Here is a 72,089-nt window from a genome sequence, read left to right as displayed (position 1 = left end):
CTTGAATTCAGTCAGAGGAGCAGAAAGGCTAAAAGCACAAAAGTGAAAGAGAGGAAGGTAGAGCAGGGGTGGTGCTGGTGTGCACTGGCAGCAGTAGCCACAACTAGTGTAAGGAAGTGGGCCAGGGAGCTGGGGTGTGACTCAGTGGTAGCGCACTTGTGAGGCTTCAATCCCCAATATTGAAAAATAAACAAACAACACAAAAGGAAGCGGGGCAGGAAGATGTGAAGCAGGGCACAGGTCCCTCTGCATTCATAACCGGGAGCACACTGGAGTTTGTAAACTTTCGTGGAGAAAAGTTTTCTAGAGCCCAGCAACAGGAAATAACACAATAGTTCCTTTATAAATTGATCTATGAGTTAGTGAACAGTCCCCTGAACCTAGCAAAAAGATCTAGTTTTCTAGCACAGCACATGCTTCTTTACCAGCTTGCAACATCTCCAAGGGTCAGACTCCTTATGTGATAATGGAAAGCAATATTTCACCAGATGGTCTAAAAATTAAACTAGATGATAAACAGAGACATTTGCATATATATATATATATATATATATATATATATATATATATATATATATAAAATGTCTATTCTGTTATCTGCACAATGCTAATATACAGAACTTATGAAATGTGAATACCTATGGGAAATGCTCCCTGTTGCAATACTGAGCAGAGCTTCAGCAGGCCAAGAGTCTTAGGTAGGGTATGGAGGCTTCTTGGTTCCCCACAGCCAGCACAGAGAACTTCCTCTTTCCTGAAGAACAGCAGAGTCAGAATCTGGATCTCTGGTTCTTTCCACTCCGTTCTCTTCGCACTTTACCAGCATGACCAGTTAGTGAAGGAGCCCATCAGAGAATCCCAGTGTGGCTAGTAAGAAGCTTATTTGAAGCGTGTTGTATGGATTCTGCCAAAGACCCACATTTCTACAGTTATCTTGTTAGAGAAAACCAGTGACAATGCCCAGCCCACTTACAACATAATCCACACCAGTGGAGAATATTGAACTGTTTGTAGTCCCTTAAATGTTTCACTTCTTTCTTTTGATTAGCTCATTGTACATAAAAAGGGGCAAAAGATAATAATTTGTAATTTAAATTTGCATTCTAAGTAATAAGTCTATTTCCTTAATTCAATGTTGATGTACTTTAAGCTACAACTTATGTACTATATATGACAAATCCACACTTTAGTTATAAAAATAATGCATTCATAAGGCTTAAAATTGGAAAACAAGAGAAAGTCTAAAGATCAAAATACTCACTGACAATGACTTCTAATATGCTGATGTATTTTCTTCCAACCTAGACATTTTTGCATATTTGGAGATTGTTTTTTCAGAAGTACAATTTTGTTTCCTGTTTTTCTCTATAACTTTCTAAAGAGATTTTTTTTTTCATATGTAAGAGTTAAAAGTCAGAAGGTAGAAAAAGCGAATGAAAAAGGCCTGTTGAAGTCAGCATGTCTGGCAGTAGACAGGTTGAAGTCCTTTTAGGTGTGGCCACAGAATAAGGGTGGAGAGGAGGGCTCTGGGCAAATGGATAAAGATGGGCCACTGTGACTAGCTGGGAACTAGAAGCTTCTAACATGGGCAGAGAGGATGAGAATATTTCTCCACGTCCATCACGTACTGTTATATCCTAGTCAGCCTCATAATAAGATCCCACGTGCCCGCTTGGCTAGTCTGATTCTCTTTCTAAATGAATTTGCTGTCCAATCTTTTTGTATTGGTTGTCCAGATAAGGTTTTCTTGTTTTTTGCTTTACAAATCTCCAGAAGTCAGATTTTTATTTTTTATTTTTCATAGTTCCTCATGTGAAACTTGAAGAAAATGAAAAGTTTGAAGATGTGGGAAAGGAAGTAATAAGCTTAAGTATTCTCTGTGAAGTAAACAATTCCATTATTTTCATTGACTTCAAGGTTATATTCACTTTTATAGATCAGCATGCTGGTCTTTACATTGGGGTTTCAAGGAAGGCTGCGCTTATAAATTAGTAAAATGTGTGAGTCATTCCAAAGTTGTGTTGGAGCCAAGACTCAGCTCCCAGCCTAACAAAACACCCAGCATCTGTCCTAAAATCAGTGGGCCTTTCACGAAGCACCGTTCCTGGAATCCAACCAACCTTAGGGTTAAACTATCGAATTTTTATTGCTTTTCACACTGTTGTTCAATTACTTTAAATGCTGGACTCTTGACAGAGGTTGGTGGCATTTTGAGAACGTGTATTTATGGGAATGCATGAATGGGCTATAAGGCAGAGATTCCCAAAGGACCACAACAGCACAGTTTTTAAAAATAACCTTGACCCTTGCATTCCAACGACATTAGTAAGATGTAAACTAGAGTTATGTGGTTGTGGCTTTTGGAACAGAATGAATCTATGGGGAAATACATGGTTGAAGAGGGAAAAACCAAGAAATACCAGGTAAATTAGTGAAAAGCACACAAAGATGGACTTCATTCAACCAGCAGAAAGTTCCTTTTGGTGTCAATTAATCCCACAGATCATAGAGGTTATTAGGCTGAATTATTTATTCCAAGGATAAAACTGTAAAGGAAAGGGAAAAGATTTTTAAATGGCACTGGCTTGTACAGATTGTAGGCAATGAATCAAGCTCCCAAACAATCTTACTTATTAATGGCCTGAAGTGTACTGGGCTATCAAATCGAGTGGAATAGAAGACAGCACATTCCATGTTTGAAAATACATGCATTATTGCATTCATGCATGTCCCTGCTAGGTTAGGAAGAGAGGCATAAATGTTTTCACAGGTAGAATAATTTTCCAGCTTTTAGTCCCAAACTGACACTACGCTGACACCAAGAAAATTGGTAGAATTTCACCGAAGCTGAGATTGCAATAAATGTGAATGCAAATGGTGTGCCCCTTTGGACCCTGAGCAAAAGGGAGAGCTTCTTCTCAGAGATGAGGGGGTGACGCAGGAGATGAGGAGCAAGCATTGAGAGTGGCAGTTTTGTGCTTTTGTGCAATCAATATTGTTTATGGATTGCTGTAAGATGGCTGCATCCATTTGAAAAGGGGTCGGGGAAGACACTACAAACACATACACTTGAGAATTTCAGGAAATTACCCAAATGCTCAAATCTTTCCCGGGGGCAATGGTTTTCAATAGGAGTTTACATGATAAATCCATGCAGTGAATACATTTAAAAAATAATAATCTGGCAGCCCCATGGAACAATAGCACACCCATATCGGCTGCTTATTTTGAAAAGAGTCTTTAGTCAGAATGTGTGTGAAATTAGGCCATCAAAAAAGGAACAAGACAAAGGAGGCCCAGAACGACTGGAACAGGCGAGGCAGCTTATCCACCCTCCCTGACAATGCCGCGCACGCTGCAGAAACTACTCAGAGCAGGGGCTTACAAAGAAGCAGACAAAGCCAGCGTGGAAATGGATGATAAGCAGAGATCTGCGGCCATCAAGAGGGAGAGAAGAGGAGGCAGCTGCAAAGACAGAGGGCTGGAAATGATGGAGTCAGATTGTAAATAAAAGCAGATAGGACCTACCCTGTGCGGACTGCAATTCACTGGCTGGGCATCGCTACCCTTAGCTTGCTCTCTGCCATTGCAACAGCTTATGCACTGCTGATAAATAAGGTTGACTTCCATAGCCAAAGTGATGTTAGAGTTCTGAGGATAGAAATGATACTGCAGATTCCAAGTTTGGTTGTGAAAAATATCATGTCTGCAACTAGAGTAAACAGCAAAGGCTAAATTTTCAAAAACAAAAACCTAGGGCCAGCATTTGTGAGAAAGCCCATTCACACCCACACTCTGGCTGGCAAAGGAGATGTGGGCATAACTTGCAGGGAAGTCGCTTCCGAAGGGAGAGCCCACTGACAGCCCTCATCATTCTCCTGGCATAATCTCGTAGTTACAGCCCCATCTTCTGTGAGTGCAAGATCACCACTTTTTCAAGAACTTTTTTTAAAAAAACACCTGAGTCATTTCTTTCCCACAAGGGACAAGTGTTCCCACAAGACAAGTGGCAATCAAGGTATAAGCCAAGAGAAGCGGTTTTAAAAAATAATTTAAGAATGTGCAAGAAGTGTATTTCCAAAATAACCTTTCCGTATTGAAACTTTCCATTTCCATGCTTGCAATTTTCTAAGGTTTGCTTGAATGATCCATTGCTGGATTGAAGGAATGATACACCTCCTCGGGCTTATTTTGTTTTGTTTTCCCTACTGTGACTAGATGTGGGTGGATAAAAAAAGCAGGTATCAAAGCATCACTAAAGAATCAAAGGCTGTAGGGCAAAGCCAAGTCCCAGCCTAGACCATGTCCTCTGGATTCTCAAATAGATGTGTATCAAAAGTTACTTTGTATTTTCAGAAGTGGAGGAATAATGTCAGGAAGCACTCTGAGTATCACAGTTCATTAGCTGGTCAAAGTTAGCAAAAAGGAGAGTGAAGAAGAAAAGAGAAGTGTCCCCACGAATAGTTTTACAAATTGATCCTTAGCTCTAGTACAAAGGAATGATGGCAGAAAGAACAGAGGAAGATTTTTTTTTCCCTCCCCATTATGTCTCACTCTTGGTACACAGAGAAAATTCCATGTTTTATAGCTTCACTCTGAGTCAATATCTGCAGAATTGCAACTATACTGTGGTTTGCTGGCTCAGAAAACCTCATGAGTGTTAAAGGAGGGGACATCTCTAATTCAGCAAGGTGGCAGGTGTTTTGGGGGGGTGGGAAGGGGGTCTTGTGATTTGTTGCTTCTTGTGGACAGAGAGAGAATTGCTCTTTGAAGCACATCACTTGTTTCAAAGTGAAAGTCTTGGAAGAAAGTCTTTGAGAAAAGTGGCTGAGGTGGGTAGTCTTCTAATAATGGTAGGAAATTCTTTCCACAGCATTTGGGACTCTGAAGACCCTGTGATTTCTCCTCTCAGTTCAGCAGGCTGCATCCCTTGTGTGGATTTTGGAAAGGTGCTAGCCTGCCTGCGCCTCATTATAACGAGACTCCAGGGGGTGGGGAAAGAGCGTGTCTGCGCTCCACAGTAATCGAGTCAGCTGTAAAAATTGTACTGACCCCCTTCTCAAGAAGCTATAATGAAGAGTCATCTTTTTTCTTTACTGTAGTTTTATTCCCAAAACTAGCAGAAAAGATTCCCCCATGTTATTACCTTGAGGGGACCAGTGCTGTTAATAACAAGTCCATCCAGCCCAGATTCTAAATGTTAATAGACTGCCGGGCCTGGGGGGAGTCGTGTTCGGCTGGGGAAACGGCCTGGCAGCGGCCCATCTCTCAGCGTTGACTCATGCCTGAATCACGGCCAGCCTGGCAGGATGTTGTTTTGGGGAAGTTCGCAGGCCTGTCAAAAACCTGCTGTTGCCATTGGCTGATATTATGCAAGATTCCAAAAGATATTTATTTATACTCTAATTTTGAGTATGTTGTGTGGTGCCCCCAACTCCCTGACTCTACACAAACTTCAAGTGACCAAAAAGGAAAAAATAAATAAAAATAAAAATAAAAAAATTATATATATATATATATATATATATATATATATATATATATATATATATATATATAAAAGATAGTTCCATTAAAAGTAAGGAAATGGTAAGAGGGGATGATCAAAGTACATCATTTGCATGTATGAATATGCCACAATGAATCCCATTGTTCTGTATAATTAAAATGCCCTAATGAAAAACAAAACAAAATAAAATAAAAGGTGCTTTGCCCCCAAGCTCCCTTCAGCAACTGGGTCAGAGCTGTGCCAAGCAATTTGCTGACATTCATTAAGGCCTTTCTTGACTCTGCGGTGGGTGCAGTTGGGAGGCAGGCCTGGTGCTCTACCAATGGTGAAGTGCAAGGCTGTTCCTTTCCACACTTGTGAAATGTCTCTATAACTTGCTGGGCTGAGGACTAAGAATGTCACTTCCCTAATGGAGTCAGGCCTAGGACTAGACGGATTTCCTTTGTTTCGGGTCTGACTGATGTTGGGGAGGGGGCGGGGTGGTGACTGTGCAGCTCTTGGAAAATTTGAGGAGACTTAAGCTTTTCCATCTCAGCTTCTCCCACCCCCTGAGTCCGTAGGAGTTTAACTGTTAGAGCTGAGGAAATTCTCCCAACTGTGTCATGGAGCACTGATAAGTTCCTTTGCAGAAACTTGGTAGGCAGAAAGAGTGTGAGTGAATTCATTTCTATGCCTAATTTAAGACACAATTGAGAGGCACAGTGTTCTAATAGATGGCATTCTGGCTGAGGAATTAAGAAACCTGAGTGCCATTCTTAGCTCTGATGATGGCTCAGTGCAGTGAAACTGAGTGAGGGTTGGCACTTTCCAGAAGAATTTGAACTCTAGAGACAGTCAATTCAGGACAAAATTATACAGAAATACAGCCATGATGCCCATGATCTGCAGCTTTCATTGTTCTGATAAAAACCAAATTTAGCTCTCCCTAAATTCTTAGAAAAGTCCTAATGAAAAATGTTCTTTGAGTTGAGCCTCTAGGGGGAAAAGATAGAATTGTTTAGCATTCCCTGTGCAAGGGGGAGCTTTCTTTGGAACGTTGTTCAAAGCAGACCTGGGGTGTGGAGGGGGGCTCTCCCCCCACACTGGCAATGGGGAGGCACACGGGGCTCTTTCAAGTACTGCCTAGGGCACTGGACACAGCTGCACTGCTGCCTCCCTGGAAAAATGACCTTGGCCATTAGCGGGAGTGCTGGTGGTTGTTTCCATCTAAATAGCACACTCTGGGAAGGTTTTTAGATTTAGAAGACTAAACAATCAATGCCCATAGTTTCACTGCCTTTACATCCACCGTAATTTGCTCACTGGTCAAAGATTGTTGGGAATCATAACAAAGTAAAAGGAAGTTCACCTTAGGAAACTGTCTCAGGCCACCATGATTACATACAAATAAATCTGGAGTATGGTTATGAACAAATTACATTACCATATTGACCCCTCAAAATAATGATCATTTAATGAATTAACAAAGTGGCCTGAAAACAATATTGTAATTCTAAGTTCTATAAAAAGTAATCATTTCTGCTGTAACACTAAGAACTTCCTTTGATTCCTTTTTCCCATGTTTTCATTTTTCAATTGTCAAAATTCTTTATTGATATCCTCTTCTGCTTTATCCAAAATAGGCTTTTTAAAAATTACATCTTACTGATTCAGTCATTCAACTCTGGGCCATTAACCCGGCTATGTAGGTATTCGGGATACAAAGATAAGTGTCTGTCCCTGACCTTAAACTGACAGTCTGAAAAGGGAAAACAGAGCAATGAGGACAAGACTGGATCATGGGTGCTCTGAGTTGAGTCTCTCATGTTCAGCAGGGATGCAAAGACAAGGAGAGTCTGGGAAAGGGGGATAGGAGAGAGCATGTGATAAGTAAGTGTTTCCTAGGTGGAGAAAATGCTGTGTGGCCTTCTGAGAAAAGCAAAAGCAGACACACATGAAGTGCTTGGCCAATCTCAGTATTTGGAGCCAGGATAGAGTAGGCAACTGGAGATAAGAACATGAGAAGCAAGCAGAGGTCAGACTTTGAAATGTCGCCGATGCTTTTCTGGGTTTTATCCTGTAGTTAATGGTAAATGGTGGAGGAATTTTATCCTGGGAATGATGCAATTCAATATGCAGAAGATATCACTATGGTGCATGGATAGAAGTTGGGTTGGAGAGAGGTTTAAAAGATATGGTTCCTAAGAACACATTTTCTCTTCTTCTGTGAACAAAACCTGTATTTTTCGTGAGAAGCCAACTGTCCTTTTCCCATGCCCAATCAATTAAATTTGGGTAAGATGACATGACTCCTTTCCTGGCTCAGTTAGGCTTTTGACCCAGTAAAGCCAAGCAGAACTTGTGCTGGACTTTTACTGAAGCAGATAAAGAAGAGGCTATTTCTTTTGGCTGAGATGGCTGGAAGCCTAGAACTGAGTTGCCATTACCATCCACATTGGGAGAACCTGCATCAATACAGCAGGAAGCAGAATATAAGGACAGAGTGACACAGAGTTCTATTTATATCATTTTATACCTTGGATTGGGCTGTCCCTGACACTTCAACTTCTAAGTTATATAAATCCATTTAGTTGAATTTGTTGTCACTTTTCCAAGGTTCCTAGCTAACACAGTTATCTAACACAGAGGAAGAAGGATGAGTGAGGAGACAACTAGAGTGGTCCCCAGGAGAGCCAAGAAAAGGCCCAACCAAGGCAGTGCTGGCAGTAATGAAGAAAATAGTGACAAAAATAAGGAAACCATGAGGAAGAAATTCAGGACTTAGTGGTTTAATGTGAAGTGAGGAGAGGAAGCTACCTAGGATGATTCCCAGGATTTTAACCTGATGACAGGAGGTGCCATTCACCAACATAGAGGAGAGATGAGAAAGAGAAGGTTTGAGGCAGAAGAGAATGAGTTTGATTGTGGATGTGTTGAATTGGGTTCTCTGGGATCGCCAGATGGAGATGTACAGTAAGCAGTTGGATAATGATTCTGGAAGTCAGAAGAAAAGTCTGGATGAGCTTGAGATAGGAAATAACAAATGTGGCTGGCAGATTCCTACAACGCATGACATCTATTAAAGACCTAAAGATTCCAAGATGAGAACATGCAATGCATAGGTACCCAAAAATAGCTGTTTCTCAAACAAGGTGCAATTTGGTATAACAACTCTTGTTTTGTGTAGAATTCTTGTTTGTTCAGTACATTTTAACATCTCCAGATACTAGGCACTACATGCCAGGTACCTTCCATCCTTTAATCATTGAGGCAACTGGAAATGCCTACTTATAATTCCAAACATCTCCCTAGAGGGACAGTTTCATCTTGGGTATGCCATGTGAATCCCTTTGACCAGTGTGTGAATCTGTGTGCTAGCTTGTAGCTATTACTGTATCATTCAAGCAAATATAAATAAAATAGCCTATCCGTAAGCTTTTTAAAAAGCTACTCAATAAATGTAACCCTGAAGAAGCTAGTGTGCTTTGCACAGAATCATTCTCTTTGCCTATTTCTTTTTGTTGTTGTTCTTTTTAGAACTCCTGACTTCTCAGACCAGTGCTCAGAAGTTCTATGTCCAGTTACCATCCTCATCCCATGTATCACCTGGAACGCATCATTTTCAAGTGCAAAAATGTCCACATGTATAAGTGTGCATGTGTACTGTGCTATACCACACATCTAATTTGTGTCTGCAGACAGGCATCCATAATGCAACCTACATGTTCCATTTCTAAGTTTGAGGAAATGTTGTACATCACTCAAAGTTAATCAATATGGCAGTGTGCTCTGAAAGTGAGAATCCAGTAATATAAATTCACATTTATCTGCAAATGAGCAGGTTTTCATGTACCCATGTGTGGGGAATGACATGTAATGTGGGGTTTATAAAAACCTCCGATGATGATGAATATATAAAAGAAGAGTGTGTGATGATTGGCTCCTTGATTCAATGAGTAATAGGTACCTCTCAGACTAATTTAAAAGCCTTCATTTTTTTGACAAGCTCTTTAATTTTCACAGTACCATGAATTAACTTGTATGTAAACATAGCAATTTGATGAATTTAATGCATTAAATAAAGTGCATTGAATGCACACTATTTCATACACTTGTTCTTAAAGTGAGAATCTCTAGGAAATTAAGTTGTCTTTATCTTTTAAAGCAGAAGCTGCAGGAGGTTGATTTTTCCTCCCATGTCTATTGAAATAGAAGAAAGTCTGGGGAGGAAAAGTCAAGAATGAGGAAAAGTAACAAAGGGCTAAGGGTAGGAAAATGTCATTGTCCGTAGGTGTCATAGTCACACAGGTTAAAGAACAGTTTTCAGGCCTGGAGCCTACTCTTCAAGGCAAAGAAGGACACAGAGAAAAAAAGCTTAAATTTCCTGATCCAATATACTGTTAACAACCTAACATCTGGTCAACATTTTGTGGCATCTTCATTAATTTCCAAATTAAGTTATCTGTGTAAGTGATTGGTTTCTACTTTGCTTCCCAAATCATTACCACAAAAGCAGATGACCATGGGTAGCAAAATGAATTTGAAAATGTCTTTTCTCCATTGCATTTGCTAAGGTGTAATGCAGAGCCAGAAGCCGAATATACTCCCTTCAGGTTGTAAGAGGAGGAGAGGAAGAGCCAGGGCATTTTGTTGGGACCTTTGTTTCCAGGGAGGCGGGCACTTAAGTGCAGACTATTTATCAAAGAAGAGAATGGCTTGTAATTGAGCAGTGGAGAGATTTGGCAACACTTTGGTCTTTATATCTCCTTAAAACTTGAAAGAAGGCACAAATATAGGTGTAAAAAATGTTTTTGATGCCTGCTTAGCAATCTTCTTCAAAGAATTGCATTTGCTTTTTATTCAGCATGACATCCTCAAAGTCTGTATCCCACACTGAGCAGAATCTCAGAATTCAGGATAGGATGCCAGTTGGCAATGATCTCATTAACAAAAAAAACTCACATGAATTTTTTAAAAACCCAGGTTATTCTCAAATGTGCTTTATAAATGAACAAATGGAATTAATACTGTCTTGTTACATCAATAGTCCAATCATATACATCACATATTCCTTTTTTATCCAGCAGAAACTAGATTTTCAAATCTCATTTCATTTTTTAAGTAATAAGCATGAATAATGATATTATGAGTAGTATTATTAGCACTATTGTCAGGAGCATTATCAGTACCACGTATCAAAAACCTCCTTTTTGTTCTAATTGTAGTGATTATTCTCTCTATTTATTGTGGAGAAAACCAGATAGTCACAAAATCAAGAAACTTGCCAGAGATTATCCAACTAGGAAATGGCTAGGCAAGAATCGAGACTAACTCCAAAGATCTCATTTTTTTCTGCTAGAGCATTTCCATGGTTCTCAAATTTCAACATATGTCAGGAATACCTAAGAGGCCTGGTTAAAACACAGAGGTTGGGCCCAGCCCAGAATTTCTTTCTCAGTAGGTTTTGGGCATGCAAGAATTTGAATTTTTAACAAATGCCAGAGTAATACTGATGCTTCTGGCCCAGGAATTGCACTTTGAGAACTACTGCCATGTTGACTATGTATACTTCTGGTCATTTTTCTGGTCTTTGAAGCCTGGGTGCCTTTGTACAAAAAAAAAAAAAAGAGTACTAACTACTACCTGACATTGCTTTCTCCAATGTAGTCTGTAAGCAAAATATGGGTTCACACAAAAGATGGGAAAGTGTTGGGTAATAAGGCATTACCAAAAACTAATGTCCCTGATGCTTAACAAGTACACTAACAATGAAAGGCAACTGGATGCTTTAGTCCCAGAAAATGTGCTACTTCACAAAGTCCTTTGGGGCATACGATTATTCTGAAAACAATGTTATCATAAATCCTTATGATAATAAATTCATATCTTTTAAGGAAATAACCAAATGTCACCTGAAGTTGAATGAAGTAAATAATCAAAATGGAACATATAATTTTGGACTTTAAAAAAGGTGTATTTTCTTTTGTGCCCTTTAGATTAAATGATAAACTTCCAAACAAAGAGGTCCAAATTTTCATAGAGTAATGGTGGGTTTCCAATGTAACTGCTTTGGAAAGGGAAAGAATTTGAATCAAACAATTCTAAGATGCCTCGAAATTCTGATATACATTTCAATAGTAGTCTGGATCCAAAGCTGTCACATTTCTTATTTCTTTATATTGTCAATTGCAGGGTTCACAAATTTCATAGGAAATGAGTAATATGGAAAAAAAATATGTTTTTTAGTACTGGGAATGTATCCAGGAGTGCTTTACTACTGAACTACATGCCTAGTCCTTTTATTTTATTTTATTTTATTAATTTGGAGGCCGAGTCTCACTAAGTTACTAAGTCTGACCTCAAGTTTGTGATCCTCTTGCCTCTACATCCCAAGTCACTGAGATTATAAGCACATGCCATCACACCCTGCTTGTTATATGGAATATTTTTAAGTAAACATTTATTGAAGCAAAACAACATACATACAAAAATGTGAGCATATTATAAGCATACAGTTCAACACATGTTTAGAATGAACACTTTCCTGAGCTCTACAGATTGAGCAATAGAACATTGCTTCCCAAAAGTCTCCTTTTCCTGTCACTCCCAGCCACAGCTTCTCTTCTGATTCATGTTACTTATTTTTGAACTTCCAATGCTCTTTTGTGTCTGACTGATATCACTCAATATCATGCTTGTAAGATATATCCATTCTGTTGATGCAGCAGTAGTGATTCACTCTTGGTGTAATATAATATTTCACTGAATTAACATACCACACTTTTTTATACTTTCTGCTATTAAAAGATATTAAATTGTTTCCTATTTGGGGATATCACAAACAGCACTTCTATGAACATTCTAGTACATGTCATGAATGTCTCTTGGTGCCACCCTATGTGTAACCCATACAGGAGCAGAATTGCTAGATCACAGGATATGCCATTTCAGCTTTAGCAGATACATCAAAGAGTTTCCCAGAGCACTGGGTCACTGTACTCTCAAGACTGAGTGGGATACTGCAGTACATTCTTGCCATCCCCTGACATGGTCTGCATTTTTAAGTCTGCCCATTTTCATGAGTGTATAGTGGTGACTTGTAGTTTTAATTTGCATTGCTCTGTGGACTGAGTACCCTTTCATCTGTTTAAAGGCCACTTGGTATTTATTCTCTATTGTGAAGGGCCTGTCAAATTCCTGAAAGTAAATATTTTTTTCCTACTGATTTGTATGCATTTCATTATTTATTTTCAGGAATTTTAAACTATATTTTAGATGTGAGTCAGGTGTCAGTAATGTTTTGAAACTTTCCCATGTTTGCTCTTTCCCTCTCTCAAGGATGATTATTTGTGTGGGTGGGGGAGTACCAAGGATTGAAACCAGGGGCACTTAACCACTGAGCCATATCCCACCCTTTTTTTTTTTTTTCTTATTTTAAGATAGGGTCTCACTGAGTTGCTTAAGGCCTCACTAAGTTGCCAAGGCTGGCTTTGAATTTGAAATCCTCCTGCCTCAGCCTCCCAAGCTAATGGGATTATAGGTGTATGCTACCATGCCTGACTTAATGATGACTTTTAATAATGAGTTCTTAATTTCAATTAGCCCAACTTATTATTTTCCTTTATGTTTGGTGATTTATATGTCTTATTTAAGTCATCTTTCCCAATGCCAGGTAGATAACTCCTAGTTTGCTTTAAGCATTAATATTGTACCTTTCACATTTTAATCAACAATCCACCTGTAATGAACTTCTGCTTGTGGTGTGAGATAAAAGTCAATATTTGATATTTTTCCCAATTATGAATATCCAGTTGATTCAAAATCATTTTTTCAAAAGAGTATTTTCTCCATCGCATTGCAATGTCACTTTTGTAAGTGTGTGTGTGTGTGTGTGTGTGTGTGTGTGTGTGTGTTTGGTTTCTATTCTTTCAATTGATCTATTCATTTATTTTTTGGCAAGTACTAGATGGTCATAATTACTCTGGCTTTATTTGTAAGTTTTGACATCTCTAAGTTCCCCAACTTTTTCCTTGTTCAATATTGTCATTGGTTATTTTGTATTTCCAGATTAATTTGAGAATTGCTTCTCAGTATTGGCATAAAAAGAAAAAAATTAACCTTGTAAGATTTTAGTTGTCATTATGATAAATCTATAGATATTTAAAGGAAAAGGGAAGAATCTTAACTATAATGAATCTTTCAAGATATGAATTTTTCAAGATATGAATATTTTATGTTTCTCAATTTAGACAAGAATTCATTGAATATTTCAAAATATCCAGAAGAGAGGATTTGAATGTTCCCAGCACAAAGAGATGATAAACGTCTGCGGTGGTAGATTTGCCAGTTACCCTGATCTGATCATAGCATATCATATACATGTACTGACATGCCACAGTGTACCTCACAAATATGTACAATTACTATGTATCAATTGAAAATAAAAATATATTACAAATGAAATTACCAGTAAGAAGAAAATAACTAGATCTTTAATGACTTAATAATGTTTTATGGTTTTTTGGTCTAGTTTTCTTGTACAGTTTTTGGTCAAGTTATTCACAATAATTTGTGTTTTATGTTATTGAAATTGTATATTTAATTTGAGTTTTCTATTTTTTATATACTGTTATGGGAATAGAATTGATTTCAACAACTGAGTTCCCATCTGCAATATGATGTTTGATGTGTACTATAGGTTGGGTTTTTATAAACAAATTAAGGAAATTTCCCCTTGTTCCTGGTTTGCTAAGAGATTTTTATTATAAGTGTCAAATCTATCAAATGTCTTTTCTGTATTTCTTATGGTTATATGGTTTTTCACCTTTATTTGGTTTTGGAAGTCAAATATTGATGATTGTCAAGTGTTAAATGAACTTTACATTCTTTTTTTTTTTTTTTTTTTTTGGCAGTGCTGAGGATTAAAGCCAGGGCCTTGCACATGTGAGGCAAGCACTCTACTAAGTGAGCTATACTCTGAGTCCCCTGAACTTTACATTCTTGAAATAAACTTAAATTAGTTAAGAATTATTACCTTTTGAATTTACAAATTGATGAGACTTGCTCATATTTTGCATTGGATTTTTATATCTAAATGTATGAGTGAAATTGCTTAGGTTTTATCAAGTTGTTGGTGTCAAGGTAAGATTAGACTTAGGAAATAAGTTGGGAAATGTTTCCTGGAGGAGTTGAGTAAGCTTGGAATCATCCCTTCCTTAGATGTTTAATTGAATGTTCCTATGAAACCTCAAAGGACTGGAGATTTCTTTGCTAGTAGGTTTAAAATTGCAGATTAGTTAATTTAATAGGCACAGGCTCACCCTTTGGTAAGACGTCATTCTAGGAATTTGACAATTCCATCTGAGTTTTCAAGTTCATTGGCATAAAGTTGCATAAAGTCTTTTTTTAAGTATTTATTTTTTAGTTTTAGGTGGGCATAATATCTTTATTTTTACGTTTATGTGGTGCTGAGGATTGACCCAATGCCTCATGCATGGTAAGCGTGCACTCTACCACTGAGCCACAACCCCAGCCCCCATAAAGTCTCTTTTTATCATTATAATAGGAAGGATCTGTAGTGATGTTTCTTTTTTATCACTTATATATTCATTGTTTTGCTTATTTTTGTTTCATTCTTTGCTTGAAAGTTACTAATTCTGGGGGCTGGGGTTGTGGCTCAGAGGTAGAGGGCTCGCCTACCATGCGTGAGGTACCGGGTTCGAACCTCAGCACCACATAAAATAAGATATATATTGTGTCCACCTATAACTAAAAAATAAATGTTTAAAAAAAAAGAAAGTTACTAATTCTGTTAGTCTTTTCAAGTCTTTTGATATTTGCCTTTCTTCCAAAAATTTTCATGAATTATAGTATTTTCTAAACCATAAATTCTATAATCCACAAAGAAAAATGCAGAGCAAGAAAAACCTTAAACTACAAGGATTAAATAGCAAAGCCTAAGGGAAACCCATGAAGTGTATTATAAACAACACTCTGAAGGGTAAGTTTTTAGCTATTTTCTTTATATTTCCATTTCAGTAACTTTACTACAAAGCAGTTGCTACTTATCTATTTTAAAATCTCAAATTCACATTAATCTCACATTAAATTCAGCTTTCTGCTTATTCTGATATCAAATAGCCAATGTAATGTAATGCTTTTGTGTCAACTCATACAGAAGAATGGGACACAATACAAAAGTTGGATAACTCCATTATACATTTTTTTGTTTGTTTGTTTTGGTAGTTTATAAACTTATCTCTGTACTCTACCTCCTACTTTCTCTGAATTTAATTTGCTGTTTTCCTCTGAGCTTACTTAGATAATTGATTTTAAGATGTCCTTTTTAATTTATAGTTTTTGTTTGTTTTATCTTTGTTTTTGTGATGGGGGTTGAACTCAGGGCCTCATGCACATGAAACACATGCTATAGCACAGAGCTACACCCACACCTTATGAAGCTTTAGTCTCATACCACAAATATTGATGTAGTGTATTATTATCTGGTTAGAAATATTTTATCATTTCCTAATTTCTATTTTCTCATTTTCTAATGTCTTCTTTTGTTTCACAGATTGTGTTGAAATGGATTGCTTAATTTCAAAACTGTGTGGGATTTTCTAGTTGTTTTATTGTACTTTTAATTGTTATTTATTGATTTCTAGATTAGTTCCACTGTAGTCAATGACCGTGCTTTGAATCATCTCAGTCGTTCAAAACTATTAAGTCCTGCTTTGTAGCCCATCCTATAGTCAATTTTGGTTTAATGTGTTGACCTTATATTTAAAGTGTTTCTCCTATAAGAAACATGAGTGGGCTTGGTTTATTTTAATTCAGTCTGATTTTTAGTCACAATATTTAGTTCATTTATCTTTAATGCAACTATTAATCTATTTGGGTTTATGTCTGAAATCTTAAGTGCTTATTTTCATTTTATCTCACCTGTCTTATATTTTTTTCATATTTATTTTTTGCCTTCTTAAGGATGGGTCAAGAAATTATTCTTTGTTTTATTACTAGTCATCCCTTAATTTTTCTTCTTTAACTATTATTTTAGAAATTATTTTGGAAATTATAACATCCTCCCTGACATAATATGAATTAGAATTTTTACTATATAAACAGATAAAACTAAAGCCTTAATACATTTTTAATTCATTACACATGCTTCTGTATTGTTGTTATTTTTTAGTTTTTCTACATGTATTGCAAACCTGCAAAGACATTGTTATTATTGTTTTTTAAAAGTTAATGTTCATCTATATTTACCCCCATTCTTACTCATTCTTTTGCCATTGATTCCTTTTTTGTATTCTTTGCTTTCATTTGGGGTTTCATTTTTCTGCCTAATTCATTTAGTTATCTTTTTTAGAGTGACTGTGCTGTTAAAAATATTCATTAATATTTCTTTATGTGGGCATTGTTTATTTTACTTTACTGTACAAGAAGTTTTTTCATGGATAGAAAATTCTAGATTGGTGCTTTTATATTTTCCACACTTGGAGATGTAACTCTATTCTCCTCCAACATTTCTCTTGCAAACTTTTTCTTTCATCTTACATATTCTTTTTTTGAAGATTTTTTTTTTTTTGCCCTGTGGCTGCCTTTATGATTTTTCCCCTTAATTTTTAGTCTTCAACAGTTTTACTATGATGCACCTCATTGCAGTTTTCTTTGTATTTTCTCTGGTTAGGAGCTGCAGTGCTTCTGATTTCATAGCATGGTGCTTATACTTTCACCAGTTTAGACAAATTATTACTCAGGACCTCCTCAAAGTTGTTTGTGCTTCTCTCTTGCTTTCTCTGCTTTCCTTCTTGGATTCCATTTACAAATATATTAAAACTTTTACCATGTAACATATATTTATTATAGTCTTTTCAACATTTTTCATTTTCTTTTCTCCTTCTGTTTAGTGTGTGTGTGTGTGTGTGTGTGTGTATACCCACACATATATATGCATATATGCATATATATATATATCTGTCATCCCTTTCAGTTCATCATCCTTTCAACTATATCTGATACCACATTTTTTATTACTGCTATTATACTTTCCAGTTCTCAAATTTCTAATTTATCCTCTGTTTTACAGACTCCCACTATCTGGTGAAATTTTTCATCTTGTAGTCTATTTTCTCAGACATATCAATCACAATTCTTAAGATAAAATGTATGACTAATAAATTAAATAGCTCAGACACCCTTAAGTCTGTATCTATTTTCTGTTTTTTTCCTTGTTCTGTCTCTCAATATGAGTGGCAATTTATAAAAGGGTGCCAAAAGTTGTGATGGAAATACTGCAGAGCCACCTCCATGGTGGACTCATGAAACCCTCTGGCAGAGAGTGAACGTGTCACTGTTACTCTCTGTGAAGGTTTGGTCTCCTTAGCCCTTAGAATGTAGTCAACTGAAAGCCCAAGGTGTCTACTAGTATCATATTTTGGGGTTCCAACCTTTTTTTATCTCCTTTGCACCATGAAACTGAAAATCTAATCAAAAACACCAACCTCCACTTCTAGGATGCTTTTTAGCTGTTTTCTGTCTGGCTTCATGATCTGTGACTCTGCTTAGTTTAAGAATCAGAAAAGGCCTCAAGGCTGTCGCCAAGTGTGAACTGGGATTTGGCCTCTCATCACCTGGCTGCTTCACTAGACCCAAACTCCAATTTGTCACCCAACTCTGTAAGATTGCCTGTAATTCTGCTTAGCTCCTCAGTTTCTTTCTCTATTCCAAGAATTTGAAAAGTGTCCCCAGAGGTAAAGCATTATGTACAATATTCTTCTCACTACAATAAATTGCTATTCTCTCTTAGATCTTGATCTCTCAAGTCCTGGTGCCTTGTAGTCTCTAATCCTTTAAAACAACTATTTTTGCTTGTTTTCTTCTTCTTCTGGCTTTCTTAGTTGACCTCAATGACACTTTTGGTCTTTTATAAACCATACTATCATATTGAGAAGCAAAGTCCTCAGTGCCATGGAATATCTTTGTTATATAACACCTTCCTTCCTTCCCATGCCAACTCAAGCACTCCTGTGGTTATCTGTAGCAGAGAATAATGCTTTACATATCTTTTCTAAAAACACTGTTTTTTAAATTTATTATGACAGATCTCCTATAAAATACATATAATGAACCTTAAGACCACACCTTGCATGGAGAGATGTGTCTTCATGAGCTACTATACTGTTTGAATCAAGAACACATGCAGTCCTTGTCAATGATTGAGCCTGTAAAAGTAGCAGATATTGGCCATTTCTTTACTTTCTTTTTTTTTTTTTTTTTTTTTTTTTGGTACCAGGGATTGAGCCCAGGGGTGATAAACCACTGAGCCCATCTCCAGGCCGTCTATATTTTATTTCGAGACAGAGACTGTCACTCACTGAGTTACTTAGCGCCTCACTAAGCTGCCAAGGCTAGCTTTGAACCTGAAATCCTTCTGCCTTAGCCTCCCAAGCCGCTGGAATTATAGGCGTGCAACACCGCACCCAGGTAACATTGGCCATTTCTACTCGGTGTGGGATTTTTCTGCTGGGGATCTTTACACCAGTGCTCTGCATTGTACTGGCCTAGACTCAGTCTGGTATCTGTCTGAGGCCCTTCCTAAGACATTTTCTTCCTTCTGTCCTCCACAGGTGTTAGACCTGCATTACTGTATGAATGCTCTGTCTACTCCTATACCCTCTCCTTTTATCCTACCCAGGTTTTACTCCATAATATTTTGTGTTTCTAACTCCATCTTGGTATCTGCTTCCCAAGTGACTTGAACTATATACACTTACATAAATCCTATCCTTCTAGTTACTCCTTCTAAACTTATCGATGATGACTGAAGAAGTACAAAATATTCTTTGTTGAGGGAGGAGAGGAGTTTTGGGGGTAGGAAGGATAGTAGAATAAATTAGACATTATTACCCTATGTACAGATGTGATTCTACATCATGTACAACCAGAAGAATGAGAAATTATACTCCACTACATATGATGTACCAAAGTGCATTCTATTGTCATGTATAACTAATTAAAACAAATTTTAAAAATTTTAGAAAACCTAAATGGGTACATGCATCTTGTGAAGGTAATTTTATGTATGATTGAACTATCTAGAATTAAAAGGGATATATATATATATATATATATATATATATATATATATATATATCTCCAAAATCAAGCATGAATATCAAGATTATAAATATGCAAAATTAGAATTGTACTCCCTATATTAATACAATAAAGTTCCTTGAATTTTTAAAAATTCTTTATTGAGCTATCCCACTAGCTTCTGTTTTATGTAGCATAGTGATATTTACCTTATTTACTTTCTGATAACTTGTTGTAGTCAGCTTTTTCACTGCTGTGACTAAAAGACCTGACTAGCACAATTATAGAGGAGGAAAAGTTTACTTTGGGTCTCATTGTTTCAGAGGTCTCATCCTGTAGACAGCAGACTCCATTCCTGAGGGTTCAAGTTGAGGCAGAACATTATGGCAGAGGAGTGTGGCAGAGGGAAGCAGCTCACATAATGACAGGAGTCTCCACTTACTGGATACAAATACATACCCCAAACCACGCCCCCAATTCACACCTCCTCCAGCCACACCCTACCTGCTTTCAGTTACCACTCAGTTAATCCCTATCAGGATATTAATTCACCAATTGGGTTAAGATTGTCACAACCCAATTATTTCTCCTTGGAACCTTCTTGCATTGTCTCACATGTGAGCTTTTGGGGGACACCTCACATCCAAACCATAACATAACTCAACACTGGGCCGTCTTCAAACACAACATCTCTCCTCTACGTAGTTTGTTGTGACCTTTTGTTATTACTATTGCTGTTCTCATTGAGAATAAAGATTTATTAATTTCTTCTTCTTTTTATTTTTTATAAGAAAGCTGTATTCAGCTTTTAACTCGTAGTGGAAACTTTGCCGGATTTTCTTCTCAGAAAAATGGAGTCCTAAAAGTACAAATAAAAACACTTCCCATCTAGCATGTCATGTTCTGTCATTCTGGCATCTCTCCTGCCCATCAGACTATAGATTCCTCCACTTTTCCCCAACTGGGCTACAGCCTTCTGCTTGATATAGCCATGTTCCCCAGCAAACAATACCCTTTCGCTAGGCTATGTGAGCAGCTTTGAAATTTTTAGCATTACTCTTTCCTATTGTCAGACAACACCCAGCTGACTCTGAGTCCTTTTCTTATGCTTCTGATGCAAATTGAAGCCAAGGCAGTAGGGGAACAGGCCCACAAAGGGATCACAGAAAAACTGCACTAACAACAAATCTGAGGAAGAGACTTGAAAAGTCTTGAAGAGAAGAAGATACCAGGCAACCATCAAAAGCTGATAATTTCCCAAGGACTGGCATTTCCTCTGGAAGTATGGCCAGGGGGAAGTTCTTAATGGCCTGTGGGAAGCTCATAATGGCTTCCAGGTTCCTTTCCATTACCCCTGCTAAAATAACTCTCATTTCAGAAAATACTATTCTCAGTCATTCTCCTCCAGCCCATGGAAACCAAGCCGAAGAGTTTCATTATCATTATGTTGCAGAAAGAGAAACTAGGTCTCTGACTAAAATGCCTGCTCCAAGAGGCAGCCAGGAGCACAAATGGGTCAGTGGCAATACTGAACAGAGGGTGATGAGATTCTAGCACACTGTGCCTCTTCTGGGCTTGCCAATCCTTTCTGTGGTCTCATGGCCACCCTGCACTGCTGAATAATTTTGAAGAAATAGCTGGGCCTTGACAACTTGACTAAGGTGAGCTTTTGCTCTTTCACAGTGCCTACCACCAGGGTTCCAATTTTGATTGGTTTACATGAATCAGTAATTTCCTCCCTTCTTGACAGGAACTCCACACTGAAGTCTACTAAATTGTATCTGGTATAATGTCCAATAAAACACAAGTACAATATGCTCAAATGAGAAGATGGAAAATATAACTGATAAGCTGAAAGGATCTCAAGATAAGGAATTGAAATACCACAAAGAAACAAAGATTGCAGAAGGGCTCTGTGTTCAGAAAGCAAGCACAATTTCAAGCTCACTGATATGTTTTCCCTATCTTAAAGGCACAATAAATCAAGAATACTCAAACCACCGAAGATGAGATGATACTGAAGCAATTTTGCAATCTTAATCACAGCAAACTCTTTCTTTTCCTGCCTTACATCCTCTGTGAATGAGTCAATGCTTTTTCTTCCTTTTAACTTCAGTATGAAATTTGTGGTGCAGCTAGATAAGAAAAATGTGCAGTATTTATCTGCTCTACTTTTCCACTAAAGTTTGCCTCTAACAAGGCGGAGAGTGTGTGTGCGTCAGGAAATATTCCTGACCAAACTGTGAGGTGACTATGCAGCACCCTGCTGCCATCTCTGTCAGAGCTCTTCCTTGTGAGATACCCAGAAGTTCCCACTCCAGGGAATCGATTCTGTGTGCTCCTCTTACTCTCTACTCCCCATCATTCTGACCTGCTGAGGTGTTGATTCTAGCAAGCTGTCGGAAGAGAGAATGACATTTTGGCCTCCAAACCTTGGCTCAAATTCTTCGCTTGGAATTCCCTCCCTGCTCTCTCCATCTGTTCAATTTGTGCCTATTCTTAAAGGCACATATATCAGACAGGATACTTTTGATTGTAAGTAACTAAGATCATATTCAACCCAGTGAAGGTTGGAAGGGGTTTTGTTAAGCCAGGCCATGGAGAGAGCAGGACCTGGCTGACTACAAGGATCTGGAGCTAGGGTCCCAAGTTAGTCAAGACTTGACTTCTCCCTTTTTCATCCCTGGTACTCTAAGTGGTTCAGTTAAATTCCCTCCAAGAAGCTTTCACATAACATTGGAAATGGCTTTCTGCCCCTCAACTCTTCCCAACTTTGCCAACAGAGAGGAAAGAAGAAAGGAATTCCTTTTCCATGGATCAAATTTTTCAATTCCGTGGAAGAACACTGAGTGGCCTAAATTGGTCACATGCCCATATTTATGCACTTGGGAACAGGCCAATATCATTTGCAGACCTCAGTAGGGCTACATGATTGGTGAATACAATGAAAAGAATTCTCTAAAATAATTTTTTAAAAAATAAAGCTTTTTTCTAGAAACAGAAGAACAAGAAGAAGGTGATTTATAGATCAAAAAAATTGGTGTCCTCCTAAACCTCAGTTCAGTTCTGCTTCTGTTAAAAGTATGACCTTCACATACTGAGACAAGTATCTTTGACATTCTCTACCTGTTATGGTTTGGATGCTGCGAGGTGCCTCCCAAAAGCTCACATGTGAGACAATTCAAGAAGGTTCCCAGGAGAAATGATTGGGTTGTGAGAGTCTTAACCCAATCAGTGAATTAATCCCCTAATCCCCAAAGAGGGATTAACTGAGTGGTAACTGAAGGCAGGTAGGGTGTGGCTGGAGGAGGTGGGAATTGGGGGCGGTGCCTTTGGGGTATATATTTGTATCTGGCAATTGGAGACTCTCTTTCTGCTTCCAGATCATTATGTGAGCTGCTTCCCTCCGCCACACTCTTCTGCCATGATGTTCTTCTGCCTCACCTGAAGCCCTGGGGAATGGAGTCTGCTGTCTGTGGATTGAGACCTCTGAAACCAAGAGACACCAAATTACCTTTTTCTCCTTTACAATTGTTCTGGTTGGGTTCTTTAGTCACAGCAGCAAAAAAGCTGACTAAAACACTACCTTAGTCTCCTCATCTATTAAATTAGGGAGTTGGGTTGAATTAAAGGACCCTTCAAGGTCTAAAATTTTATGTGTTTCAAAGTTTTTTTTTATCATAAAGGCTTTCTTGAGCATCCTATATTACTCTCTCCCTTCTTGGAATCACTCAACATTGGTGACATAACTTTCATGGATGATATGAGGAAAAATATTTATGTTGGACTTTATCTTCAGTTAACTATTTGGAATGTTAATTTAGAATATTAAGAATATCAATGTGTATGGCTCTTAAACAGAAGATTCAAAAACAAGTTGTTGAATTACGACATATTATTCATTCAAAGAAACTATGGGGGCAATAAATGTTAAATAAAAACACCAAGATAAAGTTACATTATAAAATAATCACTATGTAAAGACAAAAAAAGTTGGAAAGAAAGGAACTCCTCTTTCAGTCACTAGGTAAGATGGTAATTCAAGTTTAGATATTAAATCTCTCCCCAGATCATCCCCACAGTGGAATGCACATGATAAGTATATGGGAGACATTTCACCTCAGTCACGGAAAAATTAAATTGGACTATCTATGAGATATAAACCTCAAGGAATTTCAGCTAGGCATATTGCAGATGGTAACAATGACAAAATATATTAAGATACCTTCCTGAGTGCCAGATTGTAGAAAAGAAGAAGAGATATCAGAAAAGCTTGTGTAAATGTTACAATGGAGTTTTGGCTAAAAGCTTGGAGAAGACAAGGGATAGACAGAAGCCAATTCTTTTGGCACACATTTCAATAATTTGAGCCAATATATTCACTAGTTGCTGCTGAATAATTTACATGTTACTGAACAAAATGGATAAAAACTAGTAAGAGAGGCTTCTTAATGCAACCAGGTTCTCCTTTCATGTAACACATAATAGAGTGAGAATGCAGGCAGAGGTATCTGAAATGGAAACTGGGATGAATTGAAAACTTAATGCATTGCGCTAGCCCAAAGCACTAGCATCACCAACAGAAAAGAAGCTATGCAGAGATGAAGTCTGTCTTTTAAAAATGCAGAGAAAATGAAATTCTGTTGAAAAAGAACTTAAGAGATATTGTGAGCAATGATTAGAGATCAGGAAACAGATTAACAAGTGCTCACAAGAATCCACCAGAAAAAAAAAAAGAATAATTATCAAAAATATAATAGAAGCAAACTTAACTGAGGTAAAGGAACAGAAATTTAACAACTTAAAGAACTTCCTGTGTGCTGAACAAAATCAATGTAAGTAAAATCACATTCTGGCAAACTGTTGAACAACTGCCAACACAAAAGTTACCAACAAAACAAAAAAATAATGCCCTTTTTCAGACTCCTTTTTTTTAAAATCACATAAAGTAAAGCACGTTTTGAGACATTGAAAAAAAAAGTTTTGGTCAAGAATACCCAGATCTAGGGGCTGGGGATATAACTCAGTTGGGAGAGTACTTGACTCGCATGCACAAGGCCCTGGGTTCAATCCCCAGCACAACAACAACAAAAATTCTATTATAGTCATATCTAGAAATAAATACATAAAATAGTATACCCAAATCTGTGCTTGAGTAAAAAATATGAAAAATGTAAAGAAAGCAGACAAATTTTCAAATTCCAAGAACCTAAAAAGTTATAATATGTGTAATATACATTTTTTCTTGAAAAAAAGTCAATAAAGGGAAAGTACAGAAACAACTTGTAAATATGATATAGAAATACAAATATTGCAAATTTAATAAAACAAGGGCATGAGGTCAAAACAACACTAATTTAAATATCATCATCATCATCATCATCATCAATAAAACAGGAAAAAATATTAAAGTATACCAACCAAAACCAAGATGATAAAATAGGGAGAAAGGCAAACTCATCAAATAATGTATTTAAAATTAGGACTGGGGTTGTGGCTCAGCGGTAGAGCGCTTGCCTAGCACATTCGAGGCCCTCAGCACCCCATAAAAATAAGTAAATAAAAATAAAGGTATTGTGTCCAAAGACAACTAAAAAATAAATATTTTTAAAAATTGGTGAGATTTATTGTGTGTAAATTATACCTCAATTCATGAAGCTAAATATGTGTACAAATATATATGTATATATATACAAATATATACTAATAATACCATAAACAACTTTATGCAAATAAATTCAAATATTTAGATGTAATAGCAGCTGTTTTAGAAAAACACAACTTTGTAAATTGACAATTGAAGGAAAATAACTTTTCTTTTACAAATTTACAAAGTTAAAACTTTTTATGTTATAATATTTATATTTGTGCATATATATAATATTTTTCCTGTTTTATTATTGATGATGATGATAATTATTATTATTATATTTAAATTAGTGTTGTTCATGTCATCTTGTTTTATTATGTCTACTAATGAACTCATAATGTAAAAGTTTCCACAAAGCATTTGACAAAATTCAATGTGAATTGATAATGAAAACTTTTAATGAACGGAGTATAATAGTGAATATCTTTAATCTGATTAAGTATGTCTCAAAAGAAAAACAATGAAGATCATATGTCATGGTGAAAATTGAAAACCATCTCTCTGAGATCAGGAATAGAACATAAAATGAGATGACAAGAATAAGGGACTCATTTAGATAAATGTATATGATTTAAAATTTAAATTAATAACAAAATTTCTAAGATTGGATTAGAAAATAGATTCTAAACAGATGATTCTTACAAAAGGCACTCAAAAGTGGTGCTGATTAAAATTAGGCTCATATCAGGCAACGACCACGAAAAAACAAAGAAATATTAATGCCAAAGTAGATTCCAAGCCAAAGACATTAAATATGGTAAAAGAATTCTTTTATAATGAAGCATCTCCTTACTGAATATATAGCAACCAATAAATAGACATAATGAACAAAAATACATCTAATAGACCCTTTTTGAAAAAGGAGCTTGTCAGAGACAATTATAGTAGAAGCTTTAATCTAGCATCCTCAGTTTCTGACAGATTAAGTAGATAATAAATGAGGACATGAAGCCTTAAATAATTTAAATACTGACCCTGAATTAACAGATGCATGCCATGTGTTCTCTATAAGGAACATGTCTTTCTGTTTTATTTTTAATAGACAAAAAAAATCATTTAAATGATATACTTGTGGACTATGATGTGATTTTATATATATATTTACATTATATAGTGATTAAATCAAGCTAATTAATAATTCACCAGCTCACAAAATTTACTGCTTTAGTAATTTTAGAATATACAATGCATTATTATTTTATGCCTTCTTTTTAATTGCCTATGAATCACTTACAAAATTTGACGACACATATAACTTTTGAATACAAATAGCAGACACTGTGCAACCCACACGTTCAGAAAGTCAAGGCACTACATCTACAAGCCAATAACAAGATTTAAGCCAAGTCTCAAAAAACCTGAGCACATTTTTTAGATGCTGTCTTAAATAACCATTGAATCGATGAGGACAACATAATTAAAAACAGAGACTGTCTTTCACAAAATTGAGAATACCACCTTCACCACCTTTCAGAATTTGGGGAATAGGGACAAGAACCGTACTTAGCATTTTCAAAGGAATTTTAAAGGAAATTTTTCTATTTCCTGTATTTTTTTTAAAAAAATCTGAATCATTCTGATTGTTTATTTAGCGATAAGCTTTAGACTCTGACATCTAATTGTCTCTAATACAGGTTGAGAAAGGTTGCCCAGCAATAAAATTTAAGAATCAATTAGGCTGGGTGCAGTGGCATGGCATTTGCCCGAAATCCCAGAGACTCCAGAGGCTAAGGCAGGAGGATAGCAAGTTGGAAACCAATCTGGGCAACCAATCTGTCTCAAAATAAAACATAAAAAGGGCTGGAGGTGGGGGTGTAGCTCAGTGGTAGAGCATCCTTGGGTTCAATTTCCAGTACTGGGAAAAAAAAAAAGAAAAAGAAGAAGAAGAAGAACCAATTAGATTTCTACAGTTGGTTGTAAATCAGGCCTGGAGATGACCCAGTTTATGTCCACTGACTGGAATTGCCTTCCCTCGAAACACCACCCTCTGCTCATCACATCTCTCCTTAGATGGGTTTCTTAGCTGCTTAAAATTTGGAGATTGACATATGCCTTTCTAGAGACAAAGCTCTTAGAAGGCATTGCCAGGGGGATGGCAGGTTGACAGGAGAGGGGAGTATTGAGCTGTGGCAAGTTTCACACTGCTTTACCCACCTGACCTAAGTTATCTGCAGAGTCCTCCTCTGGCTGGACAGTGATAATGCACATGGGGAAGTGGGGAAGAGTGCATCAGGCTGGACAGCTCTGATAACTGGGGAAGTCAGCTGTGGTGTCTGGCCACCCGTCGACAAACACAACAGTCCTGTAATGAAATTCAGTAAGTACAATGATAAGCAAGTTTCATCTGCACCATTTCAAAAGAGGAGTTTAAAAGTCTGAATCGAAGAGACTCTTTTACACTCCATTGAAGGCAATAATCTCAGTATCAGACAGGGCCAAATTTTCCCTGAACGATTTAGAATGAGAAAATGCTTCTGCTTCTGGAATATCTAATATCCCCACACTTGCCTAAAGTCTGTAAAATGCAGGCCACCTCGTCCTATTTCCATAGAGATCACAGCGAGGAGGCCCCTGAATCCAGGAGACTGCTGTTTTCCTTCAAGGGACAGCTCAGCACTGTTACCTGGACTGGAAATGAGGCCTTGGTATGACAGAGATTTTCAGAGTAGAAGGATCCGCCTCAGAAACCCTGGGTCAAAAGATAAAAACAAAAATAGAGTGGCGACCAAACACTTTGATATTTAACAAAGGCAAATGGTAAATACAGTGATTCTGTAATTACAGAAATGGGAATGAAAATCAGCAGCCCTTCATTAGTGGGAAATAAAGGGAGTACCTGCTTTTTCAGAATAAGCCTTAGTTTGGATCCAAATTTGTGAACCAGATTCTATCCTTTCAAGCTTTACAACTCATTACTGCTTAAAAAATGAAACCAACAAAATTTAATTTCAAAATCTAATAATCTGGCATCTTAGCAAATTCTTTCCCATATATTAATTAAATATGTGTCATTGGTAAATAGTGTTAACACCGTGCTTTGGATTTTCCTACTTTTGATTTTTGAGTTTTATAATTCCTATGAATTCTGAATTGTGTTGTTCCTTTATCTCCGTGGAAGATAAATATCCTTAGTAGGCTAAGCCTACTGGGGCTAACAGTCCACATTTTTTAGGAAATTTGTTGAAATCAGTGGTTCAAGTTTGATCTTGGCGAAGTTTTCCTTCCAAGAAAAGTTAATTTGGCTAATACCGGTACTAACTGAAATATCTGAGACAATGAGTTTTTATGTTTGTCTTCTGACTTGTGATTCTTTCCATTGCTTTATCCATTTCCATACTTGGAAACTATGGAAAGTGATTCTAAATTGTTTCAACTCGTTAAGCTGAAAATTGTAAAATTATATTGCAAAATAACTAGTACTGAATCAAAGTTTTAATGTATCTTCTTACATTCTCATGGCATTGAGTGAAAATAGGTATGTCATGAGAAAGGAGGGGGACTTCAAGATGACTGTACTGCCTACCTGTGACCATGCTGACACACTAACTTGTGTGGCAAAAGTGCCAGACTTGTGCCCAAAATTGACTTTATTTTTGTCTTGTGTGTCACTTCAAGTCTTCTCTGTGGAAAGTTTCATTACTTTTCCTTTTCTCTTGATGAAAATTGGAGCAAGCCCCATATTATTTTTTTCAGTTCATTTTTTAACAGCTTTAATAAAATATAATTCACATGCCATGAAAATAATCCATTGTAAATGTACAATTCTGATGTTGTTCATAAGTTCATTTAGTAGGTCGTACAACCATCAAGACAATCCAATTTTAGAAAATTTCCAGGACTGTCCCCAAATTCCTTTAACCCATTCTCAATGAATCCCTGCTCCCTCTCCAGCCCCAGGAAATACTGAGCCATGTCATCTCTAAAAATTTGTCTTTTCCAGACACTTTATAGAAGTAGAATCATACAGCATGCTGTCTTTTGTATCTGGTTTATTTAACTTTTCATAATGCTTTTGAGTTTCATCCTTGTTGAGGTACGTATGTTCCATGTTCTATGTATGTTCCATGCTTTTTTATTGCTGAGTAGCATTCTATTCTCTGGCTATGTTTTGTGTACATATTTGCCAATTACTAGATATTTAGATTGTTTTCATTTTGGACTATTATAAAGAATAACCCTGTGAAAATTCCCTAATAAGTATTTGTGTAGACATGTATTTTGGTCATCAACTGACCAAAAAGAATGAGTTTGGGGAACCTCAATCTGTTCTCATGGATTTGTATATACAGTCTTACACCAATACAAAGCTCTCATGATTACTGTAGCTCTATATTAAGTTTTAAAATTGGATAAATCCTCCAAGTTTATTCTATTATGAAATTGTTTTGGTTAACCTAGATCCTTTGCATATCCATATAAAGTACAAGATCATAAATCAACTAGAGTAATAGACCCCCATAACTATGGGGGATATGTTCCAAAACCCCCTATGGATACCTGAGATCATAGATAGTACCAAACTCCATGTATACTGTTTTTTTTCTATACATAGATACCATGTTAAACTTTAATTAGGTACAGAAGAGATTAACAACAATAAATTATAATAAAATTGTTATTATTTTATTTTATTTTTTAATACATATATTTTTGTTGTAGTTGACACAATACCTTTATTTTATTTATTTATATGTGGTGCTGAAGATCGAACCCAGCGCCTCTCACATGTTTGGCGAGCGCTCTACCACTGAGCCACAACCCCAGCCCCATAATTGTTATTATTTTATGATAATAGCTAGAACTAGAACTAGATAATATTAGAGCTAGAACTCGTGGGTATGGTCTAACACTATTCTCCAAAGAGTTTCTTCTTTTCTCAGAGAAGCCTTAGCCTTGTTTGTTGTTGTTGTTGTATTTTTTAATTAATTTATTTATTTCAATTATGTATATATGACAACAGAATGTATATTTTTTAAATTTTTTTTAGTTGTAGATGGACACAATACCTTTATTTTATTTGTTTATTTTTATGTGATGTTGAGGATCAAACCCAGTGCCTCATGCATGCTAGGCAAGCATTCTACCACTGAGCCACAACCCCAGCCCGTATTTTGATTCATTGTACACAATAGTGGCACAACTTTTCATTTTGCTGGTTGTACACAATGTAGCATTGCACCATATATATGCAGTCATACATGTACCTAGGGTAATGATATCCATCTCATTCCACCATCTTTCCTGCCCCCATGCACCCTCCCCACCCCTCCCTGCTCTTTGCCCAAAGTTCCTCCATTTTCCCCATGCACCCCTCCCCCATTATGGATCCGCATCTATTTATCAGAGAGAACATTCAGCCTTCAGTTTTTTGGGATTGACTTACTTCGCTTAGCATGATTTTCTCCAATTCCATCCATTTACCTGCAAATGCCATATTTATTCTCTTTTAATGCTGAGTAATATTCCATTGTGTTTAATACAGTTTCTTTATCCATTCATCTATTGGAGGGCATCTAGGTTGCTTCCACATTTTAGCTATTGTGAATTTAGCTGCTATGAACATTGATGTGGCTGCATTACTATAGTATGCTGATTTTAAGTCCTTTAGGTATAGACTGAGGAATGGGATAGCTGGGTCAAATGGTGGTTCCATTCCAAGTTTTCTAAGGAATCTCCATACTGCTTTCTATATTGGTTGCACCAATTTGCAGTCCCATCAGCAATGTATGAATGTGCCTTTTCCCCCCAACATCCTCGCCAACATTTATTGTTGTCTGTATTATTGACTGCCATTCTGACTAGCGTGAGATGAAATCTTAAGAGTAGTTTTGATTTGGATTTCTCTACTAGAGATGTTGAACATTTTTTCATATATTTGTTGATCAAATGTGTATCTTCTTCTGAGAAGTGTCTCTTCAGCTCCTAAGTCCTTTTATTGATTGGATTGTTTGTTTTTTGATGTTAAGTTTTTTGAGTTTTTTTATATATCCTGGAGATTAGTGCTCTGAAGTGTGTGTGGCAAAAATTTGCTCCCACAATGTAGGCTTTCTCTTCACCTCATTGTTTCTTTTGCTGAGAAGAAGCTTTTTAGTTTGAGTCCATTCCATTTATTAATTCTTAATTTTATTTCTTGTGCTTTAGGAGTCTTGTTAAGGAAGTCAGAGCCTAATCTAACATGGTGAACATTTGAGCCTACTTTTTCCTCTATTAGGCATAGGGTCTCTGGACTAATTCCTAGGTCCCTGATCCACTTTGAGTTAAGTTTTGTGCATGGTGAGAGATGGGAGTTTAGTTTCATTTTGCTGCATATGGTTTTTCAGTTTTCCCAACACCATTTGTTGAAGAGGCTATCTTTTCTCCACTGTATGTTTTGGGGGCCTTTGCCTAATATCAGATAACTGTATTTATGTGGGTTTGTCTCTGTGTCTTCTATTCTGTACTATTGGTCTACATGTCTATTTTGGTGACAATACCATGCCATTTTTTTTGTTACTAAAGGTTTGTAGTATAGTTTAAAGTCAGGTATTGTGATGCCTCCTGCTTCACTCTTCTTGCTAAGGATTGCTTTGGCTATTCTGGGTCTCTTATTTTTCCAAATGAATGTCATGATTGCTTTTATATAACTATAAGAAATGACGTTGGTATTTTAATTGGAATTGCATTGAATCTGTATAGCACTTTGGGTAATAAGGGCATTTTGACAATACTAATTTTATCTATCCAAGAGCATGGGAGATCTTTCTATCTTCTAAGGTCTTCTTCAATTTCTTTCTTTAATGTTCTGTAGCCTTGATTTTAAGGTCTTCCAGCTGATTCAATCTAGCCTATCAACATTGTCTCCTATAGTCTCTCTTACTTAAAATTTATTATGGACATTGCATACTTCCTTCAAAGCAACATCAAAATAATGTTTGATTGAATAGCTGGGGACTATAGGCTAGCAAAGTTAATACATTTTAAAAATACAATCAGGTAATCAATTTTTTGCAATAAAAGTCTGCTGGTACTTTGAAAGGGACTGCATTGGCTCCTAGTGTTCAGTGTGGGAAGATTTTTAATTACTAACTCAATTTCTTTTTTTAAAAAAATGTATGTAGTTGTAGATGGAAACAATACCTTTATTTATTTATTTACTTTTATGTGGTGCTGAGGATCAAACCCAGTGCTACTACTGAACTACAAATCCTGCCCCACAAACTCAAATTCTCATATAGATTTATTTAGATTTTGTACTTCTTCTTGCATCAGTTTTGGTAACTGATGTTTTTCTAGAAGCTTATCTCAGTTGTCCAATGTATTGGCATTTAATAGTTCATGATATTCTGCTACAGTTATTTTCATTTCTGAAGTGGCAGCAATGGTGTCCTGCTTTCACTCCTGATTTTAGTTTTGTGTCTTCTCTTTTATTTTCTATGTCTTCTAGCCACAAATTTACCAATTTTGTTAATCTTTTAAAGGAATCAATTTGTGATTTCAATAGTTCTCTATTATTTGTCATTTCCATAATTTCTATTATTTATTATTTGATTCCTTCTGCTTGCTGTTATTTTGCTCTTCTTTTTCTAGTTTATTAAATTGAGTACTTAGGATATTAGCTTTTGAGACCTTTCTTCTTTTTTGATAGATTTTTTTATTCTTTTATTAGTTGCTCAAAACATTACAATGATCTTGACATATCAAACATTTGATTCAAATGGGGAATGAATTCTTATTTTTCCACGTGTACAGAGTGCAGGATCACATTGGTTATACAGCCACGTTTATACATACTGTCATACTAGTGTCTGTTGTATTCTGCTGCTCTTCCTATGCCCCCTCCCCTTCCCTCCCCTCTCATCACCTCTCTCTACCCCATCTACTGTAACACATTTCTCTCTCTTTTTTTTCTTCCCCCTCACTCCATCTTATTTTTTTAACAGTTATTTTTATTTTTTTTTTAATTTTTTATTGTCGGTTGTTCAAACCATTACAAATTTCTTCACATATCATATTCCACACTTTGATTCAAGTGGGTTATGAACTCCCACCTTCACCCCATACACAGATTGCAGAATCACATCAGTTACACATCCATTGATTTACATATTGCCATACTAGTGTCTGTTGTGCTCCGCTGCCTTTCCCATCCTCCACCCTCCCCCTCCCCACCTCTCCCCTCCCCTCCCCTCCTCTCTCTCTACCCCCTCCACTGTATAACCCTGAGGGTCTCCTTCCATTTCCATGCAATTTCCCTTCTCTCTCCCTTTCCCTCCCACCTCTCATCCCTGTTTAATGTTAATCTTCTTCTCATGCTCTTCTTCCCTACTCTGATCTTAGTTACTCTCCTTATATCAAAGAAGACATTTGGCATTTGTTTTTTAGGGATTGGCTAGCTTCACTTAGCATAATCTGCTCTAATGCCATCCATTTCCCTGTAAATTCTATGATTTTGTCATTTTTTAATGCAGAGTAATACTCCATTGTGTATAAATGCCACATTTTTTTTATCCATTCATCTATTGAAGGGCATCTAGGTTGGTTCCACAGTCTTGCTATTGTGAATTGTGCTGCTATGAACATCGATGTAGCAGTGTCCCTGTAGCATGCTCTTTTTAGGTCTTTAGGGAATAGACCGAGAAGGGGAATAGCTGGGTCAAATGGTGGCTCCATTCCCAGCTTTCCAAGAAATCTCCATACTGCTTTCCAAATTGGCTGCACCAATTTGCAGTCCCACCAGCAATGTACAAGTGTACCCTTTTCCCCACATCCTCGCCAGCACTTGTTGTTGTTTGACTTCCTAATGGCTGCCAATCTAACTGGAGTGAGATGGTATCTTAGGGTGGTTTTGATTTGCATTTCTCTGACAGCTAGAGATGGTGAGCATTTTTTCATGTACTTGTTGATTGATTGTATGTCCTCCTCTGAGAAGTGTCTGTTCAGGTCCTTGGCCCATTTGTTGATTGGGTTGTTTGTTCTCTTATTGTCTAATTTTTTGAGTTCTTTGTATACTCTGGATATTAGGGCTCTATCTGAAGTGTGAGGAGTAAAGATTTGTTCCCAGGATGTAGGCTCTCTATTTACCTCTCTTATTGTTTCTTTGGCTGAGAAAAAACTTTTTAGTTTGAGTAAGTCCCATTTGTTGATTCTAGTTATTAACTTTTGTGCTATGGGTGTCCTATTGAGGAATTTGGAGCCTGACCCCACAGTATGTAGATAGTAGCCAACTTTTTCTTCTATCAGACGGCGTGTCTCTGATTTGATATCAAGCTCCTTGATCCATTTTGAATTCACTTTTGTGCATGGCGAGAGAAAGGGATTCAGTTTCATTTTGTTGCATATGGATTTCCAGTTTTCCCAGCACCATTTGTTGAAGATGCTATCCTTCCTCCATTGCATGCTTTTAGCCCCTTTATCAAATATAAGATAGTTGTAGTTTTGTGGATTGGTTTCTGTGTCCTCTATTCTGTACCATTGGTCCACCCGCCTGTTTTGGTACCAGTACCATGCTGTTTTTGTTACTATTGCTCTGTAGTATAGTTTGAAGTCTGGTATCGCTATACCGCCTGATTCACACTTCCTGCTTAGCATTGTTTTTGCTATTCTGGGTCTTTTATTTTTCCATATGAATTTCATGATTGCTTTCTCTATTTCTACAAGAAATGCCGTTGGGATTTTGATTGGCATTGCATTAAACCTATAGAGAACTTTTGGTAATATCGCCATTTTGATGATGTTAGTTCTGCCTATCCATGAACAGGGTATATTTTTCCATCTTCTAAGATCTTCTTCTATTTCTCTCTTTAGGGTTCTGTAGTTTTCATTGTATAAGTCTTTCACCTCTTTTTTTAGGTTGATTCCCAAGTATTTTATTTTTTTTGAAGATATTGTGAATGGAGTGGTTGTCCTCATTTCCATTTCAGAGGATTTGTCGCTGATATACAAGAATGCCTTTGATTTATGCGTGTTGATTTTATATCCTGCCACTTTGCTGAATTCATTTATTAGCTCTAATAGTTTCTTTGTAGAGCCTTTTGGGTCTGCTAGGTATAGAATCATATCATCTGCAAATAGTGATAATTTAAGTTCTTCTTTTCCTATTTTGATGCCTTTAATGTCTTTCGTCTGTCTAATTGTTCTGGCCAGTGTTTCGAGAACTATGTTGAACAGAAGTGGAGAGAGAGGGCATCCCTGTCTTGTTCCAGATTTTAGAGGGAATGCCTTCAGTTTTTCTCCATTCAGAATGATGCTAGCCTGAGGCTTAGCATAGATTGCTTTTACAATATTGAGTTATGTTCCTGTTATCCCTAGTTTTTCTAGAGTTTTGAACATAAAGGGATGCTGTACTTTGTCGAATGCTTTTTCCGCATCTATCGAGATGATCATATGGTTCTTATTTTTAAGTCTATTGATGTGGTGAATAACATTTATTGATTTCCGTATATTGAACCAGCCTTGCATCCCAGGGATGAATCCTATTTGATCATGGTGCACAATTTTTTTGATATGTTTTTGTATCCAAGTGGCCAGAATTTTATTGAGGATTTTTGCATCTAGGTTCATTAGAGATATTGGTCTGTAGTTTTCTTTCTTTGAAGTGTCTTTGTCTGGTTTAGGTATCAGGGTGATGTTGGCCTCATAGAATGAATTTGGAAGTTCTCCCTCTTTTTCTATTTCCTGAAGTAGCTTGAAAAGTATTGGTATTAGTTCTTCTTTAAAGGTTTTGTAAAATTCTGCTGTATACACATCCGGACCTGGGCTTTTCTTAGTTGGTAGTCTTTTTATGGTTTCTTCTATTTCCTCAATTGATATTGGTCTGTTTAGGTTGTCTATATCCTCCTGACTCAATCTGGGCAGATCATATGACTTAAGAAATTTATCTATGCCTTCACTATCTTCTAATTTATTGGAGTATAAGGATTCAAAATAGTTTTTGATTATCTTCTGTATTTCTGAAGTGTCTGTTGTGATATTGCCTTTTTCATCCCGTATGCTAGTAATTTGAGTTCTCTCTCTTCTTCTCTTCGCTAGCATGGCTAAGGGTCTGTCGATTTTGTTTATTTTTTCAAAGAACCAACTTTTAGTTTTGTCAATTTTTTCAATTGTTTCTTTTGTTTCGATTTCATTAATTTCAGCTCTGATTTTAATTATTTCTTGCCTTCTACTTCTTTTGCTGTTGTTTTGCTCTTCTTTTTCAAGGATTTTGAGATGAAGTATGAGATCATTTATTTGTTGGTTTTTTCTTTTTTTTAAGGAATGAACTCCAAGCAATGAATTTTCCTCTTAGAACTGCTTTCAATGTGTCCCACAGATTCCGATATGTTGTGTCTGTGTTTTCATTTATCTCTAAGAATTTTTTAATTTCCTCCTTGATGTCTTCTATAACCCATTGATCATTCAGTAACCTATTGTTCATTCTCCAAGTGATGTATGCTTTTTCCTTCCTTCTTTTATCGTTGATTTTCAGTTTCATTCCATTATGATCAGATAAGATGCATGGTATTATCTCTACTCCTTTATATTGTCTAAGAGTTGCCCTGTGACATAATATATGATCTATTTTTGAGAAGGATCCATGTGCTGCTGAGAAAAAAAGTGTAACTGCTTGATGTTGGGTGGTATATTCTATATATGTCAATTAAGTCTAGGTTATTAATTGTGTTATTGAGTTCTATAGTTTCCTTATTCAACTTTTGTTTGGAAGATCTGTCCAGTGGCGAGAGAGGTGTGTTGAAGTCTCCCATGATTATGGTATGGTGGTCTATTAGACTCTTGAACTTGAGAAGAGTTTGTTTGACAAACATAGCTGCACCATTGTTTGGGGCATAAATATTTATGATTGTTATGTCTTGTTGGTGTATGGTTCCCTTAAGCAGTATGTAGTGTCCCTCTTTATCCCTTTTGATTAACTTTGGCTTGAATTCTATTTTATTTGATATGAGTATGGACACTCCTGCTTGTTTCCGATGTCCATATGAGTGATATGATTTTTCCCAACCTTTCACCTTCAGCCTATGTATGTCTTTTCCTATCAAATGCATCTCCTGTAGGCAGCATATTGTTGGGTCTTGTTTTGTGATCCATTCTACTAGCCTGTGTCTCTTAATTGGTGAGTTTAAGCCATTAACATTTAGGGTTATTATTGAGATATGGGTTGTTCTTCCAGCCATATTTGTTTATTTCTGTTACTAAACATGGTTTGTTTTCCTCTTTGATTATTTGCCCCCCCTTTACTGTCCTACCTCCCACTGTTGGTTTTCATTGTTATTTTCCATTTCCTCTTCCTGTAATGTTTTGGCGAGGATGTTTTGAAGAGATGGTTTTCTAGCTGCATATTCTTTAAACTTTTGTTTATCGTGGAAGGTTTTAATTTCATCTTCCATCCTGAAGCTTAATTTCGCTGGATACACAATTCTTGGTTGGAACCCATTTTCTTTCAGTGCTTGAAATATGTTATTCCAGGATCTTCTAGCTTTCAGAGTCTGTGTTGAAAGATCAGCTGTTATCCTGATTGGCTTACCCCTAAATGTAATCTGCTTCCTTTCTCTTGTAGCTTTTAAAATTCTCTCCTTATTCTGTATGTTGGGCATCTTCATTATAATGTGTCTAGGTGTGGGTCTCTTATGATTTTGCACATTTGGCGTCCTGTAGGCTTCTAGGATTTGGGATTCTGTCTCATTCTTCAAGTCTGGGAAATTTTCTCATATTATTTCATTGAATAGACTGCTCATTCCTTTGGTTTGGAGCTCTGTACCTTCCTGTATCCCAATGACTCTTAAGTTTGGTCTCTTAATGTTATCCCATATTTCTTGGATGTTCTGCTCATGGTTTCTTAACAGTCTTGCTGAGCTGTCTATGTTCTTTTCCAGTTGAAATACTTTGTCTTCATTGTCTGATGTTCTATCTTCTAAGTGTTCTATTCTGCTGGTAGTATTCTCCATTGAGTTTTTAAGTTGGTTTATTGCTTCCTGCATTTCTAGGACTTCTGTTTGTTTGTTTTTTATAACCTCTATCTCCCTGTATAGTTGATCCTTTGCTTCCTGGATTTGTTTGCGTAATTCATTGTCGAAGTGATCTTTCATTGTCTGATTTTGCTGTCTAATGTCTTCCTTGATACTCCAGATCATCTGAAGCATGTATATCCTGAATTCTTTATCTGACATTCCATCTGCTGCAGCTGTTACCTCTTCTAAAGTTGTGTTGACCTGCATTGCTTGTGGTCCTTTCTTTCCTTGTCTTTTCATACTGCTTGCGTATCTTTCCTGCAGGCGCGGGCGGCGGCTCTGCTCTCTCCTTATTCCAATTGGGGTGTCGTGGCTACCATGCCGGCAGGTCACTGGGCCTGTTCTGGGCGCTAGCGGCGGCTCTTTTCTGCCCCTACTCCAATTGGGGTGACGAGTGTACCACGCCGGCAGGCCACCGGGCCTGATCCGCCGGTCGGTTGCAGGTTTGCCTACCCTGCAGGCGCGGGCGGCGGCTCTACTCTGCCCCTACTCCAAATGGGGTGACGTGTCTGTCGTACCGGCAGGCCACTGGGCCTGTCCCGCTGGTCGGTCGCAGATCTGCCCACCTTTCGGGCACGGGTGGCGGCTCTGCTCTGCCCCTCCTACCACGCCTGCGGACCCCTGGGCCTGATCTGCAGGTTGGTCACAGGTCTGCTCACCCTGCGGGCACGGGTGGCGGTTCCGCTCTGCCCCCACTCCAATTGGGGTCACGTGGCCACCACACCGGCAGGGCCTGATCTGGGCGTGGGAGAAGGATCTGCTCTGCCCCTACTCCAGTTGGGGTGACGTGTGTACCACACTGGCAGGCCACTGGGCCTGACCCGCCAGTCTGTCACAGGTCTGTTTACCTTGCAAGCGCGGGCGGCGGCTCTGCCCTGCCCCTCCTACCACGCCCATGTACCACTGGGTCGCGGGTCTGCCCACCTTGCGGGTGCGGGTGGCGGCTCCGCTCCGCCCCCTCTCCAATTGGGGTCACGCGGTCACCACGCTGTCGAGCCGCTGGGCCTGCTCCGGGCGCTGGCGGCGGCCCGGCTCCTCCCCTCTGGCTCGACGACAAATTGAGGAGACTCGGGTGTCTGTGCCTCACCCCCCCTACCAGGAGACCAACTGTTTCTGTCGCCGCTGGTATTGATGAAGTTCTCTCCTCCGCCGCTTTCTGATGACATCAGATCTCTGCCATGTTGGTATCCTATGGGAATGGCAGCATTTCGTTCCCCTTGCCGGGCAACCAAAGCAACGGGTGAGTCCTAACCGGCTCTCATTAAGACCCGGACCGAGAAGCAGTTTCCGTGGGCTCATAGCCCTGGGCCAGGGCAGTTCCGGGAGCCGGAACTCGGCCGCTCCGTGCTCGGTGTAAGCTTCGATAAGAGTAGGCTCCAAGAAGCAGTCCCCGCAGGCTCAGTTCCGGGAGCTGGAATTCGGCCGCTTAGTGCTTGGTGTATGCTCTGATAGGAGCAGGGTCCAAGAAGCAGCCTCCACAGGCTCCCCAGCCCTGGGCCAGGGCGGTTCCGGGAGCCAGAACTCGGCCGCCCCGCGCTCGGTGTTCGCTCCGATAAGATCAGGTTCTAAGAAGCCCCCAGGCACTGAACGCTAGCAATCTGTCTGCAAGCAGCAGGCGAATGGCAGCCTGAAATTACCTGTTCTATGGCTGAATGAGCTGCGGTCAGTCGAAAGCAGGGATGGTGACGTCAGCTTTCCAACATGGTGGCTGCTGGCCTCCTCTGTGGTCTGACCGGTGTGGAGAACCGAGATGGACCATTTCCTTCCCCCGTCTCGAACCCAGAATTCAGCCCTGAGTACGGTGCTTGCACGGCTGGCAGAAACTGCAGCGCTGTATCCCTGCATCGCTATCTCCTCGTTTCCCAGCGCGCGCTGCAGACTCTAGCCGCGGGGCGATTTGCTGAATAAGCAGTGTTACCCTCCGTGCGACAAACCTCTCGCGTTTGAGTCCCCGTAGCCGATCCTCGTGAGATGGAAATCCTTCCTCCAGGTTCCGGAGCACCCCACTATTGCTGGAAATTCCTAACAAGATATCCTTTAGCCGTCCTGACTTGTCATACTCCCACACAGTGAAGCAGCACACGGGGGCAATGCACTCCCCTAGCCGCCATCTTCCAAAGTGCTCACTCCATCTTATATGTAATTTTGTATAACAATGAGGGTCTCCTTCCATCTTCCATGCAATTTCCCTTCTCTCTCCCATTACCTCCCACCTCTCGTCCCTGTTTAATGGTAATCTTCTTCTCATGCTCTTCCTCCCTGCTCTGTTTTGAGTTGCCCCCCTTATATCAAAGAAGACATTCGGCATTTGCTTTTTAGGGATTGGCTAACTTCACTTAGCATAATCTGCTTTAATGCCATCCATTTCCCTGCAAATGCCATGATTTTGTTATTTTTTTTAGCGCTGAGTAATATTCCATTGTGTATAAATGCCACATTTTTTTTTATCCATTCATCTATTGAAGGGCATCTAGGTTGGTTCCACAGACTAACTATTGTGAATTGTGCTGCTATGAACATTGATGTATCTGTATCCCTATAGTATGCTCTTTTTATATCTTTTGGGTATAGTCTGAGAAGGGGAATAGCTGGGTCAAATGGTGGTTCCATTCCCAGCTTTCCAAGGAATCTCCATACTGCTTTCCAAATTGGCTGCACCAATTTGCAGTCCCACCAGCAATGTACACGTGTACCCTTTTCCCCACATCCTCGCCAGCATTTGTTATTGTTTGACTTCATAATGGCTGCCATTCTTACTGGAGTGAGATCTGATAGGTTTTTAAAGTTGTAAAATTGTTGTTCAGTATTACTTTGGACTCTTCCGTATACTTTTATATTTGTTTTTGCCTCTTCAGTCCAAAGTAATTTTTAGTCTGCCTTTTGATTTCTCCCTTGACTCATAGATGTTTAGAATTATGTTAATTTCAAAATATATTGGATTTTACCAGATGTCTTCCTTTTTATTGTTAATCTCTAATATACAATTCTTCTCTAAATCAGCATATGGTTTAATCGAGAAAATTTATATGTGCACTTGAAAAGAATTTGTATCTTCTAGTCTTTGGATGGAGTATTCTAGAAATGTCACATCAAGTTGGCTGATATTTATATATATTTTTTCTGTTGATTTTTTAAGTTTTTTGTCTAGTTATTCTGTAATTTTTGAGCAGGCCATTGAAATCTTCAACTATTATTGCTAAATTGCCTCTTTCTCCTTTCAGTTCTGACATTTTTTGCTTCATGTACTCTGGGGTTCCACCATGAGGAATGCAGATATTTTTAATTTTTATATCTTCTTGGTGAAATTTGTTGTTGATTAATATATTAATTCACCCACAGTGACAAATTATTTTTTAAAAAATTTTTTTAAAGAGAGAGAGAATGAGAATCTTTTTTTTTTTTTTTTGTAGATGGACACAACACAATGCCTTCATTTTTATGTGGTGCTGAGAATCGAACTCGGGTCGCACCCATGCTAGGCAAGCGCTCTACTGCTGAGCCACAATCCCAGCCCAATGATAAATTATTGATATCCTTGTATTAAACAGACAACTTTGCCATTTGATTTATTTGTCTAGGAGTATTTTTGCTCTTCTGATCTTCCTTTGCTATCTTATTTTGTGTTGAGTAAATATTTAAATGTTTAGCTCAGGAGGATGGAATAAAAAAATAGTTTATGAAAGAAAAAAAATGATAAATTAGATTTCATCAACAGAAAAATCTTTTTGTTTTGTTAAAATATTAAAAGAAGGTATAAAACAGATTTATAAACTGGGAGAAAATATTAGCAAGCTATACATTCAACAGTAAACTTGTATCTGGAAAATATAGAGGTATTCCAAAACTCAACAGTAAAAAAAAAAAACAAAAACTAATAATTAGAAAATGGGCAAAAGACATTTAACCAAAAGAAGGTGCACAAACAAGCACACAAAAAAATGTTTACCAGGCTAGGGCTGGAGCTCAGCAGTGGAGCGCTCGCCTGGCATTTATGAGGCACTAGGTTTGATCCTCAGCCCCACATAAAAATAAACTAAAGGTATTAAGTCCACTTACAACTAAAAAAAATAAGTGGTTTTTTTTAAGATGCTTACCATCATTAGCCATTAGGAAAATTCAAAGTAAGAACACAACGCTATATTATTGCACACTTACTAAAAATAGCCGAATTAAACACCAAAAGCTGAACAACACTAAATGCTAACTAGAGTGCAGAGAAATTAGATTTCTCATACTTTGCTAGTGGAATTGTAAAATAGCATGGCCACTCTGGAAAACAGTTTTCTACTTTCTTATGAGACTAAAGTTGCACTTATCAAACCACCCATTAATTCTCAAGCCTTTATCCTAAAGAAATGAAAACTGATTCACACAAAAAAAATCGTACCTGAATGTTTATAACAGCTTTATTTAGAATATCCTCAAACTGGAAACAATGCAGATATACATTTAAAAAATTAAATGATTAAACAAACTCTAGAAGAACCACACAATGGAATATTATTTAACAATGAAAAGAAACAACAATTGATTTCACCAACAACTTGGGTGGATCTGAAATGCATCATACTTCGCAGGGGGAAAAGGGCAGTTTCAAAAAATGACATATAACATGATTGTATTTATATGACACCCTCAAGATGACAAAACTATAGACATGGAAAACAGATTAGTGGTTTCCAGGGGACAAAGATGAGGTCAGGACTAGATGTGACCATAAGAGGAGTTTCTTTATGATGTGAGAATACTCCTGTATTCTGATAGTGATGGGGGTTACACAAATTTATATTTGAAACCAAACTGCATAGATAGACCACACAAACAAACACATTCCACAAGTACATGTAAAATCTAATGAAAGCTGAATAAGATTTGCAGTCCAGTTAACAATATTATACCGATGTCATTTTGCTGGTTTTAGATATATTTTACTCTAGTTATATAAGATGTTACTATGGCAGAAACTGGTTGTAGAGCACAATAGAAACTATGTACTATTTTTCTATTTTTTTTAACCATCCTGAGTCTACAATCAATTCAAACTATAAAGTTAAAAACAAAACACATATTCATATATATCCATTAAAAATATCTGGTCTAATATTCCATTTTCATCTGAAGATAATTCTTCCTAAAGGTTTTTCCTCTTCTCCTATATTGATCAATTGATCTCTTTCTCAGTAATAGTCAAGGTTGGAGAGGGGAATAAAAGGAAGAGAGAAAATAGAAGAGCTTGGATTCGTTCTGCACTAGGATGGGTTCTTCAGGCCTGGCAAGTGTTCATAGTGGGTGCTCCCCATCAGCACATCCACTTCCTCCTTCCATCATCTGTCAGTCTTGCAGACGATTTCCTGAGTAAAGGCAGTGCCTCTTAGTTGCAGACAGGCCAGTCTCTTTTCTACTTCTGTTCCCACTGGTACTCCCCACAACTTGTGAAGGCCAACACCCTGGAAGGTCAACCCTGGGCACAATTTCTTTTAAAGCAACTTAAGACCACCATGCTCTCAGATTTCCACATCTAGTGACTGGGATTCCCTATCCTTTGATCTGCTGATCAAAGCAGGTACAGTCCACTCTGTGGCCATGGGACATTCAAGCTTTTCATATATGAATTAGTCCTCAGTCCTCTCTGCATCTTCCCTGACCCCACTTAGAAAGATTATTCTAGAATATTTATAGTTATAGAATACTTATAGCAACATGAACAGTAAATGCTACCATCACCTCAGCAAAATTATATATTTCATCTGATATCACTACATTTGATCTTAAAAATCAAGCCCAATGGCTAGTTGAATGAGTGCTAATTGAAACTTGTCTGATTCATTTCTCATATCTAATAGCCAAACAAGGCAGTATCTTGGATTTAAATTCTTATTCAGGCTACAAAACATGCCACCAATTCTGAAATGCAAATGCAGCTTTGGACCACTCTACCACCACAGTTTAGCAACCAATTAAACAAATACATGCAAACAGATCAATCTTAACTAGACAAACTTCACTAAAAGATAGATCTTTATAGAGCCTCAAGACTGCCATGGAACTCTGCGGCTTGGGCAAAACTCTGGAAAATGACACACTAATAAGGAAAAAAAAAAAAGTTACAGCAAATGATCCAGCAGAGCTTGAGGGAAACTAGCAGGCAGAATCCTAAATTGGATATGTCACATTTTGGCAATAGCAGCCACTTGTGATTAGTGTGGAACAAGACACTAACAAGGCCCACAAGAAGTCAAAATAAGTGGGAGACAAATGAACCTCAAACAAAGGATGAAAATGAAGACAGCTCAATCATTGTGGCCTTCCTTGTCTTGTTGGAGGCTCCACCACTCTCCAAGATACAGTCAGACCCATTTTTCCCTCCTTCTTCAACTTCGCACTCTGACTCTTTCTGTCCCCAGAGTCTACCTTCTGAAGCCCCCTACCAGCCCCTGCGCTAGGACTGGTCCTCTCACACCACCTGGGTTGTGGCCTTAGTTTCCTAACTGGTGTCTGTATATTCTATCTGCTGCCTCTGTTTTCTCCTGTGTAAAACACCAAGTGAAACTCCCCCAAGTGACATTTTCACCTTGTCACTTCTGAGTTGGAAGAACTTACTGCTTCCTCATCAGCTACCTAACTCTTCAGAACTCTTCAGCTCAACTTCAGAAGTAAAAGCAGAAATCTTTCTCTGAGAGTCTTCTATTGCAGACTCAAGAGAAAACATGAAAACCCAGGCAGACTTTAATGTTTTCTGGCATTTCTCTGGACCAAGTCAGGATGAAAAATAAGATCTTTTGCCCGAGGGGGACTTCAGGGTCTCCGGTTCCTACCACTCCAGGGAAGACACAGTGCAAGCTGATGGCATAGAAGGGAATGAGCCTGGTTCCAGCCAGTTGTGGGTTCTCCCTACCTGGCCTGAGGCTCTGTATTTGGACAGGCAGCTACAGCACATAGAGCAGCTATAGTACAAGTGGTTGGTATGCAGTCCACTGTCTCAGGACATTCCTAACAGTTGGCACTAACACCCTCCTTCTCATAGCTTGAGGAGGTCTAAATACAAAGTCTATCCCAACAGTGAATGACTAAGTACTAGCATTAATATAAGACTAAAGCCAAATAGCACCTGTAGTGGGTTTAATGGTTTCCCCAAAATAGATGTGTCCAAGTCCTAATCCCCTTATCTGTGAACGTGACCTTTTTGGAAACAGGATCTTTACAGAGTAATCAAGTTAAGGACTTACAGATGAGAACATCCTAGATTTATGGTGGACCCCAGGTCCAATGAGGGCCTCTGAAAGAAAAGGGAAAGGAGATGTGAGACCTGAGAAATTCAGAGAAAGTGAAGGCAGAGGCGAAGGCTATCGAATCACAAGCCAAAGAATAACAAGGGTCACCAACACCAGAAGCCAGAAAAGAAGCATGAAAAGGAAATTTTCTCAGAGCCTCTAAAGGAACCAGTCCTGCCAACAACTTGACTTGTGACTCCTGGCCTGGAACTTTAAGAGAATAAATCTCCATTGTTTTAAGTTGTCAGGTTTGTGATAATTTGCTATGGTAACCATTGGAAACTAATTCACCAGAATAGAATAAGCTTTTAGAGATAGGATTAAATCGGAAATTATAGTTAAAATGTAATTATTACTTTAGTTGTATTATTGAAGTTTTAGGGTCAAATTTGAAAATTTTACTGCAATAGTACAGGAAAAATCATTTCTCAATTGCTTAATTTTATTTGTGGTCATATAGTACATATTCAGGATATGAAGAGACACTTTCAACTGAGGTAATATAAGAGCAAGATTTCTAAACTATCTCATTCCCCCCCATAATTGTTTTTATTTTCTTCAAATTTGTTTTATGTGTTTATATAAGGTAATTTATCATGTCTGTCACTGTACCTAGTTTGGGAGTAGAAGTCAACTTTAGTTAGCAAGATTGATATTTATTTTCAAGTGACTTTAAAAAATGACCTCCCAAATAGAACTTTTACAGACTCACATTCTAAATGGAATTATTTATTTACAATTTTTAACTAAATGTAACTTTCTAAGGTTATTTTTATAATAATATGCATATTGTTATACCAATAATTCTAACAAAATTATAACATAAAGTCTATCTTTATGGTAGAGCTATTAGAAATATAAGTCACATATATAATTTTAAATTGTCTAGTGATCACTTTAAGAAAAAGTAAAAAGAAGCAGGTAAAATTAATGTTTCTTGTGTGCCAGGGATTGATCCCAGAGGTGCTTTACCACTGAGCCACATTCTCAGCCCTTTTTTTCCTTATATGTTTTGTTTAGAGACAGGGTCTTGCTGAGTTGCTTAGGACCTCACTAAGTTGCTGAGGCTGGCTTTGAACTTGCAATCCTCCTGCCTCAGCCTCCTGAGCCACTGGGATTACAGGCATGCACCATAGCACCTGCAAAGTTTAAATTAATTTTAATAATATACTTCATATAACCCAATAGATTCAAACTATTACTATTTTAGCAGGTAACCAAAATAAAATAATTATGGAGGTATTTTGTATTCTGGTCTTTTTGTTGTTATTTTTTGTACTGTCTTCAAAATTCAGAGTGCATTTTGTACTTACAGAAACCTCAGTTCAGACTCACTTCTCTCATGTCCTCTATAGTCACATGTGCCTCTGATATACCATATTGACCAGCACAGCCGTAGAGATTGCTCTTGGTCATTCTACACATTCCTGTATTGGATGACTACTTCTAGGTACACCAATGACTTCATTTCAAGTTGACAATATTTCATTAAAATTTCCAGACTTACAGAAAATAAAGTTGCTACAGATAAGAAAATTCTAAATGTTGCTATGAAGCAATCTTTGCTCATCCTTTCAAGATTAACTTAACATTTTCTTTTAAATTCTATTTTCTAACAAGAAATCAGTTCAAGCCAAAATATATTTGAATTTCATTCCAACAAGTTTCTTTTTGGGAATTATCAAAAGATCATTAACAAATAATTTTCTTAAATGTAGTAGTCCAAGACTTAATGGGTGTAGAATTTCGGTTTTGCAGGATAAAAAGAATTCTGAAGATGGATGGTGGTGAGGCTTGCACAACAATGTAAACACACTTGATGCTCATGAACTAGACACTTAAAAATGGTTAAGATGGTAAATTGTATGTTATATGTGTTTTACCCCCCACACACACACACACACCCATAAGACAAAAGAAAATCCCACTCTCCTAATGAAGGTTCTCCTCTCTAAACACTGACAATGACAAACTCACATGCAACATTTTCCCTCTGGATTTCTGAATACCTGCATAAATACAGAATAATTTCTACATCCACAAGTTTTATTTCTTCCCATGATTCCAGCCTTGTTCTCCAATGAGTTTTTTAAAATATTTTTTAGTTGTAGATGGACACAATATCTTTATTTTATTTATTTTTATGTGGTGCTGAGGATTGAACCTAGTGCCTCATATATGCTAGGCAAGCGCTCTATCACTGAGCCACAACCCCAGCCCCATCCAATGAATGAGTTTTGATCAGATTAGTAACTGTAGCCTATACAATGTGGCCATTCATTTCTCTTTCTTCCCCCAAACATTATCTAATCCATAGGGCCATGAGACCCCACCTCAGGACCCTGGAAAATCAGCAATGTGCATGACAAATACATAGACAGCATAATCTGATCCAGAGTCACGAAAAATGGACTTAATCATTTCCTGGGTGCTGACATTTTCTGTATCATACCTTTCCAAAAGGCCCTGGCAACATAAACTAGGACAGATGTGTGCCTGTCATCAGCAGTACTTGGTGGATCACGCGACATCTACTGAAAAGTGTGTGTACTGTGCCAGGAACATATTCCCAACCCATGTGAGCATCATCGTGCTCAACCTCAGTCCAAGTCGTGTGGCTGCTTTTCCTGGTACGTCTAAGACCACTAAAAAAAACGAGGGATGATCATATAGAATAAGAAGTCCACAAAGGTGCTACAGACTCCCTGGAAGCACAGAGTCACAGGATTCCTGGGGAGCTCCCATCATCCTGCAAGTTTGGGTCTCAATTTTTGCCACCATACGACCCTGAAACTGGTTTTTGTCCTGAAACTAAATCCTGTTTCTACTGAAGCTCACATATAAAGTCAGATTTTTCTGGGTAAGCAGAAATTGAAGATGTTTTAGGATGGGAAGCAAAAGGTCCAGTGGCTATTCACCTCAAAAAATAAATAAATAAATAAGACTTGGTTTTGTTTACAAGAAAGAGAAACTTTGTTAAAATGCAAAGTCACATCTTTGATAGCAATAGAGGAAGGGGAAAGGCAATAAGAACACCAATATTCACCACTTTCTCAGCTTATTAGGCAGGTGAACAGGCAGAAGGTGGCACTTTGGATATTTCTTGGCCAACTTTCAGCTTTGAGAATAGCTTACTTGAAAGAAAGCAAAAGACCTTTTCAAAGTAAGATGAAAGAAGATTCTCACATACTGACGAAAAAATAAAGCAAGAACTCAGGGTGCCAAACCCATCACTCCAGACCCTGGAAGAATATGTGTTTCATTGGGATCTCTGGCAACCTTTGATGTGCAGAAGGATATGCACAGGGGAAAAAAAAGTTATATCCATCTTATCCTTTTAATGAAAGTTTTTATGTTATAATATTTGTATAGTATTTGGAATAAATAAAAATATCCATAAGCATAAAAAGTAAAAACCGCCAGAATCCTACTAGCCACATAATTATTGTCAATGTTTTCAGGGACAATTATTTTTCTAAAGAAATGGACCAATATTTTATATATTGTTACTTGCTTTATTTTCCTAATATTTCAAAATTAAGATATATTTTGCAAGCAAAGTATATCCATTATCTACTGCTGCATGAAAAAGGACCCTCCCCCCAAAAAAATTGCAGCTTAAAAAAAGCAACAAACATTTATTAGCTTATACAGTTCCTTTGGGTCAGGAATATGGCAGTGGCTACGTTGGGTAGCTCTGTGCAGGGTCTCCCATGACATTACAGTGAAGGTATCAGCCAGCCTGCAAGCACCTAAAGACTGGACTAGCCATTTCCAAGCTTCCTGTGTTGATTGTTTCTGGTGTCTCATTTGATTTCACTAATATGTGTATTAATATTATTTATTAGGTCTAAACTTACACCTAAACCAATATCACACTATCTTCATTACTGTACTTTACAGTCCATTTTGATGTAACCAATTTTTAACATGAAATAATATGTCATGAACATTCTTCTAAGCCAACAATTCTATTGTGACATCTTCAGTGTTTATAAATGTCTAGAACTCTATTTTCTAAAGTATACTTTATGAAAAAATTCCTTATTCTTGTTTGGTTAACCTTTATATTTTAAAAAATCATGGTAAACATCCTTGATGTTGTTCTAAACTATTTGCCAAGAATAAATTCTTAGAAATTGAAGTTCTAAATTAAAGTGTGCACTTATTCTTAAGGAGTTTCATATATATTGCCAAAGGCTATATCAGTTTACACCTGCCACCATCAGTGTACAAGAGAACCAACACTGGATATTATCATTTAAATTAAAAATTGCTATATAATTTTAATTGATAGAGAACACCAGTGTATCATTACTATTTTAATGTGCACTTGTAATTATCAGTAAAGCTGAAAGAATATTTTATGCATATTAGCCACAAAAATGGCTGTACAAATACAAATTTCCTCTTCTTTGAATTGCCTGTTCATGTCATTTGGTCATTTTTTTGTTTGCCTTTACTTCTTTCATAATGGATTATGGTCAAAGCTATTTGTATCCTCAACGTAGAAGTCCTTTCAGGCCAATTACAGTATAATTTAATATAATTTTTTTCTAGAAAAAGTAAAAGTGAAATGATAACATGGAAGAAATGCTATTAAACATCACTGTTAAAATGATTTTACTCATTATTATTGCCTTGTCGCAACCATTAACTCATTCTCCTTATATTTGCATAAAAGTCAGGCTCCGCTTCTTCAGGGCCTTGGCACCACACTCCCCTTATCCAGATGGCTTCTGACTTCCTATTTTGCCCTTGCTTTGTCCTAAAAACTTGTCATTTCCATACTCTTGACCTGTTCCTTCCAAATGTGTTCTTTGCCACTCCTCAGGTGTTCTTTTCAGATTTCTCCCAGAAATTCTTTTTCACCTATCAAATCAAAGTCTTTGGCCAAGATATCCTTACTACCAACCTTTCCTTATTAAAAAAAATTAAATGTAGAAAAATTACAGGGGATGGGGAGACTTTTTAAAGAACCCTCAAAAATGTTAAAGGGAAATTTTTGTATCACTTACTCAACTGTTGTGCCTGTTTCTCTTAATCACTTGAGCGTCATCATTTAGCACAGGAAATTTCCCTTGGATCTCAGTACCAGGAATAGTTATGCTCTTAAGCAGCTGGTTTGTTTTCACTTATGGACCTCATTAATCATTTAACCGATCATGCTCTCCTATCTGAGTTGGCTGCTAGAAATCACAGAGTCAGATTTGCGGTCCATCTGTAGCAAGTGGATTGCATCTCAGGACATACTTTCTGCACATGAATTCCACTCTCAATTCTCATCTTGCTTGTCTCCTTATTTTTCCTGTGCTTCTCTTATTTTTCCCAGTACTTATTACCCATTCCCTCTGGCTTTTTTAACTTAAAAAAGTAAAGTCTCATATATTTTGAAAACTGACTAAAGATTCTTTTCTTCAGAATAAGAGGAGTCACCTTTAAATAAATAGACAGTCTCCTGTTTTATGAGAAAAAGAAAGAAAATTTGTCTTGGCCTAATGTTGCAAGGCATGGTTTTGCCTACCAAAGACTAAAAGCTCATAAAATTAACTCTTACACCCTAATCTTACTATCCTTTGAAAATAGAAAGGAGGATTATCAAAAAATTAAATGAATTACCCAAGAACATACACTGAGTCAGTGATAAGGGTCCATAAAGGCCCCTTGCTTTCTCCCCCTGCACATTGATCATTAGCCCAGCACTCTTCTTGTACTTGGGTCATGACACCTTGGACTAGCTGATGCTTCAGGAATTCACTCAAAAAAACCACCATTCCCTGGCAGCCACCTTGGGTTTTAGACCTATTGGGAAGTTGATATAAGGCCATTACAAAATTAATTGTTTTTGTTTGGGAGTGATTATTTATTTATTTAGAGAGGCAATAGTAGAGCAAAAAAATTATTGTCTCTTGACTTTTGCAAAATCTATCACTCAAAACTAAGAAAAAATTACTGTGATTTTGTTCATCCTCACTGCTGAAAGAAAAGTACAAAAGAATGCTATCACAAAGAAAAATACTTTCTATTATCAAAGTGCATTTGGTATGTTCAAATGTACAAGGATGCTTAGAAATTCAAAGTGGGCTCAACACTGATTTTGGTTAGAGTTGTCAGGGGAAACTGAAGAGCATAACTGAGTTAAGACTGAAGGAAAGGGTAGAGTTCTAATCATTTTAGCCAGGTGGAAAAGTCTTCAGGACATACTGATGGTACAGAGGCAAGAATCAGGAAGTTTATTGGATGTGAACAAAGAACATCATTCACTAAAGGGGAAGGACAACTTGTGGGTTTAATCTGTATTTCTCACCTTCATAGAAAAAAGTGAAAGCCAAGCGACATTTTTCTATTTTGTTCTCAGAGGTGGCCGCAAGGCACTGTATGTTCCTGAATAGGACAGTAATGGGGTAACCTTTTTTTTGTTCAAAACAGCTGAGAGAAGAATAGGAAACAGCATTGGGAGGGGTGGTGTTAGGAGTGTCTCCCAGTGACTCTGTGAAGGGAAAAGAAATGTTCAATTTGAGACTCATAGTACCATATATTTTCAAAAACTAAAATAAATAATTTTTAATGTTTTCACTATAATGATAAATGTTTGAGGAGATAAATATGCATACACTGATTTGAACAGTCAACAATATATACATGTATTGAAACATCACATAATGCCCAATAAACATGCATAATTTTACATATCAATTAAAAAACCAGTAAATCGTCTAGACTTGAGCTTTTGTCTAAAGGAAACCTTCAATAAAAGTGCAATTTATTTAATAGCTATAGGGCATTCAAATTCTCTATTTCATCTTGTTTGTTTTAGTGAGTGGTATTTTTCAAGAAGTTTGTCCCTTTTATGTAAATGATCAAAGTTGTTGGCATAATATTATTCATAACAGTATCATCCTTTTTGTGTCTGTAGAATTTCTAGTGATAACTTTCCTCCATTTATGACATTGGTAGTTCATGTTCTTTATTCCTCATTCTTGCTAGGCACTTATTAAATTCAGTTATCTTTTCAATAAAACTTTTTTTACTTTTTAAATTACCAATTGCTTGCTGTATTTAATTTCATTGATTTCTGTTTTTCATATTTGCTGCCTTTTATGTACATTGAGCTTACACTCTTCTAATTCATTATTCTTAAGGATTCACCTTAGGTTATTGATTTTAGGCCTTATTTTTTTTCTCATCTTAGCAATTAATGCTAGAAAGTTCCCCTTAAAGTACTGCTTTAGCTGTATCCCATATATTTTGATATTTTAAAATAATCATTCCATCAGATTTGTTTTCTAATTACATGGCATTTATTTGATACACAGTTTATTTTAAAATCAACTCTAATTTTCAAAAATGTGGACTTTATTTTTTTAAGACATCTTATAATGGGTTATTTATAATTCATTTCTACTATTGCCAAAGAACATTTTCTGTATGATTTTGATGCTATTAAATTTATTGATATTGTTTTACGGCCCAAAGTTTTGATTGTTTCCTGTGCACATGAAAAGGTTTCATGGGTGGCATGTTCTACAAATATCCACTAAGTAGTTCAATAGTGTTGTTCAAATCTATATTCCTACTGATTTTCATCTAATTTCTTTGTTAATTTTCAAGAGATTAGATAAAAATTAGCTTAATAAATATGCAAATAGCCAATGAGCATATAAAAAGTTGTTCAACATCCTCATCATCAGGGAAATACAAATCAAACCCACAATGAGATATCACCTCACACATATTGAAGTAGCCACTATCAAAAACAAGAAACCAGAAAAAGAAGTGTTGGTAAGCACGTGGAGAATGTGGAAGCCCTGTGCACTGTTGGTAGGAATGTAAAATGACACAGCCCCTGTGGAAAGAGTATGGAGGCTCTCAGAAAATTTTTGAATAGCTATCATGTGATTCAGCATTCTCACTTCTGGATGTACATTCAAAGGAATTGAAAATAGGATCTTCAAATGTAGTTGAGTTATTCACAACAGCCAAGAGGTGGAAGCAACCCAAACACCCATCAACAGATAAATGGATAAGAACAATGCGATTTGTATAGTCAATCATCAGCGTTTAGAAAAAAGAAAATCCTGTCACATGCTTTCACACGGATGAGCTTGAGGCTATTAGGCTAAGCAAAATAAGCCATTCACAAAAAACAAACACTATATGATTCTGCTATGCACATATAGTTAACACTATACAGTACATTTTTAAATAGTTAAAATGGTAAGTTTTATGGTATGATTTTTTACCATATATATTTTTTTAAAAAGAACAGAATAAATCTCCAAGTTTGTAAGAACTGAAAAAGAAATGTCTAGGGTCCTGAACTGAGCCTTGGAGGAGAACAGAATTTGAAGGGAATTCTTAGAAGAGTATGAGGAGTTGAAAGAGTATAATATCCTGCAAGCTGAGAGAAGGAACAAGTTGTAAGAAGAACAAAATGCTACACAGTGATGGATCAGATGTCAAGGAACAAGAAACCATGACAGTCCTCAGATGGGATGGTTTCAACATTCATTAATTGATTCAATCCACGGGTATGTACTGAGCTCTAACTATGCGCCAGGCAATATTCCAACAGGAGACAAACAGGGCAGAGTCTCTCTTTTGCTGTTTGCAGACAACCAATAAATATATGTCTGCTAATCCTAATTACTATGAAGAATAAAAAAACAATAATCAAAGAAGGCTGATGGAAGACACTATTTTGAATTTTTAAAATAGGGTGCCCAAGACATATGGATATATGGGGGAAGAGTATTGGGGAAGGGGAGAAAGAAAATGCCAAGCCTTAAAAAGCAATAAAAAGGCCAGTACACTTTTTTATTTGTTCTTTTTAGATATACATGACTGTGGAGTGTATATATATATATATATATATATATATATATATATATATATATATATATTATACATACATGAGTTTAAGTTATCCTAATTAGGATCCCATTATTGTGATTGTACGTGATGTGGAGTTACCCTGGTCGTGTATTCATATGTGAACACAGGAAAGTTATGTTTGATTCATTCTACTGTCTTTCCTATTCCCATCCCTGCTTCCCTTCATTCCCCTTTGTCTAATCCAATGAACTTCTATTCTTCCCTCCCACTCCCCTTTATTGTGTGTTAGCATCCGCATATTGGCCTTTGGTTTTTGGGGATTGGCTTAGTTCAGTTAGCATGATAATCTCCAGTTTTGTCCATTTACCAGCAAAAGTCATAAAGTCATTCTTTCTATGGCTGAGTAATATTTCGTACTAAATATATACCACATCTTCTTTATCCATTCATCTTTTGAAGGGCACTGAGGTTGGTTCCACAGCTTACCTATTACGAATTGAGCTGTTTAACATTGATGTGGCTGTGTCATGGTAGTATGCTAATTTTAACTCCTTTGGGTATATGTCAAGGAGTGGGATAACTGGTGGTTCCATTCCACACTTTCTGAGGAATCTCCATACTGCTTTCCAAAATGGTTGAATCAACTTGCAGTCCCACTAGCAATGTATGAGTGTACCTTTTCCCCCACTTCCTTGCCAAAATTTATTGTTACTTGTATTTTTTATAATTGCCATTCTGAATGGAGTGAGATGGAATCTCAGTATGGTTTTCATCTGTATTTCTCTAATTGCTAGAGACGTGGAACATTTTTTCATATATTTGTTGACCATCCATATTTCTTTTTCTGTGAAGTGCCTATTCTGTTCTTTTACCCATTTATTGATTGGGTTATTTGGGTTATTTTATTTTATTTTTATTTTGGTGGGTTTTTTATTCTTTATATATGCTGGAGATTAATGCTGTATCTGAGGTGCAGGTAGCAAAGATTTTCTCCCATTCTTCAGTCTCTCTCTTCAAGTTCTTGATCGTTACCTTTGCTCCTTTGCTAGGAAGAAGCTTTTTAGTTTGATACCATCCAATGTATTGATTTTTTTCCCTTTGGTACTGGGAACTGAACCCAGGAGTTCTTTGCCACTGAGCCACATCCCCAGCCCTTTTTTATATATTTTATTTAGAGACAGGGTCTCACTGAGTTGTTTAGCACCCCGACATTGTTGAGGCTGACTTTGCACTCGCAATCCCCCTGCTTCAGCCTCTGGAACCACTGGGATTACAGGCATGTACCACCACACCTGGCCCATTTACTGATTCTTGATTTTACTTCTTCACTTTAGGAGTCTTGATGAGGAAGTCAGTTCCTAAGCTGCAAGGTCTCTGGGCCACACTACCAAAAGCTCAATACACATTTAATGCAATTCCTATTAAAATTCCAAAGATGTTCCTCCGAGAAATAGAAAAAACAGTCATGAAATTAAGCAATTCTTAGGAAGAAAAATAAAGCAGGAGGCATCACAATGCCAGATCTTAAATTATACTACAGAGGTATAGTAACAAAAATAGCATATTATTGGCATCAAATTGGCAAGACCACCAGTGGAACAGAATAGAGGACACAGAGACAGACCTACATAAGTACAGTTATTGTGGTAGTAGGAGCAAATGTGACTCCATTTTGTTTTATGACTTCATCCTGTAAAACAACCATGCCAAGTAGAAGGGTCATGACTGAGGCAAGATGTTCTTTCCCTTTTGCTATAGAAACCTTTAAGAACACGGAACTACCTAATGGCGTATTGTTTCTGTAACTAGGGTAACGGGGCTCTGTTTCTATAACTGGGGTGACTGGGCTAACTGTGATTGGTTAGGCTTCCCATCGCTTGACTGCACTGTCCCGCTTCTGTAACCTGGCTGGCTTGCATTGGCTAGACCCCCGAACATCCCTTTTGCAGTTTTCAGGCTTATAAGGAGCGCCCTTGCAATTGTTCAGGGCTGATCAGAGGAACAGCTTTATGTTCTGGTCAATCTCCACTAGTGTGCTTCAATAAAGGCTTGATTCAATTATATGTGAGTGATCTGGAAGTCAGTTTATGAAACCCTGGGACAAAGCTTTACTATAACATTATCTCATACTAGACAAAGGTGCCATAAACATACATTGGAAAGAAGATAGCCTTCTCAACAAATGGTGCTGTGGGTAACTGGAAATCCATATGTAGAAAATGAAATTTAACCCCTGTCACCCTACATAAAACTCCTCAAAGTGGATCAAGGAGGCCAGTACACTTGAAGCACTGTGGGGAAAGGGAAGAAAGGAAAGATGTGAGTTCTGGTGGGTGGGTATGGCACTGGAGATCAAGAGGGAGGGGCATCAAATTCACAATACTTTAAGTAGTTTGCTAGTGAAATTAAGGAGAAATGCAATGGACTACATTGAATGGCTCATTGGTGTCACAGGAAATTTTGTTGCCTGTTTTTAAAGAAAAGTGAGATATAAACATTTTTAAAAAGTGAAAAGAAGAGATAGGAAAGCTCTGGAAAGAGAGAAAAATGTTATAGAAGGAAAAAAAAAAAAACTTTGAATGAAAGCCAAAATGGTGTTAAAGGTGTTAGATTAGGGAACAGGAAGAAATGCCTTCCTCCAGAGATCCTGGAAAACAATTGAAGAAGAAACCTGCAGCCATCCATGCCTGCTTTCAGCACTGTTCCCATACGGTGCAAAGTCAGGCAGTATCAATTCAACTCAATGGAAGACAGATGGTCCTAGAAGTCTGTAGGCACAGAAAAATGTTTGAGGTGATTCATTAAAGCCAGTGAAGAAGGCTTTTAGTGGCTGACTACAGAATTACTACAGAATCTTCACAAAAACTAAGGATTGGTGAGATATGGGTTTAATAAGCCTGGTAATCATAAGGAGAAACTGTTCAACTTTCATTTTCCTTAAGTCTTCTAAAAAAGATTGAAATCTAAAGCAAATACTTTGTAATTATTAGGCAAGTTAGACACATTAGAATATATTAGCAGGATTATTTTATGAGGAAAATCATGCCCGGTAAAACTAAAAGGCTTTCCAGGTCACAACCTGACTAAAGGTTTGAGAGATGTAATAATGTTAGACCACTATTCAACATTAGGAAGGTTAGTTTAAACAATCTTAGGTTCACAGCCCCTCTGTCTTAAAAAGGTTTGCAGTAAACAAGGTACTTTGGATTTTTGACAAAAGGCAACATAATGTCTTGAAATCTAATGTGCATGGTTGGTGTAATTTACTAGAGCTCAGGCCCAGCACTGAAAATCATTAGAAAAAGCACAAAGAGGATGAAAGTCAAATTAATAGCACAGTGCTTCTCTGTAAACCATAATGCAATACTTATCAGGAGTCAAAATGACTTTTTGTGTAGGCTGAAACCAGCCTTCATCTTCATTATTATTGTTTTAAATTTAATATATAGCATCCCCCCAAATTAAAATAAAATATAGCATCCCTATAAAAACACATATAAAACATACATGGGCAGTTTAATGAGTGATAATCATAATTATCCATTTACTTTCCCTCAGGGATCACTACCATCCTGAATTTTATGTTAATCATTCCCTTGCCCATTTTACAGTACTTCTAACTATGTATGTATCCTCAGATAGCCATATTGTTTAGCACCAGCTACCTACTTCCTAGCTTTAGTATTGACCAACATTTAGATTTTTGCCTTCTAGTGAGTATGAAATTATATGTCCTTGTGGTTTTAACTTACATTTCTCAGTTACTGAGTTTGAGCCTCTTAGGTTTTATGGAACAGTGGGAATGGACCTTCCAATAGCCTCTTTGTCCATTTTTGTATTGGTTTCTTACTTCTTTCAAGAAATTCATTATAAAATCCAATGAGCTGTATGTCCTACAGACATCTAATTTGGTCTGTTTTTCCAATGAACAACCATCCTTATTTTGTCTAAAATTCACCAATTCCCCTCTATGGTTTTAGGCTCTTCTATTTGGTTGGGTTGGCTCTTGTCCTAGCCATAATCAGTTTTCATAAATGTTTCATGTAGGCTACATATTAGTATGACAAATCAATAGTGCATTTTCAAACCATTTAATGGTTACTATTATTTAATCTATTAGATTAAGATTAATTGTTGAGTTAAAATCTTCCATATCTTTATTGACATTTGTCTACCTTATCTAGTATTTTAGAGAGTGCTACAGTAGTAGATTTGCCAATTTTTTTTGATAGCTTGTCAACTTTTGATTTACCTGTTTTGAAACTACATTACCTTGATGCTTAAAGTTTAGATTTTCTGTACTTTAGAGTCAACTAAAAATTGCAACATTAAGTTGTGATTCTTTTTATTTATTAGCACTTTATAATAATTTTTACCTAATATTAAAATAACTGCCAATGCTTCTTTCAGTTTTTTTATATCTTTTTTTCCATCCTTTGATTCTAAATATTTAGATATCCTTGTGATGTACATAGTTTGTTACAGTAGTATAAGGCTGGGTTTCTTTTTTTGTTTGTTTTGTTTTATCTAGCCTCGCCATCTTTATACTTTACTTGTAGAGTTTAGTCAATTTATATTTACTGTGATTAATAATATAAAAACCTTTCCTTCTTAATGTTAATAATTCATTCTTAAAATGTCAGATATTTTGCATGAAAACACTAACTAGGAGTCTATTTTATTTTAACTGAGAAAATATATAATGCATTATATGTTAATCTTACCTCCCAACCATTTTCTTAAGTAAAATACTTAAACTTAAATAACAAATTATCATAACAGGATGGAAAATACTTAAAACATTGTTTTCTGATTAACAAATATGTAAAGTCTGCATGTACACTTTGAATATTATAGTCACAATTTGACAAGGCAAATGACAACAATAATGAACAGATTTGTTACAAAAAGTAGAGTGAAATTTTCCAATAAAAACAAGACAATTACCTGTAATGAACTGTCAGTCACCAAGTTAGAAGAAAACTTAAAAACAGACAGGAGCAGGGCTGACAGTAATCATCATTGGCTATGCAAAGTATTGATGTGGGATGAGTGAGTTTATAAAGCATGGTTTCAAGCAAACCATCAACTCCGAAACTGACAGAAATTCTCCATCATTTGACACTGCTGAAGATGCTCCTGAACAAGAAGGCCAGGAGAAACTTTCAAAGGAAGTGAACAATATTTAAGGGTGAAAGTTTTTGCAAAATGGAACTTTGTTTCAACTCCCATTACTTGTATTTGCCTTCTTCTTTCTCCATAGTTTTCTTTAATACTTCTTTAGCTGGGTGTGGTGGCGCTGGCCTGTAATCCCAGAGACTCAGGAGACTGAGGCTGAGGCAGGAGGATTTGAAGTTCGAGGCCAGTCTGGGTAAATTAGCAAGGCCCTATCTCAAAATAAATGAACAAAATAAAACAATTTAAAGGGCTGGGGATATAGATCCAGTAGTTTCAATCCTCAGTGTCAGGAAATTTATATATATTTTTTAATATGGCTGAATATAAAAGGCACTTTGGCTTATGTTCAGGATAAGCACACAGTGGTAAAGGGCAATTTTCACTGAATGGGACTATGATGTCTTTCTCAGGGCCAGCATCTGTTTTGCTGGAGCTCTGCATGCTTTTCAAAAGATCTTCAGATGATTCTAATGATTTATCCATTGTATTGAATGCAACCTGATACTTTTTCAGCCTATCATTTTATTAAAAATCCTTCGAGTATTTGGAATGTAAGCAGACCCTGCTCTTGCATACCTACTAGCTGGTAAAAATTATATTCAGTGGTATGTAAGTTCTATGATATTTGGTTGTTAAAAGGAGATGTTCTTTAGACAGATGCTAGCTGAAGAAATCTCTACACTATATGCCTGTGTTTAAATTTACAATTTTATCATTCTTTTTCCAATTCTATCCCTCTTCTCAGTTTCCCTCCCTCCCTCCCTCTTCTTTCTTGCCTTCAAGTCCAAATATGGGCTGGCTTATGGCTCTGAACTATCAGCAAAGACACTAGACACCTTCTCCCATTCCAAACACAAAGTTTCACTCAGGCGGTTCACCTGGCTGTTTCCTTTCTTGGAATGGGTTTCGTTTTTTATTTTCTATAGCTCTAAGTAGGTAACTTTCCAGAGTCCTGGCTTATCTGGAGGTCACCTCTGAAAGCATTCCCAGCTTCATCTGGCTTTAGTGCTCCTTTCCTGTCTCTGTGTCTCTGCCAAAGCAAGGTCTCAGTACAAAAGCCAGCTGGGTGCTCCCATGCCACCTGAGGTTCTGCCTCGACTTTAAATCTTACCTCTGAGAAGTCCTTAACTATGTGCCAGCTCAGCAATGGATTTGGAAAGGTTTTTTTATGATTCAGTATTTAACTTTTTTCCATCAAGAAGGCTGCTGCAGGCATCTAATCTGCGTGCACTGCTGCCTGCACATCCGTCCTTTTTACCATTGTTCTCCACACCCCGGGAGCCAAAAGATGGTCAATTAACTTCTCAATTTATGCTAAACGAATCCAGAAAATAAACCAACAGACCAAAAGTGCTATAATATTTTAATATGGCAAAATGAAACTTAAATTCAAAGAGTAAAATTAGGGTGAATCATGTACCCAACTGTCACAGAGGAGTTGTGTGCATAGAGAGGCAAGTTGCTCACCAAATTCAGCAGAATTTGAAATGAACAGGGCCATTACTATTTTGGGATATCTGTAAAGCATTTTTACAATGATTTTGTTTAAAATAGCATTCTTATGGAGAAAAGTGGTTTCATCTGGGTAATGGGAATTTTACCTGATTAGTACTTTATATCTGCTTATACTTTTCCCCCTAAAATATCTATAATAAACATGTCTTACTTTTGTGAAAAGAAAAAATGGCAATAAGGGCTTTTTAAGGCCAAGATATAATATGAAATATATTGGGGACTGGGAGGCAGTATCTACCAGAGGGCTTCAGAAGGTCAGCACTTGGCTGTAGATACCACAGAGCAGACGAGTGCCTTTGATCAGAAAGGAGAAAAAAAAATGATCAAATGGCTTATGGAAGTAAATGGTGTGGAAAGTTTTAAGTATGAAGAATTTGGCAGAGAATGGATTCAGAATGTTATAGGTCTTCATGCTTAGGGAGACGTGTTCCTTTAACTCACAATGATGTAACTAAAAGATATAAAATGAAAGCAGCTCTTTTGAAGTCTGACAATGACAACAAAAAAACTTCCTGAAATTGCCTAAAATTAGAAAATACATTTAAATTTTAATTAGGATGATGAATTGGCTCAATATCCTATACACACAGGAAAGTACAGAAGAAAATCAGTTTATTCTGGAGGATGCCCAGGCTGAAGTCAGCAGAGATTTCCTTACTCAATCCATTCATTAAGTTATTGGATGCCTACTATGTGCCAGTTACTATGGTGGATCTCAGGATCCACAGAAAAATAGTGAGTCATCTGCCTTCAAGAATCCTGAGCTCTTTTTAGGAAGGCAGATTTGTCCGTGGTGCCACAGTATAGCACAGCAACAGCACATATGTGAAGGACTAAGTCCTTTCATGGATTCCACACAGCACAGTGTCCCCTCCTTGGTATCTGACCCATTCTCCAGTCCAAATGCATGGATTTTACTAGGTAAACATTTACTGAAAGCAGAAGAGGCAACCACAATCACCAATTTCTTGAACAAGAGAGACCTTAACTAAATTTACATTAGGAGAAATAGAATTCCAGAGAAATAGAATTCCCTGACCTCCTGGCTCCACGGAACAGTATTGATGGTTAAAGTATTTGGCCAAGTATGTGGCCTAGAAAGAGAATTCAAATACTGGTGTTTTGAAGCATAGAACATATACACTGATGTCCTCTGATGCAGAAATTGTTTTATTTTATAGTTTTTGCAGAACTGAACTGCTTTTAAAAGAAAAACAGAACTGAAATGCTATAACACAAATGATAGAGTACAGGCATATGATACCATTGCTCCCATTTCCAAAGCAGCTGTCCAAGAAGTAAACATGACACAGTAAAGTCAGAGATGAAAAAGTAGCTCATTGTTTATCAGGTTTTGTGGCCTGAGCTTCCTAAGGCCAATGTTATGGTTTAGATATTAGATGTCGCCCCAAAGCTCATGTGTGAGACTATGCAAGAAGGTTTAGAGGAGAATTGATTGGGTTATGAGACCCTTAACCCAGTAGGTGGAATAATCATCTTATAAGGATTAACTGGTAACTGAAGGCAGGTGGGGTGTGGCTGGAGGAGGTGGGTAATTGTCGGGGGAGTGTATATTTTGTATCTGGCTAGTGGAGCCTTTTTCTCTGCTTTCTGATCATCATGTGAGCTTCTTCCCTTTGCTACACTCTTCCGCCATGCTGTTCAGCCTCACTTCCAGTTCCAAGGAATGGAGCCAGCTGTCTATGGACTGAGATCTATGAAACCATGAGCCCCCAAATAAAGTTTTCCTCCTCTAAAATTGTTGTTGTCAGGTCTTTTAGTCACAGCAGCAAAAAAAGTTGACTAAAACAGCCAGTTCTAGAGAACTTGCCCCATCCATACCTTGAAAAGAAAATCCCAAAGGTGACACCATATGGAGAAATACATGGGCCAATCACATTTTCAGGATAAAAATTAGAACTTAACAATAGGAATTGTAGGAAAGCAGAGGTTATGATAGAGTTGCAGCTGTGGCTTTGTTATGTCACAGGCAAGATCTGTAAGAGAAGAAGCTGACCAAAAGAGCAAGAATATACTGATCAGAGAAAAGCATTGGTTGGCAGAGATAAGAATGGCCCTGAGATATAGGGAAAGCATCAGTCTTTCACTTTGTTCCTGAATACATACATATCCCTGGAATGACCTGACATACCTGTAAAAGAGCCCACTTTTTGCTTAGACTAGCTTCAGTGGATCTGTTTTTCTTTCTATTCTAAAGAGTCCTGACTAAGACAAATCAGGAAACAGTTGAGCAGAACCATTTTATTACTTGGCATAAGTAACATTCAAATGCTTCAGTGGATAAACAAGCTCTATTAGTGAAAATCAACAGAATACTGCAAAGCAAATGGTGAAAAATGCACTGCCGGCTACCTTAACACCTAAACCTGAACGTGCAGAATAGATTGCATGTAACTTGGTTTCTTGGGAAACCAAGATGCATGTCACAGGGGACATTTTACGTGCACATTTCTATGGAAATAACAGCCTGACTGCCTGAATTGACTACTGATCTCAAAAATGTTGTGAAATCAGGTGCTTCCTATTGCAGCAGAGACATTAATTTAAGTGTAATTCATTATGCATCGCAAAAACATAAGGCTTTACAACAGTCTCTGAATTTTCCAGATCACGATATGATCTGATGGACTGAATGCATCAGCTTTTGTTTCTGGAACAGTGTTTATGTGCATGAGTCATATATGCATTTACACAATCTTTTTCAATACTTACAAGTCATCTATTAAATGGTAATAGCCTAAATACCATTAAGACAATAAAAACAGATTAGTCTTCTGCTTAGGAGATAAGCCTTATATAAACTGGTTTCTTGTCTATATCACTCATCCATTATAGATCTTCTACCTTCTGAAAGATGAATAATTTTAGCCCCTGAAGATATTTGCTATATATATTACGGTGGTAGTCATCAAGTTGGAGGGAGGGCTGATAGGTGTGGGCAACAATGATAAAACGAACAGCCCTCTTGTCTGTCAGGCAGCAGAGTAAATGGGTGAGCACAGCCCTCATTATCGCGAGTTGAGTGGGTATGTGTGGCATCCAATTTCTGGGCATGTACTCCTCTCTGTGATAAAATAAATATGATGCCACAAAAACTTACTTATCATAAATAAATTCATCTTATGAGTAAGTAAAAGAACATCATATGTGACTTACAGATGAGTTCATTTGGGGCCCTGTTTTTTTTTTGTTTTTTTTTTTTTAACAAATAGCCTGCCCTTTAAAATAAAATAGCCATATTATTTTTTGCCACACTGGAAGACTATATTCCTTGGGGAAAAAATGGCAGATCAGAAATCAGAATCTAACAAGCTGTGCATAATAAATGTGTAGCATATGTTACGGCTGAATTCATTCCCACTGTTTTCAGGGTATACATCTACCTAGAATTGCAGAAGTGCTTGTTATCTTGACAACACCAGGTCAAGAAAAGGAGATGACGTGAAGAATGCCATACACAGCTCGAGTTATTGCCTCCTGGGACAATATCAAGATTCCTCGCAATAAATCCATGGGAGTAAATTCTGGAATCACTAGGGCTTAAAATTACAATATCCCAATTATAAATTGTTCTCAGCAGTCCCATAGGACCCTTGGATTAATTTTATAAATTGTATTGATTTTATTATAATATACATCCTTTACAAAACACAGGTTGCAAATGATTCAAGCCTCCTATTAATTCATTCTATTCTTTGGATTTATCTTCCCTAACAATTCTTACTAGTGTAGCAAATACTTCTCTCTCTTCTTCAAAACCCCCACTTTCTTCTCTTTAAAATGTCTACACAATTTATTATCTTATCCTTCATTTAAGAAATATTTATTGACTGCCAACTAGTTATAACATTATACTAGACACTGGGAGAGATGTAAACATGTGTAATATATACCCCTAGCCTTCTAGAAATTAATCTTTCCCAGGACAATAAAACATGCACACATGAAAAGTGAAATATCAATACAGAAATTAAAATAATGTAAGGTTATAAAAGAGATGTAAAGCAGCACGTTTTAAAATGTAACTAGTATAGAAAAAAAAGAGGAAAATAGAAGAAGCAATAATCTTTCAGGGCTGGGTGATCAGAAAATCTTCCAAAAAAAAAAAAAAGCAGATAAAATAATTTCAACAGTTTTAAAGGAAGCAGGCTGGGCGTGGACAAGGGTACAGGTTACTACTCAGAGGTAGGATAGACATGGTGTTGGGAGAAAATGCACCACTCCACAGTCTGGGAACAGGTTTAACAGGAGTGTGGAAGAGCAAGCAAGAGAGCCACTTGAGGATTGTGTGCAGAGCATCTCAGCTAGTAGTCTATGCTTAATCCTAAATGCAATGGGTACCCATGAACGGTTTTGACTATTAAATGAATTTTATTTAAATCTAATTTATATACAATCCAATGTGCACATTTTTTGGCTTTCTAAATGTATTTTTAATTACCAAATAAAAATTTTATATATTTATGGTGTGTTATGTAACATTTTGACATATGTGTACATTGTAGAATGGCTAAATTGAGATATTACCATATGAATTACCCCATACATCTATTGTTTTGTGATAAGAACACTTACAACCTACTCCCTTAGTGATTTCCAAGAGTAAAATGCATTGTTATTAGCTGTAGTTACCACAACATACAGAAGATCTCTTGAACTTATTTCTGATGTATGAGATTTTGCATCTCTTGGCTAACATCTCCCCAGTCCCATCACCCTGGACTCTGGCTACCACCATTCTACTTCCTGCTTCTGTGAGTTCAGCTTCTTTAGATCCCACATTTAAGTGAAATGTACACATTTTCAGTATGCTTCTAGATGAGCTTTAACAAAAGGGTCTTGTCATGTCACCACCACAGCAATTAAACTATGACAACTCTGCATCACTTCAGAAAGCTCTCATGGCCCTTCCAATAAATCCTTCCCAAATCCATTCTTGGCATTTTGACTAGTTGCACATTGAACTAAAAAAAAAAATTGTGGTGTTGGGGATTGAACTCAGGGCCTTGTACATGCAAGGCAAGCACTCTACCCACTGAGCTATATCCTAGACCCTAAACTAAGATATTTTATGTTGCTCTATTATATTTTGTATTTGCTACAACCATTTCCAAAAGAAGAGTTTTTTTTTTCTTTAAGCTTTATGAATCATTTCTTCTGTCCAAGATTCTAAAGTGCTATTACTGGGTTAAACTACGGGATGCCCCATTCACCCCCACACACATCCTATTTTGAGTGTGGTGTCGAGTCTGATGCAACAGTTCTACCTTGCTCTGACTCCTAGCTTCCTGGAGGACACGCTGGGGTTGTTGTTGTTGTTGTCCATTTGTTTGTTTTAGTTTTTTATTATTTTATAGTTCTGCACTATAACAGGGTTAATTTTGACAGAATCATATATACATGGAATATAATTTGCTCTATTTCAGTTCCCAGTACTTTCCTTTTTCTCCCCTTCTCCCTTCCCCTGTTCCCTTTCTTCTACTCTACTGGTCTTCCTTCTATTTATTTATTTTTTTTTAGCTTGGTGCTTTATATGTATAAAGGTGAAATTCATTGTGGCATATTCATATACGTATATGGCATAATTTGGTCAATTCCTCAGTTCCTCCCTTTTTCCATCCCTCCTCCTTTCCCCTATATCCTCTTCCTCTACTCCATTGATCTCCCTTTTATTTCCATGGTGTCTCCCCAGCCACTTTCACTTTTTCCCTCTATTTTACTCTAATTTCTGCATATGCAAGAAAACATTCAATCCTTGACTTTCTGCATCTGGCTTATTTCACCTAGTATGATGTTCTCCAGTTCCATCCATTTACCAGCGAATGCCATTATTTCATTCTTTATGGCTGAGTAAAACTCCATTGTGTATGTAATCACATATTCTTTATCCATTAATCTGTTGACAGGCATCTGACCCTGGTTCCACAACTTGCCTATTGTGAATTTTGCTACTGTAAACATTGATGTACCTATATCACTATAGTATGCTAATTTTAGTTCTTTTGGATAAATACTAAGAAGTAGGATACCTGGGTCATATGGTGGTTCTATTCCTATTCTTATGAGGGATCTCCATAGTGTTTTCCAAAGTGCTTGTACTAATTTTCAGTCCCACCAACAATGTATGAATATACCTTTTCCCCAACATCCTTGCCAGCACTGTGTGTGTGTGTGTGTGTGTGTGTGTGTTTCTGGAGATTGAACCCAGGGCCTTGTGAATGTGAAGCAAGCACTCTACCAAACAAGTTCTATCCACAGCCCTATTATTTGTATTCTTAATGATTGCCATATAACTGGTATGAAGTGAAATCTCAGTGTACTTTTGATTTGCATTTCCCTGATTGCTGGAATATTTTTTAATATATTTGTTGGCCATTCATATGTCTTCTTTTCAGAAAAGCCTGATTACTTATTGGGTTACTACTACTACTACTACTACTATTACTACTATTGGTGTTAAGTTTTTTGAGTTCTCTATATATTCTAGATATCAATCCATTGTTGAAGGAGTAGCCAATGAAGATTTCTCCTATTCTGTAGGCTCTTTCTTCACACTTCTATTTGGCTCCTTTGCCATGTAGAGGCTTTTTAATTTGATGCCATCTCATTTATTGATTCTTGGTTTTATTTCTTGAGCTTTAGGGATCTTGTTAAGGAAGTTGGTGCATACAACAATATGTTGGAGTGTTGACCCTATGTTTTCTTCTAGAAGTTGTAAAGTTTCGGGTCTAATTTCTAGGTCTTTGACTCACTTTGAGTTGATTTTTATGAGGGATGAAAAATTGGGGTCGAGTTTCATTCTTCTATATATGGATACACAATTTTCCCAGTTACCATTTGTTTAAAAGGCTGTTTTCTCCAATATATGTTTTGGGTAACTTGTTGAATATCAGATAACTATCTATTTGGATTTGTCTCTATTCTTCTGTTCTATTCCATTGGTCTTCATGTCTGTTTTGATGCCAGTACCATGCCAGTTTTGTTACTATAGCTCTGTAGTATAGTTTGAGATCAGGTATTGTGATACCGTCATCACTCTTCTTGCTCAGGATTGCTTTGGCTATTCTGGGTCTTTCATTCTTCCATATGAATCTGGGACTTAATTTTTCCTAGTATAAATTTTTCCTAGTTCTGTAAAAATGTCATTAGTATTTTGATGGAATTGCATTGGATTTGTATATTGCTTTTTGTAGTATAGCTATTTTGACAATATTTATTCTGCCTATCCAAGAAGGTCTTTCTATTTTCTGAGGTCTTCTTCAATTTCATTCTTCAGTGTTCCATAGTTTTCACTGGAGAGGTCTTCCACCTCCTTACTTTAAATTTATTCCAAATTTTGTTTTGTTTTGTTTTTTGGATTTTTGTGAATGTAATAGTTTTCCTAATTTATTTATCAGCAGGTTCATTGGTGGAGTATAGAAAAGCTATTAATTTTTGTATGTTGATTTTGAATCCTGCTACTTTCCTGAATTTGTTGATCAGCTCTAGAAGCCTCCTGGTAGAGTTTTTTGGGTCTTCTAGGATCATGTCATTAGCAAACAGATAATTTTACTTCTTTTCCTTCAATTTTTCTCTCCTGCCTGATTGCTCTGACTAGAATTCCAAGATATTGAATAGGGGTGATAAGCGTGGACATACTTGCCTTGTTCCTGATTTTAGAGGAAGCATTTTCAGTTTTTCTCCATTCAGTGTGAAGTTGACTTTGGATTTGTCACATATAGCCTTTATAATGTTGAGGTAAGTTCCTTCTACCTCTAGTTTCTCCAGTGTTTTTAACATGAATGGGATTTTGTCCAAGACTTTTTCTGTATCTATTGAGATAATCATGTGATTCCTGTCCTTAATTCTATTTATGTGGTGAATTACATTTTTTGATTTGCATATGTTGAACCATCCTTGCATCCCTGGGATGAAACCCACTTGATCATAGTGTACTATCTACTTAATGTGGTTATAGGTACAGTTTGCTAATATTTTATTTAAAAAATTTACAGTGACACATGCATGTAATCACAGCAGTTTGGGAGGCTGAGGCAGAAGGATTGCAAGTTCAAAGCCAGCCTCAACAACTTAGCAAGGCTCTAAGCAATTTAGCAAAACCCAATCCCTAAATAAAATTTTTAAAAATTGACTGGGGCTGTGACTCATAATTAAGTGTCCCTGAGTTCAATCCCCTGTATGAAAAAGAAAAAAGTTTTTTGCAACTATGTTCATCAGGGATATTGGTCTGTAGTTTTCTTGGTGCATCTTTCTCTGGTTTTGGTATCAAAGTGATACTGGCTTCATAGAATGGAAGTAGGAGTATTTCTTCCCTTTCTTTTTCATGGAATAAACTGAGGAAGATTGAGATTCATTCTTTAAACATTCTGGTAGGACTTGGCTGAGAATCTATCTGGTCTTGTAATTGTCTTTGTTGAAAGGCTTGTACTTTCCAATCTCATTACTTGATATTGGTCCATTTAGATTTTCTATATTCTAATGGTTCAGTTTGGGTAGGTCATATGTGTCTAGAAATTGTCAATATTTTCTAGGCTTTCCTGTTTATCGCAGCATAAATTTTCAAAATAGTTCCTAAGGAAGCTATTAGACTCTGTATTTCAGAAGTGTCTGTGGTGATATCTCCTTTTTCATCTCTAATTTTGTGAATTTGGGTCTACTTTTTTTGGTTACTTTGGCTATGGGTTTGTCAATCTCATTTATTTTTTCAAAGAACCAGTTCTTCATTGCATTGATCCTTTCTATCTTTTTCAAATTTTCAATTTCTAATTTTGGTTCTGATAATGTTTCCTGTCTTCTACTAATTTTGAATCAGTTTGTTCTTCCTTTTCTAGAGCCTTGAGATGTAATATTGGATTATTTATTTTGATCTTTCTCTCTCTTTTTTTTAATATAGGCACTCAAGGCTATCTTTCCTCTTAGAACTACCTTCATACTGTCTCAGAGATGTTGATATATCTCTGTCTTAATTTGTTTCTAAGAATTTTTCTGTTCTTTCCCTTGAGTTCTTCCATAACCATTCCTCATTCAAAAGTGTATTATTAAATCTCCAGGTGTTAAAATATGTTTTTTTATCCTGTTATTGACTTCCAATTTCATTCCAATATGATCTGATAGGATGCAAGGAATTTTTGATGTTGTTGTTAAGACTTGCTTTGTATTCTAAAATTCAATTTATTTTAGAGAAGTTTCCATGTGCAGGTGAAAAGGAAGTAAATTCAGTTATTGATAGATGAAATATTCTATATCTGTGTTAGGTCTATTGGAATTATAGTATTTTTTAGTTCTGAAAAGTCTTTATTTAGTTTATGTCTAGATGTCTCTCATCTGTTGGTGAGAGAGATGTGTTGTATTGGGGTCTGTTTGACTCTTTATACTGAGTAGGGTTTAATGTATATAGGTGCACTGACATTAGGGGTATATATGTTTATATTCATTATATTTTGTTGTTGGATGATTACCTAGCCAGTATGAAATGAGCTTCTTTATCTCTTCTTATTAATTTTGGCTTGAAGTCTACTTTAAGAGAATAGCTACTTCTGCTTGTTTTCACTCTCCATTTTCATGGTATATCTTTGACATCCTTTCACCTTCAGCCTGTGGATGTCTTTGCCTATGAGTGTCTTGAAAACATATGGTTGGGTCTTGTTTTTTATCCATTCTGCCAATCTATGTCTTTTTTATTGGAGAGTTTAGACCATTTACATTCAGTGTTTTATAGATGATTTTTATCCACTACCATTTGGTTTATTTTTGATGTTTAATTTAGACTTAATTCTACTTTCACTATTCTTCTAGTGAGATTCATCCATACACTGGCTCTGATATTTACTTTTTTCATTTTTCTGCATGAAATATCCATTGAGTTTGTTTTGTAGTCCTGGCCTACTGGTTATGAATTATTTTAATTTCCACCTAGCATGGAAAGTTTTTATTTAATCTTCAATTCTGAAGGATAGTTTTGCCAGATATAGCAATCCTGGTTAGAGCCCATTATGTTTTAGGGATTGTTATGTATTATTTCAAGCCATCCTGGCTTTAGGATCTAGGGTGAGAAATCAATACAAATTCTAATAGACTTCTCTCTAAATATGGCCTGCCATTTTTTCTGTGGCTTTTAGAATTCTATCCTTGTGCTGTACATTAGGCATTTTAATTATATAATGTGTCTTGAAGATGAATTTTTTTGATCACATATTTCAAGTAAAAGTGTTCTTCATTCTTCTCAGCTCTGTAGACTCAATTTGCCATTGCTAAATTGCTAATTTGATTTACTCTTGGGGAGCTGCTATGATAATATGGTTGCTTCTGAACTGCCTTATTCCATTCCCCCAAAGGGATAAACTACATGGTTAAAAAATACTAAAAATATAGCTCATTAAAAATAAAGAGGTTTGGATATGAAAGTAGAAGGAAGGTTGGAATATTCTAAAGCTGAGAGGAGAGAAAGTGGAAGGTCATGCATGAAGGTTCTAAAGGAGGGGAAGGGGGGAGTGATGGAGTAGAAGAGAGATAACAAGATTTTTGCTATTAGAAGGATAAAAGAAAGAAATAAAAGTAATAAAACAAGCAAACAAGTACATAAGAACAACACCAATGCCCCAATGTCAAACAAGAAATCTGAAAAATAGAAGAGCAATAAATAAACCACAAAATAAACAAACAAATGTCAGTATCTCTTAGAAAAAGAAACCAAAATAGCAAAAGAATAATAAAGGAAAAGAAATAATAAAAAGGGGGTGAAATTTCAGAAACATATGTGTATATGTATATACATGAACTAATCACTAAAAATTTTAAAAAAACTAAAAACTTTAATAATAAAAATTTAATAAGAGGGACTGGGGTTGTAGCTCAGTTGTAGAGCACTTGCCTAGCACCAATGAAGCACTGGTTTCAATCCTTAGCACCACATAAAAATAAATAAATAAAATAAAGATATTGTGTAAAAAAAAAATGAAAAAGAAAAACTTTGACTAAAAATGCTTAAATATTTGCATGGAGTTAGCTGAATGAAAATTTACAACTTATTCCAAACTATCCTTCTGTCCCTC

Source organism: Marmota flaviventris, chromosome 6 (assembly GCF_047511675.1).
Source record: "Marmota flaviventris isolate mMarFla1 chromosome 6, mMarFla1.hap1, whole genome shotgun sequence".
Taxonomy (NCBI): Eukaryota; Metazoa; Chordata; class Mammalia; order Rodentia; family Sciuridae; genus Marmota; species Marmota flaviventris.
The sequence above is the reverse complement of the archived record's forward strand: the minus strand, read 5'-3'. Positions refer to the sequence as shown.